The following is a 72,089-nucleotide window of genomic DNA, read 5'->3' as shown; positions in this document are numbered from 1 at the left end:
TCCAATGTGGTTGATGATGTCGAAACCCTCAGGCTCAAGGGCGGCGGCTCCGCTGGTGTTGGGAAAGTTGCCCCGGCAAGGCTCTTGCCGGGGCCGTGATGGCCGCCCCGGCAAGGACATTGCCGGGGGAGTTTTACCTCGCTCCTCAGCTCTTCATGCTTCTGGTCTTGAGCATGACTCTGGTAATCTTTGCTTCTTCTGCCCCGCCAAGCGTGGCCACGGGCGTGGGGCTGCGACTGCCCACGCACAAGTAAAGGGGTACAAAAAGGGACCCCTACTTTTGTACACCGACAGGAGCCCCCGGGCCTGGGCCACATATAAGCGCGGGGCGTTATTGGGCCAAGCCCAGAATGGTGCGCGGGCGTGCGCGCTGTGGAGTTTTTACTGCAGTAACTCCCTCGCTCGTTGCGCTTCCCCACGACCCATGTTGAATGTGTGACGTGGGGGTCGTGCGTGGTGCGGTTGCAGCACGCCTGCGTCACATCATGGTAAAGAGGCGGCCCGCGCCTTCCCCATAAAAAGAGGAGAATGCAGGGGCGTGGCTCATTTACTAAGTGGACTCGAGTCATGGCCTTCAAGGCGCCCGCGCCCCACGATCACGGGGTGGAAGACAGTCGCTTCACTTGTCTTCTTGATTTTGGCTTGCTCGCCATGTGTCCCCCATGCCCCGAAGATGGTAGGTGGTGGACGCGGAAGGTACGGGCCTTAATGGCGAGGCGGGAAACCGGGTCATCGCTGATTGGAGCAGCGGGTCGGTCCTGATTCCTTGTGCCCCTGGTGGCCGGATTGGTTAAGTGGGGCGGCCGAGCCCCGGCCCCACCCCTTTATAAGAAGGGGAGGGGGATGGCACCCCTCAATCCTTCAACATTCATCTCCTTCCACCTTGACTCCTTCCTTCCCTTTGCTATGGCGAGAGGGCGCGCCGGCACTCCGATGGCGGCAACGAGGGTCTCTGCTCGACAGCGTGCCCCTCCTTCCCAAGAGCTCGTGGCGGTGGAGCCGGCCGTGAGAGGAAGGGGGAGGGGGCGAGGCCAAGGCCTCCGTGGCGCTCGGGGAAGAGGAGGACGGGGCGGCGCACTGGCCTCGCCTCCGCCAACGGCCCCTCCCCCAATGGAGGGCCATGTCGGAGACCAGCCCCGTGAATTCTTCATCGGGCTGCACAGGCCAGTGCGCCGTCGTCTTCGTCTCCCTACTTTGTTCGCTCGGGAGATGGACCTCGACCCGCCACAGACTTTGAGGCTGCATATGAGGGGCTGCTGGAATGGCAGCATGCGGGTCGACATCGACTTCCCCGCCCCCCACGTTATGCATCTTTGTCGTGGATGGAAAACCTTCGCTCGTGTCCATAGTTTGTCGGAGGGGCTCGTTCTCCACTTCAAATTGATGGAGAACAGCCTTCTCTACGTCAAGGTATTTGGGCACTTGGGAACTCGCCAAAGATGTTGCGTGGAGAGCTCCTCCGATGATGAAGATTCCTCCTCGAGTGGTAGTGACGAGGAGGACAACGACAACGACGACGAGGGCGTCAAGCGAGAGGACGCAGACTCTGACTCCGACTAACCGCGCCACCCTCCTCCCTCGACCACGCGCCCTGCCGAGGGTCTTTGTCACAGCCCTAGATCAGTCCTTGTTTGTCTTTGCTTGATCATCATGTCATCATGTTTAAATTCAAATGAAATTGAATTGGGGATGCTCAAACCCTAGCACTTTGAAATCCAAATAGGTCCAGCTTAAAAAAATGCATTCAGTGAACCCAAAATGCTTTCATCAATGTTTGGTAATTTTGGCAAGGCTTTGGGTCCAAACCAAAAATAGTGAACATTTTTGTGGAATATTTTGGGCATTGAATTTAAATCATTACTGTATTTGCATTTGGAATTATATTCATAATATGTAGAATATATTTCAAAATACCCTCAAATAATTTCTGGGCATTTGGATGGGTCCATTTTGGCCACATAAATATTTCAGTGAAGTTTGGCATTGGTTTTGAATCTTGCTTAGATTTAAAACAATGGCAAAGTAATAACAAAACAGAAACATAACAAAATAGGAAAGAGAGAGAGAGAGAGAGGCAAACCTTACCTGGCGCTCACCTGGCCTGGCCCAGCACGGCCCAGCCTAGCTGGCTGACGCCAGTCGTCGTCTCCACCGTGCCAGAAGGACGCCGAGCGCGTGCTCACCGTGCGCACACACGCGCCCATGCCACCTCCTGCCTGCTAGCTTGCGTGGCACCTTGGATAGACCCGGGGGAGCCGTCTGGATCGCGCTGACCGCCCCGCTACTCTCCCCCTCGCCTCCCTCTCGCCCTCTCCACTATGGCCGAGACGTCGCGAGCTCGCTGCCGCCATAGCCGCGGCCACCGTGCTCCCCTCGCCTCCCCACCTCGTCTGCAAGCTCCGCCATCGTTCGCTGCTTCGCCCCACCCTGGCCTCGAGCGCTGGGATGGCCTGCATCACCGGCTGCTTCATCTTCTTCCTCCTCGGTGTCCGGAAGCCGCACGCGTCGATTCGCCGCCGACTCTGCCTCCCCGAGCTCGACGTCTGCCTCATCCGACTCGGTGTGAGCTCCGCCGTCGATTACCACTAACCCCGTTGCATTTTGCTCGCCGTAACCGTCGTTCTGCCGACGCCCGTAGGTCGCTGCCGCACTTGCTCATCGTCGGCAGCCTTCGGTGACCATTTGGTCACGCCTAGGTGCCCAGTAGCCCTGATAGGAACCGCGAGTCACTTCTGGTGTGCTAACCCGGCCGAGCACCCCCTCTAGAGCCGTCGCCGCACCAGACCGAGCTTCGATCGCCGCCGCCTCTGCAGACCACCCTAGCACCTCCCACCACCACCAGACGGCGCGCCGCCATGCCAGCTTCCCAATGCGCCTAGCCGCGCGTCCTCCCGACGCCGGAGATGGCCAGACGGCCAACACTGCCGTGCTCCGGTCATCGCCGGCGCTAACCCGCCGCCGTGGCCAGATTAGTCTCGCCACTAACCACCACCCAAGTCACTGACAGTGGGCCCAAACCTGTTAATCTTTAGATTAGGTTTTTATTTTTTTAACCTGTTAGTTAACTGAGTCAATGACGTGTGGGACCCACAGGCCAGGTTTGACCTGGGCTGACCCGTTGACTCACTGACGTGTTGCTGACGCAGTAATTCATTTTCGAGAATTAGTTAATTCTAAATAATTATAAAATCCAAAAAAGGCCTAAACTTCTAAAAATCATAGAAAATAAACCGTAACTCCAAATGAAATGATTTATATATGAAACATTATCAGAAAAATATGAAGAATCTATTTATGGTATTCTCATGCATGTTTGGACAACTTACAACCACTGTATATGACAATTTGAATAAATGGCATTTGAAATGCCTTACATGGAGTTTGAATTTGAACCTTGTGTTCAAACCAACTCCATTTAACTTGTTGCTAGTTGCATTAGGCCAATCAACAGCATATTGCCATGTCGCATTCATGCATCATATTATTGCATGGCATTGATTGTGTTTCTTCTTTGTTTGTCGGTGGTTGTTCCCTCTCGATAGACGTGTTCCGACGACGTGATCGATGACACCGATGAAGAGCTATACTATCTTCAGATGTGCCAGGCAAGCAAAACCCCCTTGTTCATTCTGATACAATCCCACTCTCTCGCTCCTGCTCTCTTTTACTGCATTAGGACAACAACGATCTGCGGTAGTTGAACCCCTTTCCTCTGCATGACCTGTCATTGCCACAGTAAATAGATGAAACCCACTAGCATGAGTAGGAGTTGTTTGAGCCCTGATGTGCCTACTCATTTATGCTTGTTGTCATGCCTGCTACTGCTTAGAGTTGAGTCAGGTCTGATTCATCGGGGATGAATTGGAGGTGTGTGAACATGTTCTAATTTTGAGAGCTAAGTGTGTGAACACGATTTGGTAAAGGTAGCAGTGAGAGGCCATGTAGGAGTACATGGTAGGTTGTCTCATTGAAACCGTCCTCAGGAACTGAGTTTTGTGTTTGTGATCCATGAACAGCTACTACCACGCGTTGGGCCCGAAACCAATGGACCCTCTCAACTTATTAATCGCCTTGATCTATGTCCTGGAGTTGCAGCTAGTTTCTGGTGTTTGTAGGATATGTGTTGGAGGCCGTGCGTAGCGCTGACCCTAGGGGTGGGCTATGATGCGGTAGATACACCATGGCACGGTGTACCGGGTGCCCGTTTGGTGTCTCGGGAACCCTGCACACATCGTTTGGGGCTGTGATCGAAACCCCGGCCGGATCTCCTCGCGGATGGAACCCGAATAGGAGATAAACCTGGACTAGAGACTTGTGTGGTTAGTCAGGTCGTGGCCGACTCCCTCGCCAGGCTTCCGCTTGAAGTTTGCTGAGATACACGACGTGTACATGGTGGTAAGTGGCGAGAGCGTGTGTGAAGAAGGACACCCCTGCATGGTTATAAATGATATATTCGAATAGCCGTGTCCGCGGCAAGGGACTTCTGGGTTGCCTGTACAGTTCATAGATAACTTGAAGTGGATACTCTAAAACTTGCAAGATAAGCGTGAGTGCTATGGATGGCCTTCTCGTAGGGAGATGGGAGCGGATCAGTAGTGGTGTATTAACTGGTGAATATGTGGACTCGTGTGCGCCACCTCAAAAGAGTTACTTGCAGTCATAGTTTAGGATAGCCACTGAGTCAAAGCTGGCTTGCTGCAGTCAAACTCCACCACCCCATTATTGATACCGATGCATATGTAGATAGTTCTGATGTAAGTCTTGCTGGGTACATTTGTACTCAGGTTTGCTTAGTTTATGTTTTGTAGATAGACTCCAGTCTCACTAGTAGTTCTGAGTGGACTTCGACGTTTAGCTTGTTACCTCAGCTACGATCTTGTGCCCTCGGCAGGATCTGGTCGATAGTCAGGCTTCGCGGCCTTTTTCATTTGTAGATGTCTGTGCTCAGACATGTTAAGCTTCCGCATGTGCTTGACTTGTATGCTCTGTATGTTGGGTCATGAGACCATGTTTGTAATACTTGGCTCCTCGGAGCCTAATGAATAAATACTCTGAGTCGTAGAGTCTTGTTGTGATGCCATGTTGTTTTTGCACATATCGAGCATATTGTGTGTATGATTGAAATGCTTGGTATGTGTGGGATCCGACAACCTAGTTGTCTATCCTTGGTAGCCTCTCTTATGGGGAAATGTAGTCTAGTGCTTCCACTGAGACATCGTAGTCTCTGCTACAGCCCGGTTTACCGGAATCCTGTTAGCCCAGTTGCTACTGCTCTGGAATACTTAGAGTGGCCGGCATGTGTCCCTCTTCGATCCTGTGTCTGTCCCTTCGGGGAAATATCACACGGTGTATTTTGTAGTCATGTTAGCCTGCTACAGCCCGGATTCCTGGAGTCCTGCTAGCCCAGTTGCTACAGCCCGAATTCACTCGTTAATGACCGACACGTTCGTTGCTGGGCCATGTATGCCTGTCGCTATAAGTTAGTGCCACTTTGGGTTCATGACTAGTCATGTCGGCCCGGGTTCTCTGTCATATGGATGCTAGCGACACTATCATATACGTGAGCCAAAAGGCGCAAACGGTCTCGGGCCAGGTAAGGTGGCACCCGTGGGAATACCGTGTGTGAGGCCGCAAAGTGATATGATGTGCTACATGCTAGATCGGTGTGACTTAGGATCGGGGTCCTGATAGCGTTGGTATCAGAGCCTGACTGCCTGTAGGATTACCAAGCCAAACTGGTCGAAGTTGTGTCTAGAAATGCTTCAGTTATGTAAGGGAATTGATTGTGGAAGGGAACGTAAGGCTCGTTTTACTCCTTATACCTTATGCCCTTCTAATCTGAGTCAGACTCTTCTTTTCTACGGGGATTAAGAACTAGGCTTTCTCATCTTCTATCAGGATCACTTGTTACTAATTCGTAGACTCTTATGATTGTTGGTTTCAAGCCTGAGTTTAGTTCCTACTACTTCTTTGTGTTGACAGTTGATCTTAGAACTTTGATATTGTGATGTTAAGTGCTTATGCCACCATTTTGTAGGATGTCTCAAATCTTTTTGAGCATTTACAGCCGTTATGCTGTCCGAGTCATCCCAGGTTTCTAAATAGTCTGATGCATTTGCAAATCCCTTCTTCCCGTTTCTGATGTTCATTTGGGCCAGATTAGTCACACAAATTAGTGTGTTGAGGTACTCCACTGCCTCGGCATATATGTCGGAGCTATTATTATGACCCTAGATGTTTTAGAGGTTCACCTAGTAATCTAGCCATGTTTTGTGTTCCCAGTGTGCTGATTCTGGCCGTCACTCTCGAAAGCATTCCGTGATGCCATTTAGTTAGTAGGCATTCTATTCCTGGGTTCTTGAACCCGAGATTCACCCTACTAACTTCTTGTTGATAGTGTTTGCTAGTTCCTTTAGGATATTAGTAACCTTTGCGTTAGTCTTCGAGGTCCGTGGTATATCCTTCTTCCAAATACCATGAACCATTAAGGCAGAAGTTCTTTGAACCAAAAGATCACAACCAGAGTACCCTTGAGGAGTTCTCCGTTCATAATTGTGACTCTGCCAGTTCTACCTTCTCTGCATGGGTTATCCGGAAGAAACCTGTTGAACTTGGATCGACATACTAATCTATGCATCCACAACCCAGAAAGTTATATGATCCTTTGAGTTGTCCCTCTTTAGTTGTATTCTGACCCTCGTCTATCAATTGATAGTCAAGAGTATGTGTGCATTCGTTCCTCGATACCTATTACTCTTGTGGTCTGTCAAGCCATTCTATTTCAGAATGACTAGGAGAAACGAACTCCAGTACCTCATCCATATCCAAGATTGGGTCAAAATAGTTGTGTATCGTAGATCAAAATGCCAATCCAGCTTCTGATTATGTTCTACCCTGAAGTATTGTCCTCTTGATGTCAGAAATGTCATGAGAATTGCACCAACTCTAATGAATTCTTGATGCAGTGATACTTCTCGCCATCATCATTCGTTCCTCGGTTTCATGTTGTTGCAACCGGAATACCGACAAGTGAATCGTGATGTGTGAAATCAATACTCCTAGCAACCCCATTGCTTGGTGGTTAATGGACGACAATTTCATTCTTAGCGTGTTGGTTATTGAATCATCATCCTAGGATTGCTCGTGTTACCTAGTCAATATTTCCTGGTGCACTCTCCGATCAATGAGTTTGGATTATGTTAATTCCTCGCTCTTTTGATCATATCGTCTTGCCTGAAGAGCAAGATTATTCTTGAGCTTAATAATATATCGGTGGTTCGTGATTTTCTGATTATCTTCTCGGAAGTATCACCAGGTTGTTCCCTGACTGTTATGTTGAGCTCGTGATCAAGTTGGTTTTCTTATAAATCACCCCTTCTCCAAGAATCTGTGTTGGATATCCCTGAGCTAGTTGCTTGAGCTAGACAACAACTTGGATAGTTGGAAGGTAAAAGCTTTGCTTAACTTAGTTCATCTCTAAGGGATAACTTCTCTGTGTGTGTGTGTGTGTGTTGAAGAAAGATGATATCTTCATCGATTGATCCTCGTGATCAGTTGTTGGATCTATTATCTTACCAATCTTTGATTTGACTATGGGCTATCGTCAAATCAAATCAAAACCAATTGTGTTCGTAATGTTGTCTTACCTGTGGTTGTTTCCTCGGGCATACACCGTTATATCTTTTGGGTCTAACCAATGCTACCACCTTGTTCACATAATTGTGGAATTCCACTTATATGAAAACCTGGATGAATTGTTGTTGAGCCCATCAGCAACATTTTTATCTTCTTCATGATTCGTGTTGAACAACCAGCTAGTATTGGGAACTTTTATAAGCATTATCTTCATGTTCCGTTCATGAAGCATATGTTCGGCTGAAAGGAGTGACTTCCTCTAATTCATGTGCATTTGATGCAAGTTGCCGCCGTGAATTAGAGAAGGTCAATGTTGCTTCCTCTAGAATCATCCCAAGTCAGTTATGCATGTGCGAAGTATACATTGGTTTGTGAGACTAGCTACCTTCATTCTATGTGTATCCCTAGCACACAAAGCTACTGATTGATTTGTTCAAGGAGAAGAAGTTCCTTCTTAAGAATCATGACTTACGTTAGGACTTCGCTATCCTCGTTGATGGTTCCCCACCTGATCTCGGTAGTGTTTCGTTGTAAGACTACTATGTGGTCATGCTTGTCTTGGACAACATGTTCACATGTGTGTAGCAGAACCAGCTCATGTTTTGGAGCTTGCTATCGTAGTTCATACCCCGAGAATCTCGCAACGTCATCTCGTCAGTTTGTGTTGCAACCTTTCCTTTTCCAGACATGCTGTCTGAAATATCCCGTTACCAACCAGATCTGAATCTCAAGCAGATATGATGGTTGGAACATTCCCAACATTTGCATTTTGTTCCCAGCTTACACCACCATTGTGCCAAATTCCATGGGCTGCTTTTCTCAGCAGTTGTTGTCCAAGATCATCTTCGAAAGTGGGCTTACCATGGGTCCAACAAGGTAGTCCACATCATCCATCCTAGTTTGAGTATGCCATTCTTCCAAGCTCCCTCAAACGATCGATTGTGATTTTCCTTAGGCTGGTATAAGCAGTTTTAATGATCTCTTAATCAAAAGTAACTCTTTTTGCCACTTAGGGGAATATTTCTACGAGTCACCTCTCCAAGGTGCCCCATTATGGGATCATGGTAATTGTTTCCTCACTACTTTGAAACCCATGTTAAATTGTTTCTTCCGTCCCTCCTGATGCATGTTTTGCCTCTCAGCTCTAGAGATGTTTCTACGTCTCATTCCGTGAGTTGATCTTGTGATTATTGAGATGATCCTAAATTGCTCGAACCTCAAGAAGACCGATTCTTCTAAAATTCTCCCTTTCCTCTCGTTGTCATGTTGGGTGAAGTTCCCAAAGCAAGACGTCGAGATCAAGATGATGCAATGAATCAACATCTTCGAGAAGGACAGTTGGATCTTGGAAATCATGTTATTAGCTTGTGTCCCTCTGTTTTCTTACCTCACGTCTTGAATCTCGGGACGAGATTCTTGTTTAGTGGGGGTGAGTTGTCACAGCCCTAGATCAGTCCTTGTTATTCTTTGCTTGATCATCATGTCATCATGTTTAAATTCAAATGAATTTGAATTGGGGATGCTCAAACCCTAGCACTTTGAAATCCAAGTAGGTCCAGTTAAAAAAATGCATTCAATGAACCCAAAATGCTTTCATCAATGTTTGGTAATTTTGGCAAGGCTTTGGGTCCAAACCAAAAATAGTAAACATTTTTGTGGAATATCTTGGGCATTGAATTTAAATCATTACTGTATTTGCATTTGGAATTATATTCATAATATGTAGAATATATTTCAAAATACCCTGAAATAATTTATGGGCATTTGGATGGGTCCATTTTGGCCACATAAATATTTCAGTGAAGTTTGGCACTGGTTTTGAATCTTGCTTAGATTTAAAACAGTGGCAAAGTAATAACAAAACAGAAACAGAACAAAATAGGAAAGAGAGAGAGAGAGAGAGGCAAACCTTACCTGGCGCTCACCTGGCCTGGCCCAGCCCAGCTGGCTGACGCCAGTCATCGTCTCCACAGCGCCAAAAGGACGCCGAGCGCGTGCTCACCGTGCACACACACGCGCCCATGCCACCTCCTGCTTGCTAGCTTGCGTGGCGCCTCAGATAGACCCGCGGGAGCCGTCTGGATCGCGCTGACCGCCCAGCCACTCTCCCCCCTCGCCTCCCTCTCGCCCTCTCCAATAAGGCCGAGACGCTCGCGAGCTCGCTGCCGCCATAGCCGCGGCCACCGTGCTCCCCTTGACTCCCCACCTCGTCTACAAGCTCCGCCATCGTCCGCCGCTTCGCCCCACCCTGGCCTCGAGCGCTGGGACGGCCTGCATGGCCGACTGCTTCATCTTCTTCCTCCTCGGTGTCCGGAAGCCGCACGCGTTGATTCACCGCCGACTCTGCCTCCCCGAGATCGCCGTCTGCCTCATCCGACTCGCTGTGAGCTCCACCGTCGATTACCCCTAACCCCATTGCATTTTTCTCGCCGTAACCGTCGTTCCGCCGACGCCCGTAGGTCGCCGCCACACTTGCTCACGTCGGCAGCCTTCGGTGACCATTTGGTCACGCCTAGGTGCCCAGTAGCCCTGATAGGAACCGCGAGCCACTTCTGGCATGCAAACCCGGCCGAGCACCCGCTCTAGAGCCGTCGACGCACCTGAACGAGCTTCGGTCGCCGCCGACGACGTCGCCGCCGCCTCTGCAGACCACCCTAACACCTCCCACCACCACCAGATGGCGAGCCGCATTGCCAGCTTCCCAATGCGCCTAGCCGCGCGTCCTCCCGACGCCGGAGCTGGCCAGACGGCCAACGCTGCTGTGCTCCAGTCATCGCGGGCGCTAACCCACCGACGTGGCCAGATTAGTCTAGCCACTAACCACCACCCAAGTCACTGACAGTGGGCCCAGCCCTGTTAATCTTTAGATTAGGTTTTTATTTTTTAAAACTGTTAGTTAACTGAGTCAATGACGTGTGGGACCCACGGGCCAGGTTTGACCTGGGCTGACCCGCTGACTCACTGACGTCATCCTGACATGCTGCTGACGCAGTAATTCATTTTCTAGAATTAGTTAATTCTAAATAACTATAAAATCCAGAAAAAGGCCTAAACTTCTAAAAAATCATAGAAAATAAACCGTAACTCCAAATGAAATGATTTATATCTGAAAAATTATCGGACAAATATGAAGAATCTATTTATGGAATTCTCATGCATGTCTGAACAACTTACAGCCACTGTATATGACAATTTGAATAAATGGCATTTGAAATGCCTTACATGGAGTTTGAATTTGAACCTTGTCTTCAAACCAACTCCATTTAACTTGTTGCTAGTTGCATTAGGCCAATCAACAGCATATTGCCATGTCACATTCACGCATCATATTGTCGCATGGGATTGATTGTGTTTCTTCTTTGTTTGTCGATGGTTGTTCCCTCTCGATAGACGTGTTCCGACGACGTGATCGATGACACCGATGAAGAGCTATACTATCTTCAGAAGTGCCAGGCAAGGAAAACCCCCTTGTTCATTCCGATACAATCCCACTCTCTTCCTCCTGCTCTCTTTTACTGCATTAGGACAACAATGATTCAACTGTTACATGCTGCGATAATTGAACCCCTTTCCTCTACATGACCTGTCATTGCCACAGTAAATAGATGAAACCCACTAGCATGAGTAGGAGTTGTTTGAGCCCTGATGTTCCTACTCATTTATGCTTGTTGTCATGCCTGCTACTGCTTAGAATTGAGTCAGGTCTGATTCATCGGGGATGAATTGGAGGTGTGTGAACATGTTCTACTGTTGAGAGCTAAGTGTGTGAACACGATTTTGTAAAGGTAGCGGTGAGAGGCCATGTAGGAGTACATGGCGGGTTGTCTCATTGAAACCGTCCTCAGGAACTGAGTTCTGTGTTCGTGATCCATGAACAGCTACTACCACGCGTTGGGCCCGAAACCAATGGACCCTCTCGACTTATTAATCGCCTTAATCTGTGTCCAGGAGTTGCAGCTAGTTTCTGGTGTTTGTAGGATATGTGTTGGAGGCCGTGCGTAGCGTTGACCCTTGGGGTGGGCTATGATGCGGTAGATACACCGTGGCACGGTGTACAGGGTGCCCGTTTGGTGTCTCGGGAACCCTGCACACATCGTTTAGGGCTGTGAGCGAAACCCCGGCCGGATCTCCTCGTGGATGGAACCCGAATAGGTGATAAACCTGGACTAGAGACTTGTGTGGTTAGTCAGGTCGTGGCCGACTCCCTCGCCAGGCTTCCGCTTGAAGGTTGCCGAGATACACGACGTGTACATGGTGGTAAGTGGCGAGAGCGTGTGTGAAGAAGTACACCCCTGCAGGGTTATAAATGATCTATTCGAATAGCCATGTCTGCGGTAAAGGACTTCTGGGTTGCCTGTACAGTCCATAGATAACTTGAAGTGGATACTCTAAAACTCGCAAGATAAGCGTGAGTGCTATGGATGGCCTTCTCGTAGGGAGATGGGAGCGGATCCATAGTGGTGTATTGACTGGTGAATATGTGGACTCGTGTGCGCCACCTCAAAAGAGTTACTTGCAGTCATAGTTTAGGATAGCAACTGAGTCAAAGCTGGCTTGCTGCAATCAAACTCCACCACCCCTTTATTGATACCGATGACTATGTAGATAGTTCTGATGTAAGTCTTGCTGGGTACATTTGTACTCACGTTTGCTTATTTTATGTTTTGCAGAGAGACTTCAGTCTCAATAGTAGTTCCGCATGGACTTCGACGTTTAGCTTGTTACCTCAGCTACGATCTTGTGCCCTCGGCAGGATCTGGTCGATAGTCAGGCTGTGCGGCCTTTTTATTTGTAGATGTCTGTACTCAGACATGTTAAGCTTCCGCATGTGCTTGACTTGTATGCTCTGTATGTTGGGTCATGAGACCATGTTTGTAATACTTGGCTCATCGGAGCCTAATGAATAAATACTCTGAGTCGTAGAGTCTTGTTGTGATGCCATGTTGTATTTGCACATATGGAGCATATTGTGTATATGATTGAAATGCTTGGTATGTGTGGGATCTGACAACCTAGTTGTCTATCCTTGGTAGCCTCTCTTATGGGGAAATGTAGTCTAGTGCTTCCACTGAGCCATGGTAGTCTGCTACAGCCCGGTTTACCGGAGTCCTGTTAGCCTAGTTGCTACTGCTCCGGAACACTTAGACTAGCCGGCATGTGTCCCTCTTCGATCCTGTGTCTGTCCCTTCGGGGAAATATCACACGGTGTATTTTGTAGTCATGTTAGCCTGCTACAGCCCGGATTCCTGGAGTCCTGCTAGCCCAGTTGCTACAGCCCGAATTCACTCGTTGATGACCGACACATTCGTTGCTGGGTCATGTATGCCTGTCCCTGTAAGTTAGTGCCACTTTGGGTTCACGACTAATCATGTTGGCCCGGGTTCTCTGTCATATGGATGCTAGCGATACTATCATATACGTGAGCCGAAAGGCGCAAACGGTCCCGGGCCAGGTAAGGTGGCACCCGTGGGAATACCGTGCGTGAGGCCGCAAAGTGATATGATGTGTTACATGCTAGATCGGTGTGACTTAGGATCGGGGTCCTGACAGTCTTCCTCGTCAAGCTCTCCATCGGCGCGTTGCCGGACGCCTCCTTTTTGCCTTCACCTGCCTCTTGGGTAAAGCTTACGAAGATGTTCGATGTTCCAGGAGTTGCTCACTGGGATACCATCTTTGGTCTCCAGGCGGACTGCGCCAGGCCCGGTGACTCGTATTACCCGATAAGGGCCTTCCCACTTAGGCGTCAACTTGTTGGAATTCTTGGCCGACTGAACGCGCCGAAGAACAAGGTTGCCTTCCTCAAAACTTCAGGCATGAACCTTGAGGATATAGTAGCGGCGCAAGGCTTGCTGGTAGCGTGCAACTCGCACAGCCACCCGAAGATGATCTTCCTCAAGGAGCGTCGCGTCATCTTGCCGCAACTGCTCTTGCTCAAGCTCATCATAAGCGAGCACTCGAGGTGACCCATATGTGAGTTCCGTTGGGAGAACTGCTTCTGCCCCGTATACCAGGGCAAAAGGTGTCTGGCCGGTGGCTCGATTTGGCGTCGTTCTGACCGACCAAAGAACCGCTGGCAACTCATCAATCCAGTGCCTCCCACACTTGTGCAGCCTGTCAAAAGTCTTTGTCCTCAGGCCTTGTAGTACTTCAGCATTTTCCCTCTCTGCCTGGCCGTTATTTCATGGGTGTGCCACTAAAGAGAAACAGACCTTGCTGCCGAGGTCGTGGATGTATTGCATGAAGGTGCGGCTTGTGAACTGCGTGCCGTTGTCGGTGATGACCCTGTTTGGCACACCAAAACAGCAAACTAACCCCTTGAAGAACTTGACGGCTGACTGTGCTGTCACCTTCCTCACTGCTTCCACTTCGGGCCACTTTGTGAACTTGTCGATTGCGACGTACAAGTACGCAAAGCCCCTGACAGCACGGGGGAAGGGGCCCAGTATGTCGAGCCCCCAGACCGAAAATGGCCAGGAGAGAGCGATTGTTTGAAGGGCTTGAGCTGGTTGATGAAGCTTCTTTGAATGGAACTGAAACGCTTCACACTTGGTTACTAGCGCAGCTGCATCCTGGAGGGCTGTGGGCCAGAAGAAACCTTGCTGGAATACCTTGCCAGCAAGGGCTCTTGAGCCTATGTGGGAGCCACACATACCTCCATGTATCTCTGCCAATAGCTCTAGTCCGACCTCTTGAGGAATGCACTTCAGCCTAACACCATTTGGTCTCCTTCTGTACAGGGTATCATCCACAAACTGGTACATGCGACGGCCTCTTGTGGCTCCTTCTAGTGGCGCGAGCTAGTGAAACTCATGCCAATTTACCGTGGGGTCACGAAAATGTTGATCAATGATGGTCGAACGAATTTATTCTGGAAAGATGATTGGAATCAACGTATCCTTGAGGAAGCCTTTCCACGAGCGTTTTCTTACACCACGCTAGAAGATGCCTCGGTCAATGCAATGCTCACGATTTCCAATGTGAGAGAGGAGTTCCATCTACCCCTCTCTGTACAGGCTCATTCAGAACTTCGAGCCCTCCAAAATGATGTCAGCTCCATCACCCTCTCCGAAGACAAAGACATCTGGATTTGTACATGGGGAGCACAGCTCTTTAAGACCACACACTACTACAAGTTCTTCTTCCGTGAGGTAATTGTTCATGCTGCCTTCGATTGGTTGTGGAAAGCCAAAACTATACCCAACATCAAGGTATTTGGATGGTTCCTTCTGGTCGATCGCCTTAATACACGCAACATGCTGAAGCGAAGACACTACAACATCAGGACTAATCTGGATTGCCTGCTTTGTGGTGAACATGTGGAAGAAACAGTTGAGCACCTTTTCTTTCACTGCACATTCAGTAAACACTGCTGGCGTGAGCTTAAAATTAGTTGGCCGGCTGCTGGCAACCGTTTGGATATGATGACCCACCTAAAATCAAGGCATCACCAAAAACTGTTCATGGATATTTTCCTTGTGGCCGCTTGGAGCCTCTGGAAAGAAAGAAAAAAACAATTATTTTCCGGCGGGTCACACCCTCCTTCTCTACTTGGAGGGCCAGATTCAAGACTGATCTTTCCAACATTGTTCACATGTTGCCCGAGCACAAGAAACATCTGATTCTTGACTTTCTAGACACTATAGCTTGACACACTATAGCTTAGCTCCCCCCTAAGACACATTATGTGAATCATAGTTCTTGTATAGATCTCCCCCCACTCCTTGTACAGTTGTTTGAACTACTTTAATATATTTTTGCAGTAGGAGCCTTTCCTACTGTCTAACCTTCAAAAAAACGGGTACATGTTGGACCGACGAGCTACTCTTTCTGCTTATTCCCGCTCCTCAGGGAGTTCCCCTGTTTGGAGGAAACGGACGGTGTGATGTGCCCAAGCCGGGGCCTGGGCCTCGACGGCGAGGACTAAAGGCTCATCTTCAGCCGTAGGGGCGGCTGCCTCTACGCTCAGGGCCTGGGGCCCTGCCGGAGGTGGTTGCCCCTCAGGAAGCTTGGGGTACCAGGCAACCTCCTTGATGGTGGCTCCTGGGAGCTCGGCGGGAAGGTACTTGCCGGGGCTTGTCTTCCTTCGCTTGTTCTGCCCTGCTGATGGCTCAGCGGATGGCTGAGTTAACTGAAGTACAAAGGTACCTGGTTCCACAGGCAACTTGAGGGCAGCGCGTTTCGACAGGTCGTTGGCAATGTTGTTCTTCGCTCGGGGAACATGTTCTGCCTGTAGGCCGTCAAAATGTTCTTCCAACTTCCTCACTTCAATCACGTAGGCCTCCATCAACGGGCTCTGGTAATCCTTGTTAACTTGCTTGATGATGAGCTGCGAATCACCTCTGATGATGAGCTTCTTGATTCCGAGCTCTGCCTATCCTGAGGCCGGCAAGCAACCCCTCGTAGTCCGTCGTATTGTTCGTTGATTTTTCCCGGGGAAAGTGCATCTGGATTACATACTTGAGGCGTTCTCTGGTGGGTGCAACGAGTAGTACGCCGACACCGGCACCTTGGAGTGAGAAAGCTCCGTCAAAGTACATAATCCACTTACTGCTTGTCTCCTTGTCGGGAAGGGTAGTCTCTTGAATCTCCTTGTCGGGCATTGCGGTCCATTCTGCTATGAACTCTGCCAAGGCTCGGTCTTGATCGTTGAAGTACTTTCAAACCTATGGCCAAAGCTTGATAGATCCAGTGCCCACTCCACAATCCTCCCTGTCGCATCTGGGTTGTGCAAAATCCGTTGCAAAGGGAGGCGGGTGACGACAGTGATCTCATGCACTTGGAAATAGTGATGCAGCTTTCTCAAGGCAATGAGGAGGCCGAAAAGCAGCTTCTGCATTCCAGAATATCTTGACCTAGCCCCCTACAACAAGGAACTGACAAAATACACCGGGTGCTGCACCATCTTCTTCTTCTGTCCCACTTCGCCCATCGGCTCAGACTCTGCCTCGCCGGGACAGGGCCTTGCCGGGGGTTCTGGTTTGCCGACGTCAGGCTCTGTCGGGGAGGGCCCCGGCCCGCCATCTGACGGCTCTGCTGCTACTGCTGCTTCTCCCTCAAGTTCCCTCTGCGCCACCAGCACAACACTGACCACTTGATTCGTTGCTGCTAAGTACAGCAGCAACGACTCTTGTGGTTTAGACGCGACTAGTATTGGCGTGGAGGAGAGGTACCTCTTCAAATCTTGCAGTGCTGCCTCTGCCTCCGGAGTCCACTTTACTGGACCTGCCTTTTTCAAAACTTTGAAAAAGGGGAGGGCGCGCTCAGCAGATTTGGAGATGAACCTACTCAGGGTAGCAACACAGCTGGCGAGCCTACGAACGTCTTTGACCCGTTTCGGTGCGTTAATCTGCTCGATCCCCTTGATCTATCGGGATTTGCTTCGATTCCGCGTTGAGACACAAAGAACCCAAGAAGTTTGCCAGAGGGGACACTGAACACGCACTTGTCTGGGTTGAGCTTGAGGTTGATCTTGCGCAGATTTGCGAATGTTTCTTCTAAATCTTGCACGAGTGTGGCCCTGTCCTTGCTTTTGACCACTATGTCACCCATATAAGCTTCCATATTTCTATGTAGCTGGGGCTCAAAACCAATCTGGACTGCTCGGGCAAATGTTGAACCAGCGCTCTTCAACCCGAAAGGCATTCATACAAAACAGTACGTACCACATGGGGTGATGAACGCGTACTTCTCTTCGTCTTCCTTCATCATGAAGATCAGGTGGTATCCTAAATAGGCATCGAGGAATGACAGCAGGTCACACCTGGCAGTGGAGTCTAAAATCTGGTCGATGCGTGGCAGAGGGAAAGGATCCTTTGGACATGCCTTATTAATGTCTGTGTAGTCAATACACAGCCTCCACTTCCCATTCGCCTTACGCACCACCATCGGATTGGCCAACCACATGGGGTGGAGTACTCCTCTTACCAGGCCTGCTGCCTCCAACTTCCTGATCTCTTCAATGATGAACTCTTGTCGCTCCAAAGCTTGCTTCCTGACCTTCTGCTTGACGGGCCGCGCGTGAGGACAGACAACAAGATGGTGCTCAATCACCTCCCTGGGAACGCCGGGGATGTCAGATGCTTGCCATGCAAATACATCAACATTCGCCTACAGGAAGGTGACGAGCGCGCTTTCCGATTTGCTGTCGAGAGTGGAGCTTATAGTGAAAGCCCCGCCCGTGTCGTCCTCCTTGACAGACACCTTCTTGGTTTCTGGTGGTGCAGCCTCTGACTTCTTGATCTTGCCAGCGGAGCTCTCTGGCACGTCCTCAACGGGAGCAAAGCACTCCGAAGAGGTGCGCTTGCCGGAGTGGGTTCAAGAGGTCTTGCCGGCCTTCTTCCTTCCCAGGGCTTCAGCGGCCGGAGCAAGTGCCCTGGCGGCAGTTGCTACAACTGCCTCTCGGTAGAGTTGGTCGGTGCAGATGAGCGCATCTTTCTTGTCAGAGGGGACAGTGATGATGGTCAGCTGCCCCGGCATCTTCAATGTGTTGTAGGCGTAGTGTGACGCCGCCATGAACTTGGCCAGCCGGGTGGCCAAGGATCCCGTTATACGGCAGGGGGATCTCGGCAACATCAAAAACGATCTTCTCCGTCCTGTAGTTCAGCTCGCCCCCAAACGTAACGGGCAGCGTGATTTTACCTTTCGGCTGACTCCTTCCTGGGTTGACCCCTCGGAACGTGCCCATCTCCTCGAGATCTCCATCAGGAATCTGCAGCTTCTTGATCACCGCGGGCGAGATCAAATTCAGACCGGCCCCACCGTCAACCAGCACTTTGGTCATCTTGAGGTTGCGTTGGTGAAACCAACAACGGCAAACACCCGACCGCAGTTGTGCGATCAGGGTGTTCCTCGGTGTCAAAAATGATGGGCGCGCAGGACCACTTCAGTTGCTTCTGGGCATCGAACGGCGGCTCCGCCGCAGTGACCTCACACGCCCACTGCTTCAGCTCGTGATGTGAGGTGTGCAACGAGGCCCCACCGTCGACACATATGGCCTCTGTAGCCTTCTGGAACTCATGCTCGCCGGACTCGTCGTCCTTGTCGTGATCATCATCATCTTCTTCCTCTTTCTTGTCGCGGCCCCGAGCGGGCCTCTCTTGTTTGTTATCTTTGCCACGGCGACCCCCTTGGCCTCCGCGCTTCTTGCCGGACCCCTCAGCACCATCCTGACCCTACTCCTTGTCCCGCCTTTCATATTCAGCCTTCTACTTTTCTGCAAGCAGCTCAACCTGTCGGCAGTCCTGGAGGTCATGGCCCTTGGTGCGGTGGATCTTGCAGTATTGCTTGTCAGAGCCTCCTGGCTTGCCGGCGGCCGCCAAGGCCCGGCAGGCGGCACACCCGGCAACCTCCTTGCCGGGGTCGTCAGCCTTGGCCTTTTTGGCGGTGCCGGGCTCGCCGGATCCCTCAACTGCAAGCACAGTCTTGCCCTTACGCTTCCTGTTGCGGCGCCGACCCTTCTTTGTCGGGGCGGCGGTGTCTTTGTTTGTGGAGTCAGTTTCTACACCGGCGTCTTCGCCGGGGTACTTCCTCCCCTCTTTAGCTCGAGCACATCTATCAGGCAGAACATAAAGTTCGGCCACATCCTTGACCTTGTTCATCGCCAACTCATCACGCATCTTGCGGTTGCGCACATTCTGATGGAATGCGCTGATGACAGCGGCGGGATGAACATCAGGGATGTTGTACTGCACCCGGCTGAACCTCTGTATGTACTTGCGCAGGTTTTCACCTTCTTTTTGGGGGATGATATGCAAATGGCTTGCCTGGCCATGAGCTTGGTGCCCTCCAGTGAAGGCGCCAACAAACTCATGACACAAATCCGACCAAGAAGAAATGGAATCCACTGGCAAGTGCATCAACCATGACATGACGTTGGGTTTGAGTGCCAATGGGAAGTAATTGGCAAGCACCTTGTCGTCGGGAGCTCCAGCAGCTTGCATCGCGATGGTGTAGATGCTCAGGAACTCCGACGGGTGGGTCTTGCCGTAGTACTTCTCGCCAACATCGGGCTTGAACGTGCGGTGGGAGGGCCACTGGAACTGCTGCAGCTCTCGGGTAAAGGCTGGACAATCCACCTCGTAAGGCAGGTCGCCGGGGCCCCCTGGCGCTGGGTGGTCCAAAGTAGGCCCCGCACGCCCATCTGACTGATGGCGCGTCTCCCGTCGTCGTTCGATGGTAGTTCGAGCATCTTCCTGGGCCCCTTCCCGAAGGACTTGACGTTGGTCGCAGCGGGTTCGCGGGTCGGACCACGCTGTGCAAACATTGTCACAGATGTCGGCCCGACGGGCCGGTGGCTGCTGTCTCGGCGGCGCGGGGGGGGGGGGGGGAGGGAGTGCACCGTGGTTGCAGCATCTCTGGTCGACCCAGCGCTGGCATGCACCGGCTCAACAGAACGCTGGTGTGAGGGTCCCGTTGGGAGCGGCTCGTCTTTGTTGGTGAAGCTGACAAGGCTCCGGAAGGTGGCCCTCCACTCGTCGAGCTTCTCCGTAGCAAGGGGGAAGTCGAGGAGCAGTTGCACGCGCGCCAGCGCTTCTGCTGGCGTAGGCGGCGGTGAGAGCTGCGTAGACCGTGACGCGCTCCGACTTCTAACCGGGTTAGAAGGGGCTCTGTCACGGTCTCGCGGTCGCACACCGCCTCCACCGGCGTCCGAGCGCATGTACCGGCCTGGTGCGTCCTGCGAGTGGCGCACATGGCTCTTTCCGCGGCGGTGCCCGGGGGCTCCGGCATCGCAGTGTTGCTCATTGCGCGCGGCCTGGGAAGGGTGCGACGCGGGTGCCAGCTGGGGTGCCATAGAGGCTGCCGCGCGGCCCGTGGGTAGCACGGCCGCGCCCCCGGACCCAGCGGCGTGTGGCTCGTCGTCTCGGACTCGGACGACGCCGCTCGCCTAGCTTAGATCACCAGAATGTCGCGGATGCTCGCGGGCCACGTCTCCGGCACCATCCGTGGCCACCCGGCCGCCTGGTCGCGCTGGCGCGGAGGGGCCGGCTCTGGACGAGCCGATCGCTGTGATCCCCTTTCTCTTGGGGGCCATGGTGACGACGAAGTCGGTGCGCTAACCTTCAAACCGGGTTTTCACGGCTCGCAGCCCCCTGCCTGGCGCGCCAACGATGTTGGTGGAAGCGACACCTATGTGATCCCGGGGAATCCCTTCTACGGTTGGCGGGCGCGGGGCTGTGGAAAGAGTGGGTTTAAGAGATCAACATGGGAAGTTTATCCAGGATCGGGCCGCAAGTGATGCGTAACACCCTACTCCCGCTGGCTTGTGTTTATCTGGTGTTCTTGGACTAGCTACAAAGTGTGATGGGTCCAAAAAGTCCGAATCCTCCCTCAGTATGCCGCGGGCCTCCTTTTATAGTTAAAAGGGGCTGCCACAGTGGCACACAGGAGGTAGAAAGTTGTATAGTGGTCGAGTTTATCGCCTGACAGCACAGGACAAAACGCATTAAATGCGCTACTTAGGTGTCCTCTTGCTTTATCGGGGGCGGTAACGAAGCTCATCCCGTCCATCCCCGCTTCGCCTTGCTCTGACGTGTGTCTAGGCTGACTAGGCGCGCAACGCCACGCTGGATGGCTGGCTGCTGAGTTGGCGCGATGGCAGAGTCTTCACGAAGATCTGCATGCCACCACGCAGGTGCTTGCTGAGTTGGCCTGGAAGCTGCATGTCGCCACATAGGCGCTTGCCTTGTTGGCGGGTTGATTGCTGTGTTGGAACGGCGGTGGAGCCTTGGCAGATGGGGGCCTAACTGCGGCCCCGCAGTTGTCCCTGGCAATGGTCTTGCCGGGGCCCCGGCAAGGGCCTTGCCGGGGTCTCGTAGGTGTCCCCGGCAAGGGTCTTGCCGGGGGTCTCCGTCTTCTGGTCCTCATCTAGCATTGTATGTTCTTCGTCTTCACAAAGATTTGCATGCCACCAGGGAGGCGCCTCCCGAGCCCTGGTTCCAATGTGGTTGATGACGTCGGAACCCTCAGGCTCAAGGGCGGCGGCTCCGCTGGTGTTGGGCAAGTTGCCCCGGCAAGGCTCTTGCCGGGGGAGTTTCACCTCGCCCCTCAGCTCTTCATGCTTCTGGTCTTGAGCACAGCTCTGATAATCTTTGCTTCTTCTGCCCCGCCAAGCGTGGCCACGGGCGTGGAGCTGCGACTGCCCGCGCACAAGTAAAAGGGTACAAAAAGGGACCCCTACTTTTGTACATCGACACTAACTGCGATGATATGGACTCCCGTTGCCCACAGTTATGGATCGTTCCATCTATGAAGAACACGTGGGACTGGAACTACGAGACAGACATGTACCCAGGAGTGGACATACGAACCTGAGTAATGTAGCGCAGTAAGTGAAGTAGAAAGGCACAAATAGTATGAACATAAGTGGCATATAGGCATTTGTCTCTTACTACCACAAAATGTTGTATGTGCAATGCGCGGTGATGTTATGATGTACGTGCCTAAGTACTCTACTACTACTATATTAATTGGAGGCACATATTAGGTTTTATATTTGTTTACGTGTATGTCGGTGTACAAAAGTAGGGGCTCTCCTTTTAACCTCTTTACTTGTGCACGGGCAGTCAGAGCCGCGCGCCGCAGCCACACTTAGGAGGGCAGAGGCGGGAGGCCGGGGAGAAGCCGAAGCACAAGACGGTCAAGGCAACTCCAAGACCAGAAAACACCAAAGAGCAAGAGGGCGAGGTGGACTCCCCCGGCAAGGCCCTTGCCGGGGCGGCCTCCGAGGCCCCGGCAAGAGCCTTGCCGGGGCAACTTGCCCAGTACCAGCAGAGCGAGCCACCCTCGAGCCCAAGAGTTCCAAACGCCGCCAACGACTACTTTGGAACCAAGGCTCGGGAGGCACCCCCGTGGTGGCATGCAGATCTTTGTCAAGATAATAAACACACAAGATCAGATGAGGACCAGAAGACGGCGACCCTCGGCGGGATCCTAGCCGAGGAGATCCATAAGACCCCCGGCAAGCGTCTTGCCGGGGACAACTGCGACGCCACGGCAAGACCCTTGCCGGCCCCCCGGCAAGGCCCTTGCCGAGGGCGCCAGCAGGGCCACTGCTAGACCCACACCAGCCAAGGCTCCGCCGCCATTCGCATGCAGCTGCCAGCCCAACCAGCTGGGCAGGCACCTGCGTGGCAACACGCGGCTTCCAGACCGACTCAGCAAGCACCTGCGTGGTGGCATGAAGATCTTCGTGAATACCCTGCCACCGCGCCACCTCAGCAGCCTGCCTGCCTACATGACACCACACGCATCGCTGTCCTGGGCGCGTGTCGAAGCGAGACGGAGCGGCGACGGACGGGACGGGCCTCGTTCCCGTCCCCGATAGAGCTAATGGACACCTAAGTAGCGCATTTAATGTGCTTTGTCCCGTAATGCCGGGCGATAAGCTCGCGCACTGTACGCCTTTCCACCTCCTGTGTGCCACTGTGGCAACCCCTTTTTGACTATAAAAGGAGGACCAAGGCATACTGGAGAAGGATTCGGCTCTTTGGAACTACACAGCCACCGTAGCTAGTTCGAAAGCTCAAGAACACTGAATACATCCACCAAAGCAGGACTAGGGTATTACGCATCCTCGCGGCCCGAACCTGGGTAAACGTTCTTTGTGCTGGCTCCTGGACCTGCTCTTCTCACAACCCCACGCCCGCCGACCACAGAAGGGATTCCAGTGATCCCATAGGTGTCGTTCCCACCGACATCTTTGGCGAGCCAGGTAGGGGGCTGGTCGTGAGAATCTGGTTTAGCTGCCAGCCTAGCAGTTTCTCGTGGCCACGGCTTCCAAAGAAGAAGACGGCCAAGAGGATGACGCCGCCTGCGAGCGCGAAGGACACCGACGACAATAGGAAAGCTAAGTCACGCAGGACTTTAAATATTTCCTTTTTATATAAGGTTATTCCCCTCGGAGATCTCGTTCTTTGTATGGAAAACATGCACGCAAAGGGGCCCTCCCGCGATTGGCAACGCCTTTGTTCTGTTTCGAGTCCGCTCAATAGCTCAAGCGGCCGCGTCGAGAGTGGCAGGGTAGCCTTCCGCAACTGGCAACGCTCTCGATTCTGACTCGAGTCAAGCTCGACAGTTCGAGCGGCCGCGTTGAGGGCGGTAAGGTGGTTCGCCCGGCAGCAAGCACACCCGGCAGGCTATCGAGGATCCGTCCTCGAGGCGCCACGCCCTAGGTTACGCGCCGGCCAGCCTACCCGATTAACGTAGGGTGGACATATAGAGAAAGAAATTGAACAAGAAAATAACATGCACTGATTCAAAAGTACTGCGGAGTTATATTACATCAATTGTTGCTGCGGTTCTAACTAAAGATAGAAATTGTCATGGTCCTGAACCTGCAGCGACGATAAGAAGCGGGGTGCCTAGTCCTGGCGCTGGCCCTCTACCCTCTGGATTCCATCGATGCCACTGATGATGGGCTCGATATGCTCCTTGAGCGGCGCGAGGTCCACACCCTCCGGCAAGCTCTCCAGTGCAGCATCGAAGTCGAGGTTGGGATTCCAGTATGCCACCTTGGTGAGAACCTTGGTCATGGCACCCCGGCAAAGCCTCCGGGCCTCATTGGCCAGGAAAGTCGCCCTGGTGGAGCGGAAATGCTCAAGGGCTCCAAGAACATCCTCAGAATACAGGGTCAGCCTAGCATTGGCAGTCGTGCAGCGATCCGAAGCGTACCTCACAGTTTGCATCCGCATGGTGGCCAGCTGCGTGGTGATCCTGCCGGCGACGTCTTCAAGGCGGCCAATCCAGCGATTCTCACCCTCCACAAAATCTTTCTGGTTGGCGGTCTCGTTCTTCCGCAGCTGCTTCTCGTTCTCCAGATCTTTGGTCAGGGTCTCCTCCCAGGCCTTGCTCTCCGACAACATCCCCTCGAGACCCTCCAGCTTCAGCTTGAGGTCTTTAATGGATTTGTTGGCCTCGGAGAGCTCCCTGGCCCTGCTGACGACCACGCCCTGCGCGTCCGTCAGGGCGCCGTTGAGCGTGTCCTTCTTCTTGGACAGCTTCAGGGCCTGGTCGTTCAGCTCGTCCCGCTCCACCTCCAGCTCCTTCACCCTGTCGGCGTGAACCAGAGCCTGGGCATCGAGTGCCTCTCTGTGCCTCTGCTCCAGCACCTGGGTCTGCTGCACAACGAGCTTTTCCACCTCCTCATCCTTGCTGCGGAGCGTTGCGGCAAGCTTCTCCTCACGCACGGCAAGGTCCTCCTCCTGGGAGTTCAGCGCGGCCTGGTGCTGGGTCCGAGCGGCCTCGGCTGCGGTGGCCAAGCTCGCCGCCATCTCCTGGGCTTTCTCGATGTCGGCCCGCTTCATGGTGAGCTCCACGTCGCGCTTGGCCAGCTCACACTGGGCGACCTTCAGCTCCTCACAATCCTGGCGGAACCAACTCCGCGTCTCGGCGACGCGCACCTTGAGGTCCGCCTCCGCCTTTTCCACCGTTGCCATCCTGGACTTGGCCTTGTCCAGGCGGGCGCGGTGGAGCGCCTGGAGCTTCCGGAAATTGGCGCCCATGGCCTGGAGAAGCCGCTCCTCCTAAGAACCATCACCACCGATGCTCGGTTCGTCAACAACCTCGAGCCCGACGGCGGCAAGAACCTCCTCGTCGAACACCTCTCCCTCGACGTGCGCCCTGGAGCTCGACGCCCCCGGAAGGTGGACGAAAAGGTCGTCACATACCTTCAGATACCTGCCGGAGCCAGAGGCAGCGGAGGAGGAAGGCTGGTCATCGACCACCTCCTCCTCGGCAGCGGACTTGCCGGCCTCCCCGGCAGGCCCCTTGCCGGCCTCCTCGGCAGTAGCCTTACCGGGCTCCCCGGCAGGCCCCTTGGCGGCGCCCTCAGCAGTGCCCTTGCCGGCCTCCTCGGCGGCGATCTTCTCGGCCTCCGCCTCGTCGGCCTTGGCGACGTCCTCGATGACGGTGTCTATGTCCTCTGGGTCCGCTGAGGGGGGATCTGGATACCGAGAAGGGGATGAGGCGAGGCCAAGACCAAGATTCAGAAAGAACAGAAAAAGAACAGGGAGGGAAGGCGAGTGACTTACCCGTGCTGGGCTGGGAAGCAGAGGTCCCCTCCCCGCCAACATTTGGCGCCGAGGCGAAGCCACCAGCGCCTGGGTTCTCCTCCTCCTCCGTGTGCATGGGCTCGGTGCTTGGCACCCTTGCCAGGGACGCCCCTCGGGGCGGCGTGTTGGGGGTAGCCCTCTGTGGCTCCTCCTGCTGTTGTCCTCCTCCTGCAACCACGAAAAATTCAGCACCAAGAGATCGTGCCCCCAACACATGTCGACGAGGGGTGAGTGGTGAACTTACGCTGGGGGCTGTGCCGGGGGCTGCTATCCGGGCTGCTCAACACCACCAGCGGTGTACCGGAAATCCCTGCCTGGGGCTGGCCGCTCGCCGAAGCCCTGGCCCTCTTCACCCTCTGGGCCAGTGTCTCTGCATCCCCGCAAAGATGAAGATGAATCAAGATAAGTGGCACGATCCGAGGAGACGGAGATGATAGAAAGGGACAAGATACTTACTCGTCCTCCACCTCCTCCTCTGCTGCTTTCCTCTTCCTCCTTGGGCTGAGGGACCCGAATTCAAAGGTGACCTCCGCATCGACGTCTGCTGGAGGACGGGAGGAGGGCAGGGTCTGGACGCGCTTGGATGAAGAGGAGGCAGATGCTTTCTCCTTCGCCACCACGGCCTTCACCGATTTGTTCGCAGCCGCGGCCCTCGTTTGGTGCGCGGATGCCTCCTGAGCTTGCCGGGGCTGCACGACCCTGCCGGGCCGAACCGGCTCGCCGGAGGTGGCCCGCCGCAGGACTCGCCCTCTCCCCGTGGCCGGAGGGTCGACAACCTCGGCCTCCTCCTCCAACGACTCGTCGACCACATCTTCGACAAGAGGGGCCCCGGTGCCGGCTAGGGCTGGACCAAAAGCTCGTAGCTCGCGAGCTTAATGAGCGATCGATAGTTCGGCTTGTTAAGCTCATAGCTCGCTTCTTAATGAACAAAGCCAATCATTGATTTTAGCTCGTTAAGCTTAAAGAGCTTAACGAGCGAGCTAACGAGTTTCACGAGTAGCTCGTTAAGCTCGTTAGTAACAACACAACATATACTTTCATATTACGTGACAAACTTTTTGTAGTACCTCAGCCCATCTATTTAATCTAATCGACATATGACGCAACATACTACTTCATTTCTTTTTGTAGTCACCATATTTTATCTTGAAAACCATACCTGCACATTCATCATGTATATCGTAACACATTATAATCTGTTAACGAGCGCTCGCGAGCGCTCACGAGGTTAACGAGCTTCAAACGAGCCGAGTCGAGCAGGGTTTTCTGCTCGCTAATCTTAACGAGCTTAACGAGCCGAGCCTTAACGAGCACGAGCTTAACGAGTACGAGCTTAACGAGCCGAGCTGCTCGTTAGTCCAGCCCTAGTGCCGGCGCTGCTGGCCTCCCCAGCGGACTCCGCCCACTGGGCAAGCTCCTTCTCCTCCGCGACCGCCGCAGCCTCGTCCTCTACACTGCCAGCACTGCCGGCCTGCCTGGCAAGCTCTGCCTCCACCGCCCTGGCTGTGATATAGTCCAGCTCTGCTTGGGTGGTGTCCTGGATAATCAGCGACTCGTTGCGGACGTACACCTCCGCCAAGCTGTCAAAGAACTCCTGCACCTGCTCCTCCGGTGGCGGGGCCCAATTTTGGACGGGACCGTGCGCGTTGCAGTCCGGCATCATGGCGATGATGTCGGTCTGGTGCGAGTTGTTGCTCAGCGGGACCACCCCCGCTGGCAACCCAAACAAGGGCCCCTTGACGACCTTGCCGGCCTTCGCAGCCTTGCCGGACCTCTCGGCCCAGCCTTCGCGGTTCACGTCGAGCTGAAAGATCCGCTGGCAAAAGTGAGCATGCCCCATCACCGTGAAGTTGTGATTGAGGCCGGGGCGAAGCCTCACGATGTCAGCCGCGTTCTGGAAAAGCCAGGCCGGCCTCCCCTTGTTGTGCCGAGGAGCGATGCGGCGGCGGAGGAAATCCGCCCCAATCATCTCCAGGGTAAGCCGGCAACGGTGAGGTGGTGGATCCTGGTGGTGGCAATCTCGAGCTTGTCATCCTGGGCGTCGACGTCGCCCCAGTCGTTCCTGCGGAACGGCGGTGCTTGGCGGACCCGGCAAAACTATTGTGGATCGTCCTCCTCAATCCAGCACCACCGGCCATGCCATTCTTCCCACCTCTCCTTCTGGGCACCCTCCGGGTACGCCCCTTTGGACCTTGGGATCCAGGTGACGCAGCCAGAAATGGCGCCTCCCTTCTGGATGCGAGGGTAAAAATAATGGCGGAAGAGCGCCGTGTTGGGAAGAACTCCGGCAAAGCCCTCACAGAGGTGGGCGAACAGAGCCATGCACACCATGGCGTTTGGAGTAAAATCCAGAAGGTGGAAGCCAAATGTGTGCATGATATCGTTGAAGAAATCGGAGAAAGGGGGGCAAAGGCCACAAGAAAAGTAATCGACGAAGAACGAGTACCGATTCGGGGCGGCCTCGGCGCAATTGGCGGGGATGACACGCGTGGCTGGATGCCCCGTTGTCTCCCCCCTCGGCTTGCACCCCCATAGGGGCTTGAAGCAGTCCCGGAGCTCGAACACGTCGACCGTCAATGGGAAGTAGGCGAGCTGCGTTCGCTGCGCCGCCAACTGGCTCTCCAGCGGCTCGCTCGTCCCGGCGTCCTTGGCCTCTCCCTTACCTCTGCTGGTCTTGGGTGCCATGGCGGCTGCGGGGAGCAAGGGACAAAAGACAACAAAGACACAGCGGCAGCGAGCAAAGGAGAAAGCTTGGGAAGGAAGCAGAAGGGGACGGCGGTTCCGAGATTCAAGAAGATGCAGGGGGTAAATGAGCAGCGCGCCCGCAGTTATTCTTTTTTACGGGGAAGGCGCAGGCCGCCTCTTTTCCCATTAACTGCGATGTGACGCATGCGTACGGGGACCGTCCCACGCATGACCCCCACATCACGCGCGACCCTCCACGTTGCGCGTTCAACATGGGTCGTGGGGAAGCACAGCAGACGAAAAGTTACTGCAGTAAAATCCGCCCCACCTGCCCGCGCACCGTTCTGGGCCTGGCCCAACAACGCGTCGCGCTTATGTGTGGCCCAGACCCGGGGGCTCCTGTCGATGTACAAAAGTAGGGGCTCTCCTTTTGACCCCTTTACTTGTGCACGGGCAGTCAGAGCCGCGCGCCGCGGCCACACTTAGCAGGGCAGAGGCGGGAGGCCGGGGAGAAGCAGGAGCACAAGACGGTCAAGGAAACACCAAGACCAGAAACACCAAAGAGCAAGAGGGCGAGGTGGACTCCCCTGGCAAGGCCCTTGCCGGGGCGGCCTCCGCGGCCCCGACAAGTGCCTTGCCGGGGCGGCCTCCGCGGCCCCGACAAGTGCCTTGCCGGGGCGGCCTCCGCGGCCCCGACAAGAGCCTTGCCGGGGCAACTTGCCAAGTAACCAGCACAGCGAGCCACCCTCGAGCCCAAGAGTTCCAAACGCCGCCAACGACTACGTTGGAACCAAGGCTCGGGAGGCACCCCCGTGGTGGCATGCAGTTCTTTGTCAAGATCATAAACACACAAGATCAGATGAGGACCAGAAGACGGTGACCCTCGGCGGGATCCTAGCCGAGGAGATCCATAAGACCCCCGGCAAGCGTCTTGCCGGGGACAACTGCGACTCCACGGCAAGACCCTTGCCGGGCCCCCGGCAAGGCCCTTGCCCAGGGCGCCAGCAGGGCCACTGCCAGACCCGCACCAGCCAAGGCTCCGCCGCCATTCGCATGCAGCTGCCAGCCCAACCAGCTGGGCAGGCACCTGCGTGGCAACACGCAGATTCCAGACCGACTCAGCAAGCACCTGCGTGGTGGCATGCATATCTTCGTGAAGACCCTGCCACCGCGCCACCTCAGCAGCCTGCCTGCCTACATGGCACCGCATGCATCGCTAGCCTGGGCGCGTGTCGAAGCGAGGCGGAGCGGCGACGGACGGGACGGGCCTCGTTCGCGTCCCCGATAAAGCTAATGGACACCTAAGTAGCGCATTTAATGTGCTTTGTCCCGTAATGCCGGGCAATAAGCTCGCGCACTATACGCCTTTCCACCTCCTGTGTGCCACTGTGGCAACCCCTTTTCACTATAAAAGGAGGACCGAGGCATACTGGAGAAGGATTCGGCTCTTTGGAACTGCGCAGCCACCGTAGCTAGTTCAAAAGCTCAAGAACACTGAATACATCCACCAAAGCAGGACTAGGGTATTACGCATCCTCGCGGCCCGAACCTGGGTAAATGATCTTTGTGCTGGCTCCTGGACCTGCTCTTCTCACAACCCCGGGCCCGCCGACCGCAGAAGGGATTCCAGTGATCCCATAGGTGTCGTTCCCACCGACAGTGTATGCCCCGAGACCTTCCAACTAGACGTGTCTTTCTCTCCGGGTCGCACTTTGTATCGTTCATACCACTAGTACTACTACGTGTGGTCTCCGACCCAGAAGTGGAAGAAGTGGAGACGCTCTACCACGTTGTTCATGTCTCACTCCTTTCGCTGACGTGTGGGACATCCAGCACGTCCCGTGTTTGGCACTCCTTCGTCGTAAGAGTTGAAATGCTAGCATTCATCAGAAATAAAAAATACTCCCTCGGTCTAGGTGTACTAATCGTCAACCCGTGCATTCGCACGGCTAGTCAATATGTTGTATGTATTTATTTTGTGGCATGAAAACATAGTATGAACACCCATCCATCCAGTGTAAGTCCCAAGCACATATAACGTGTCTCATTTTTTTAATTAGTTGTATTCTAAGTGACATAAAAGGATTCAAAAAATTATTTTAACACTTCCGACTTTCTTTTATTTCAATATCCTTGCTTCTATGTATATTGGATATGTGCCTGACAGACCATATTTTTAATAATTGTTTTCAGTGATAAACTCATTACATAATATAGAAATTTGAAGCAAGAGAACATATGTGGCCGAAAAGAGTGATTTATTAGTTGAATTTAAGTTACAGAAAAGGATCCAAAGAATTTATTCTAAAAGTTTTGATTTTCTTTTATTTTCATTAACCTTGCTTCTACATATAATGGACATGTGCCCCAACAAAACATTCCATAATGTAGAATTTTGAAGCAAGAAAATATAAGTGCCCAAAAAATGGAAGATTTATTGAAAATCAGTGTTTTGAGGCTCGTATAAACTACTTGTAGAAATATATATCAGGATGATATAAATCCCTATGTACTCTGGTCGATCAATGATATTGTTTCCAATTGATGACATATGAACATGGAATTATTGTAGAAAAATCAGCTACTTATTAAAAAGACAGAATGCCAAATACTTGTCAGGATAGTAGTTATATGAAGTAAATTATTATTTCACATATATATCCTAGACCTATGAAATATATCATTGCTCTAGTTAGTACGCAGTTTTTTTAGTGCTATTCCTGTAGTCATGTGGGGATCCTTCCATCCCCTAAGGATCGATGGGCCATCAGCCATGTATCCTCGCCATGAATGGGCTGCAGCAACAACACCTGTGAGAAATGAATATCTCCAGTTTTGCCACAAGCATGAACAGAAAAAGAGAAAATAGAGATCAACTCTAAATAGAAAAAGGAAATTCTAGATCGATCGGTAGCTAAAAATATTGGCATAAATGTTGCCATCGTAACCTGGTCTCTGCGCATCAATGGATGGTAGTCCACACGTTGATGTGTTTGTATCGAGACAGAATAAAGACCAAATGCTCATTAGATTTAAACTTAAGTTAGCTTCAAGCTGATGCTGCTTCCTAGCCCCCTTGGTAGCCCACATCAACGTTTGGCTCATGAATTGAGTGCCTGCACAGAGAAAGATTTCTCTAGACTTCAAGTGATACACAATTTATGCAATTAATTTAAAATGTGAAAACAAACACGTGCATCTACAATATGACAATACTCACCAGTTTTTTCATATGTGTATTGACTAATTGGATCTCAGTACGTCCTAGTTTATTATTTAACATGCCTTACTCTAAAAATTATAATTATATTTTCATCACACAAATACTATATTTCTCCTTTATTAACGGTGTGATTCAAAATCTTGTGTGCTTGCCAAGTCCGTGATCTAGAACTCTGTGATATTAATATACCATGATATTGCGTGGAAACCCTGAATGGCTCCGTTGAGATCGGTTCAAAATAAGAAAGAAAATGTGCATTCTTGAAGTTTCAGAAAAAATGTACATGTTGATTTGTACTGTCTACCTTTAAATGTTATTATAAAATCCTTTTTTTGTATGTCACACGGAAAGACCAATGCGTACATCACTTTTATTTACTGTTTGCTATTTCAGATCCAGAGATAAGTATTTTTTTGTATAATTAATGCTACATATACATAATTGGCATTTACATGTATGGAAATTTAAGGATTTTTTTTGAATTTTAAAAGAGAGATTTGATTTGTTTTAGAAAAAATGAAGCTCAGGAGCAAAATATTTGCACTCGATAGCAATCAACCACACCAATTATCTTGGAAAGAAACTAAGAAAAATATATGATGGACAATGTTACGATCTTTAAGAAAATAGCAGTGGTAAAGCGCATAGATGAGGCATGCATGTAACATAGTTACTTTCATCCATAAAAAGCTACAGAGATCAAAATGTAAATCTATTAAGAAAGAGCGAGCACCTGTGGTGATTGTCAACAAAATAATAGACATGGTTGATATTATCGCTGGACAAAACGATGCGACTGTTGCCATTGTTTCTCCTGCAATAGGACATCAATCCTAGCATCAGTCATTGGAAAAACATGGCCTGTCTCCGGCCGCCATATGTGCTTGCCTCCGGCTTGTATGTCCCAATAAACCTGATTTCACTTCAGCAACGCAGTGGTGCCATCTCAGTATCTAGCCCAAAAAACCTGGAGAAGATCATCACAGTTAGTTAGCTGCAATAGTAGAGAGAGAGAGAGAGTGAGAGTGAGAGAGAACTGACTTAGCGGATGTTGTCATTAAGAGGAAAACATGACAGGCTTTGCATGAAAGCAATCTGGTTCGAGGCACAAAGCCATTGACGCAGCTAGTCACATAGCGGATACGACGATAATGAGTAGTTGAACTGACCATGGATAAGACGGCACCACCATCTCGTTGACAATATGGCAGCATGGTGTGCACTGATCGATCCACGCGAAGGCACCGCCAATCTCATCGACAACGGCAGCAATAAGAAACGGTGGTGGCGTGACATGCACTGATAGATCCATGCAGCGGCACCACCGTCTAGTCGACATGCGTGTCATGTGCACGTTGCTTTACCCTTTACTATATCACGAACAATGGTATATACCGACTACAGAAAAGTAGTATATATTGACTAAAAATTATGTATATACTGACTAAAATAAAGTAGTATACTGGTTCGCAAAAAAAGGAATTATATATTGCCTTACAAAAAATGATGTATATACTGTCGTGCACAAAGAGCAGTGTACATACTACTTGGTTGTAGATGCATATAGACAAAATATAGTACAATAGTATATACTTTAAATTAGTACCTTATATACTCCCTTTGATGGTAGCATATACCACAAGGAAGATAAAAAAGGCGTCAGCTATTCTAACAAGTTCAAAAATGCGGTATAGAGTCCATGGCAAAAATGTTGTATATACTCCATTATCACTAAGTTAATATATACAATATCACAAAAATATTGTTCTGGTATATACCGATTATTGACACCATACTCCATCCCAAGCCCCCCAAGTTCGCGGCAAAAACAGTAAAACAACCGTATATTTTCAAGAGTTGTCAATATAAGCTAACATTTTAGAATCCTTTCTATATAGAGTGAAGTGCACTGTAGGTCCCTAAACTATTCGAGGGGTGTCAACTAGGTCGTCGAACTATGAAAATCGACATGTGGGTCCTCAAACTATTGTAAGTGTCTCAGTCACGTCCAAAACCTGTCCGACCCAGTCTGACCTGCCGTTGACTATTGCCACATCGGACAGGGGTAACGGAGGTGGATGGATATTTACGAAAAACACCCCGAATCGTTTCACATCTCCATTCCCCAGTCCTTGCCTCTTCTTCTCCTTCTCTCCCGACCTCTCTCACGACGATTTGGGGACGGCTGCGCCCTGGCGATTTGGTGCGGCTGCACGGAGACGGCGGCGCCCGCCTAGGCGTCGATGGCTCCGGTACGGCGGCTCCCTAGAGATCCTCCTCCACAGTATGGTACGTTCCTCTCTGTCCCCCCAATCGATTTGTGACTAGGGTTAGGATTTGATCCGAATTGGTTAGTATTAGGTTTGTGCGCAGCTTCCTGATGCTCGATTCCCTCTCTTTGCATGTAGGACCGTATGACGACCTCTTTTCAGTAGAGATTCAGCACAGTGGGTTCTTTTGTGGTGATGGACCAAACAAGACATATGGAGATGAGCGCATTGACACATTTGATTGTTGTGAAGTGGACACATGGTCTCTGCTTTGGATAGAAGATTTTGTTAGGCAATGTGGCTATGCAGATGTCACAAGGTTGGAAGTGTATTGGTTGCTGCCAGGGAAATCATTGTTTGATGGTCTGTGAGTGCTCGGGTGTGATGCTGACACAAATTATATGATGTCAGTGGTCAGCAAGATCAAAACTTTTGAGCTATATGTGAATGATAAAGATCTAGAGAGATCAATCTTCAGTGATAATGACATTCCAATGACTGGAGGCCCTGAGATGCCAAAGGTTTTTACTCCTACAAAGAGAAAGCCACTGGATATTCCCCCTTTTATGATAATGTCATCAGCCCCAAACAGAGAGCAGAACTTCAGAGAAATTTTGACAGGAGAGAGGCTAAGGCATGGAACAATAATGCTGGGCATTAGTTCACATATGAGAAGAGAAGCAATAGGAGGAGGGCTCAGTTTGAACCAGAAGTTGAAGAGGACAGTTCTGGGGGTGAAGACAGTAGGAGTGGATCAGAGTTTGTGGACTCCGATAATGAGTTCGATAAAGATGATTACAACCTATATGAGAAGTATGTTGATGCAGATGCAGAGGAGGAGGAGCAGAGCAAGGACAAGGACAAGGATATTGGAAGCTCAAAGGAAAAGGGAAATGCAAATGCAAGTAAGGGCAAGAATTTGGTGGAAGAAGAGGAGGAGCTGGACCTCCCAGATTCAGATGAAGAAGGAGGTGACAACAGTTTGAAGTTCAAAAGTTTTAGGCTTGAAGACATGAAAAATCCTGTGTTCAAAGTTGGAATGGTTTTTTCATCAATTGTAGAGGTTCGGACAGCTTTGGCAGAGTATGCTGTTAAGAACAGGGTAGCTATAAAGACACCAAAAAACGACAAAATTAGAGTGAAAGCTCATTGTGTCCCTGGTTGCCCCTAGGAGTTCTTTGCCTCAAAGGACAGCAAAACAAAGTGCATAATGCTGAAAAAAATACATAGATGAGCACACTTGCAGTAGGGAGTGGGAGGTGAAGCAATTCACTGATAGTTACATAGCAAAGAAGTATGTTGAGAAGGTGAGGACAGATGAATCAATTTCATTGAGAACCCTGGGAAGTAATGTGCAAGAGGATTACAATATGGCAGCCACCAAGAGCAAGCTTGCTACAGCGAAGAGAGAAGTAACCAGAAAGATTAGAGGAGATGAGCAAAAACAGTACAATATGTTGTGGGACTTTGCAGAAGAGCTGAGAACACAAAATCCTGGTAGCACATTCTATTTGAAACTGAAAAATGGCGTTATTTTTGACAAATTGTACATGTCTATAGATGCATGTAAGAGGGGTTTTCTGCAAGGATGTAGGCCAGCAATTTGTCTGGATGGTTGCCACCTTAAGACAAAGCATGGAGGAATACTTCTAACAGCCATAGGAGTTGATCCCAATGACTGCATCATTCCAATAGCCATTGCAGTAGTTGAGGTTGAAAACACCATCACCTGGACATGGTTTCTCAAGACCTTGAAAGAGGATCTGTTAATTCAGAACACTAAAACCATGGACAATCATGAGTGATAGGCAGAAAGGCTTGATTAATGCTGTGGACGATATGTTCCCTGATTCAGAGCATAGGATTTGTGTACGACACTTATACCAGAACTTCCATGCCAATTGGAAGGGTGAAACATTGAAGAACCAGTTGTGGGCAATAGCAAGAAGCAACAACATGGCTACATGGAATAAGAACATGGAAAAGATGAAGGAGATGAACCTAGAAGCATGGGCATATTTGGATGGCCTTGCCCCTAACACATGGTGTAGGGCATTTTTCGAAGAATTACCTAAATGTGATCTACTCCTCAACAACAGTTGTGAGGTCTTCAACAAATGGATACTTGATGCAAGGGAGTTACCAATTCTGAGCATGTTGAGGAAGATCAAGGCGCAGTTGATGACAAGATGGTATACAAATAGAAAGCAATGTGAGGATGACTCGTCTCAACTACCAATATGCCCAAAGATCAAGAAAAACTTGACAAAAACATTGAATGGGCAAAAAGTTGCCATGAACGTCCTACTGGCAAAGGTGTGTCCAAGGTAATGAGCCGTGAAAATGAATATGTTGTTGATATTCTCAAGAAAAAATGTAGTTGCAGAAGGTGGCAGCTGGCAGAGATTCCTTGTAGCCATAGTATTGCTTGTTTGAGGTTTGAGAGAATTAAACTAGAGGATAAAGTGGGTGCTTGCTATAGTATTGAGGCATACAGGTTGGCATATGGACATGTCATCATGCCTTGAAGAGATCCAGCTGAGTGGCAGAAAACAAATGGTCCTCCGGTAGAACCTCCAAAGTATGAGAAGAAGGCAGGCAGGAAAAAGAAGAAGAGAATAGTTCACCCTTCGGAGAAGGATGAAGGCACTAGGTTTAGCAAGCATGGAGTAATAATGCATTGTAGTGTCTGCAACTCCACAGAACACAACAGAAGAAAATGCACTGTACTACATCCATCTGATAGAGTGCCTGCACTAGAAAAACTACCTGTGAGAAGAAATTTGCTTCAAGCACCTACTGCACAGGACTTCCAATGCACTGAGATGACCATCACACAGGTACTGAACTAACCATGCTTGAGTGCCTACTTGTAGTGTATCCAAGTGCAATGAATTGACATGAGTTTACATTTGAAATTAGATACCTGGTGAGGATAGTTCACACACATGCTCGGTGATGTCAACATTATTCCAAGAGGTTAGCATTTGTTCCAAAGAAATGTTGTTTACATATTTATTTGTCCAGAAATACTTGTCGGTCAAACGGATTTATCCGTGGTGTCAATTGTGTAGGTCGAAGCATCTCAAGTAACACCTGATGCACCACCAGGACCACCTCCTGAGTGCTCTTTCATTGCATTGAGGAAAGATGAGCTGCCAGTGCCCAGGGCTACAACCAGTGCACAATTTCTGAAGAAAAAGCTACAAACTAAGAAGAAAAAGACAACTCCTAAAGCAGCTGTTAGGCAAGCCTTTGTGCCTCCTAGAGCAACCACTCAAGCCTCCCAAACAGATGCTGCTGTTGGCGTAACTGAAGCAGCAAAACAGGCCAGAAGAACAAAGGCAAAGAAAGTGCCTAAAGATTAATGCATAGAGAGAAAAGCTCCTTGAGGTGTTGAAGGAAACCTGAGATCATGCCCATGTCTTGGCTGTAGGTTTTGATCCACACCTTGTAATAGCGTATGGAGTGCATATGTGTCTTTTGTGAACAACCTGTTTTGATAGATGCTACTGTCCCTCTCTTTTGGATGCACTCCTCTTTTGTGACAAAACTTGTTATGCATTCAGCTAATCAATGATGACTGATTTCATGCCAATTATGTATGTCTTTTGTGAACAACCTGTTATGATAGTGCTTGTTAAAAATGTGATGAAATGCTTGCCAAAATTTGTCATGCTTACACATTCTGGGAATATTGCAAAGCACATTCTGGAAATATTTCATCATGTCATCGCTACATGCACCATACATTGTTCACTGACAATGTTTCTTGCACATTTGGCAACTAAAAACACATTTCAGCTCCTACATTATTACAACAACATACAAGTTCACGGCGAGAATCATGGTACAAACAAGCAAAATCTTCCAACCTATGCCGACAACAAGATCCAACTGAAGCTTGATATCTTCAGCAATCTGGCTCATCTGATTTCCTGGAATGTTGCTAATCTTCTTGACCACACTTTCTGCCCTGCTATCTTTGTCTATGAAACTAGCACGAATGTCTATGAAACTATCTTTGTCATCTCCCTGTCCAGATAGGGCTTGGAAATAATTGCAATGTACCCCACCTCCTCTTCAGCAATATTATAACCATGGCACAAAACAAGATCCAAATATTCATCTATGCAGTGATAGCAGTCACAAGATCCATGTGACCCTCTCTGCCAAAACAAAAAAATAAAAAAAAATCAAGCAAACAAAGAGCAGAAAATTTGAGAAATCTTATTGATCCGAAAGTGAAGACTAACTCAAACAACGAAACTGACCTTGTGATTAGGGCATTCGAAGAAAACCCTTCCTGGATTCCTCTCAGATTTGGAAACCAGACGAATCACTTGCCTCCAGCCGCACGTGCAGCACTTAAGTAGAGGGAGAGATGCACCAGCCTCAGGGTCAGAGGAAGGCGGCCAGGAAGAGCTCGCAGACGCGCTCCAGCTCCCGACCATGGCGTTGCCGCCCCCAAGTCGCTGTGAGAGAGATCGGAAGAGAAGGAGAAGAAGAGGCAAGGACTTGGGAATGGAGATCTGAAACGATTCGGGGTGTTTTTTGTAAATATCCATCCACCTCCGACGTGGCAACAGTCAACAGCAGGTCAGACTGGGTCGGGCAGGTTTTGGACGTGACTGAGACACTTACAATAGTTCGAGGACCCACATGTCAATTTTCATAGTTCGAGGACCTGGTTGACACTCCTCGAATAGTTTAGGGACCTACAGTGCACTTCACTCTTCTATATACTATATGTTTGGTTTAGCACACACTGTTTAGTAGTACAACATATAGAAAATCACAAATGTATTTAGAACTGACAGTAAATATAAGAAGCATGACCATATTGTCAGACTTGCACTAAGAACATTCCAAACAGACCTCTGACTTCACTAAATACACTTATTGGTTTAATTCTTCAAATTTGAGTCTTCATAGTATTTATAAGAAGTAAATTAATAAAGCGTAGGGAGTTTGAAGATTGTCACTTAAAACCTTGTAAAGCTTGGAGTCACTCTTATTTGTGTGCTGGCTTGTTTGGGGCAAGGCATGTTTTTCTTCGCAATAGAAAAATAGTTGTACATGCCTCACATTTATGAAAAAAAGAATAGTTCATGCAATTCCTTTCTGTTAATTCGCTTGCATAAACTGTAAGGGCGTAACTAAACATATACTGAAATCCAAAAACTTTCCGCATCAAACGACTAATAATCCTACATAGACTGGAAATTAAATCCATTTTATTGCATGGTCCTCAAATAACAAAGCATTAGGCAAGGCCTGAAGATCACGATGTGTTGTTTCTACTATCTCAAATCTCACAAATTTAGAGGAATATGAAACACACCATGAAGTAACTATTACCAAACATCAGCTATTTGTTGTTTCCATGATAGCTAATAATGTACGTACATCAGGGACAACTTTCAACATGATGGAAAAACACAAATTAGTCCAGCACAATTACATCAACATGCAGTGTAGGTGCAGCAAATCTAGTTTGATAAAGTTTAGTTTGTAAAATCTTTGTTGTGTCCGAGATATCAGAGATAATATTAATATAGTTAAATGTTAACTGCAGGATGGAACCTAAGATACATACTTGCTTGCGATGAATGTCCAAGGTGTGAATAGATGCGCCATCGGCCCATTGCAACCATCATATATATCAGTTGCCCAGTGCATACTATATATGTGATAAGGACCATTTTCTGTTATAATAAAAATTGATGGAAGATCATAGAAATAGCAATGGACCTATTAGAGATATATTATGCAATGCACTTGGCACAAATCTGGCTTACAAAATTGTAGAAATAGCACTAACGGATAGACACTTCCCTGCTGAGTTGGCTCGGCAATCTTGTTCTCTGTACACATTACCTCAAACATGGAAGGATCAAAGATTGGAGCTGGGCAGGGGAAAGAAAGAGCCACTTTGCATAGGTTAGTGTTTTACTGGAAGGAGTACGATGGGATCATCACCTCCTGCTGAAGCTCCTCTGACGTCTCAACCACCACCCATGCGTACTGTTTGAGGTAGGGCGTGCTGCAGGCCTGCAGCCGCTCCGCACGCACCACATGTGCGCTGACACATACACGGCTCCGTCGTTCCTGCCTCCCTTGACGGTGAGACACATGAGGACGCTGTATCTTTCAGCGGGCGGCCAAGGTAGGATCTGGCAACAACGGCTGCCGGCACGACCGATTCGAGGCGAGGACGGACGGCGAGAGAGCAGGCGATGGAGGAGGACGTGGATCCAGTTGGGGCAGCCTCGTTCCGCGTGCCGCCGACGTTCCTGTGCCGCTGTGTAGGCGAGGCAGAGAGAGGTGAGAGAGGAGGAGGGAAGGACGGGAAGAAGGCAAAGCAGGAGGGCGGCGCGGTGGCTGCTGCTCGATGGTGAGCTCGCCGGCATGTGAGGGATGCTCCGGCGTCGCACCAGACACGGAGGAATCGAGGTGGCGGCGGGGTTCGCAAGCGCTGGCGGCGCGGCTGCTCGGGGCGGAAGGAAAGACACTACAGTATGGATATTTTCCTTTTGTTTTTATGGATGGAAGGATACAACTGGTGTATATGAGCAGGTAGAGTTTTTTTTTTTGTCGTGTATGAAAGAGATATATATTGCTTTAGTTTTTTTTAATTTAAAGATTTGCTTTAGTTAGGGGAGGGAATAATCGATGTATTAGTAATAGTATAATCGTGTTTTGGATGGATTCATTTTTTCAACAGATGCAAAAAGTCGTGGGCTTTGGAGTGTTTTTTTGCAACGCAGCAAACTTTAACTAAATCTACACCGTAATAATCTGGTCCCACCAGATTAACGGCTCATAATTTCTGATTAACATGGTAATTTCTTGGGAGTCTGTAATTATTATAGGTATAGATAGATAGATAGATAAGTCTTCTTAGGTTGTGCATCGCGACCAAGGCAGAGGGGGAAAACGAGAGAAATTAATGTTTTTTTGCTAGTTAATAGCATTGCATGCAATGAATTAACCACTACATGTTATGTATGGGAGGCTCAAGTCATTAAAAGCATGCATGGCCCACATACCTTATTGGTTCATATGTCACGTAACAAGAAACGAGGAAGGAGTTAATGTACCGTGCCTAAGTGTTTTGGGATTATTTGGTTTGCGTAAGATGACTTACACACCTAGACGAAGGGAGTAAATATAAATCAGCAGTGATACTATACCACGGGTTTCCTTGCTCCTCGATGTCGGAAAGAATACTTCCATTCGCTGACATGTGGGACGTCGACCATCCAGATCCACTTGCCATGCACGCAGAACTCCAAGGAAGAGTCATCCCGGTCGTCGCGCCGCAGTAATAATGATTAATGAGCCGTCAAATCACAGGCCCAACCTTTCCCACTGTGAAGTTGCTCCGACGAAAGAACCATCATGACTTCGTTGAATTCGCTTCTTGAAGAAAACTACTGTACCAGCAGTACTGCTAGCTACAGTAGTAACTCTAGCACAGGCCTCATTTGGTTCATAGGATAGGAATTTTATAGGAATATGAAAATCAAAGAAAGTGAGATGACATGCATCTCAATTCCTATAGAGAAAGAGATGCCATTTGATGCATAGGATAGGAATTTTGTCCATTGAGTCTAGGCTAATGTACTGGTAATTTGCTCTAAAAACTACAGTAGTAACTAGTACTGGTACATGCTCGTAATTAATTAAACAAACGTACGGGCGACATAGACACACATACTAACTACTAGTACTACTACTTCTCACATGCTAGCCAGACGCTGTCGTTCTCCTTCCCGGCTTTGTCGGCGACACCCCACCATACTTGGATCTTCGCCGACCTCTCCGCAGCAGCGTGTGTGTCATGGAATTGTCACGACAGATGCCCTAGCAAAAGGACTTAGTCGTGGAGCCATCGCAACTAGGGTAGCTTAAAGGGGTTAAACGGGACAAAGGACACAAGAATTATACTGGTTCGGCCCCTTGCTGTGAAGGTAAAGGCCTAGTCCACTTTTAGGTGGTATTGCTTGGGTTTCGATTACCAGGGAGCGAATACGCTTGACCTAGTTCTCGATCTGTTGTTTCTTGCCCTAAACCGCCGTCGGGTCATCTCTTTATATACACAGGTTGACGCCCAGTGGCTCATGGAGTCCCGGCCAGCTTATACAACATGTACGGCTCGGTGACTAGCTACTCATGGCTTACAATACAAGTCATACATATATGACGGTTTACAACTATGGTTCTTAAGTCACCTTCGGGCTTCGGGCCCTTAACAAGTCCCCTTCATGAACCGCCATCTTCAATATCTTCATGGGCTTCGCCTTAATGAACCGCCATTGGTATAACCCGGCCCCTCCTGGGCGGGTCATACCCAATAGTTATATCCCCAACATTAGGCCCCAGGTTGATTTGAACTTGTTCATGTCAATCTTCAACACTTAGAAAAATCCTTTACTTATCCTCGCGAGACCCTGTAACCCGCCATGACGCCATCTTCTAAGATCGTGGTAACCCGCCGTGACGTCATCTGTCATTAATGTTACATAGGTCCCAAATCTCAATATATACTATATTTTAATGAACCCCCGGAAATCGAGGCGTTCGCGCCGTCATATATCCATTTTTTAATCTCCTCGATTTGCGCGCCAGCCACTTATCTTCTAGCCTTATAAATAGGGCCAGGGGTCCCTTTCTCTTTCCCCCTGCCTCTTCATCTCTTTCTTCTTCCTCGCGTCGTCTCGGTGCCCGAGCTCCGCCACCGCCGTCGACCTTCACCACTGCACCAACAACGGCCGCTGCATCAACCTGAACCGACCAGAATTCATCCGCGCTCCTCCGCTGTTCAACAACTCCGGTAAGTTCTCCTCTTTCCCTTCACACAGATCTCATTAGGATTTCAGGCGAGTTTGTCGGAGTTCATCTCCATTCCTGTCTGTAGCTTGCTATTTTTAATCCGAACTTGGTACCTCTCCTGCGCGGTGGTAGCTGTAATATTCATTTTCGCTATCAGGGCATCTCCTTTTGCATAAAAATCTGATATGGACATATGAACTGCTCAAGTGCCGTAATTTAGGTCTAGATATTTTCCATTATCTGTAATATCGTAGATCCAAAATCATAGTATCAATCTACGAAACTTGTTTTTCAATACTTAGCAATTTTTTCCCTTTCTAGATCTGTATTTTAACGATTGTGTGGGCGGCTTAACTCAAAAACCGTAACCCGCCAGGTACCATTAGTCCCCTCTTAAGCTGCCTATAGCTCATGTCTATAACTTCAATGTTGTCCTCTGGCTTAACACTTATACATGCTTCATCGTTATTTACCAGTTAACTCGCCAGCCAGCTTAACCATATAATCCTTAAACCAGCACAATCTTTCTTTCAGCTCCTCAACAATGGCTAAGACATATTCTGCTTGTAACTGGGTCGAATCCCGGGTTACTGAGGAAGAAATGAACAACTATGTTGCAACTGGCGCTTTGGCAAAAAAAGAAGTCATTCACTAGACGGTCCCTGGCAAAGAATGTCCTCCCAAACCCAAGGATGGAGAAGTGATTGTCTTTGCTGATCACCTGAGCCAGGGGTTCAGCCGACTCGGCTCAAAGTTCTTCCGTTATGTGCTTCATTTCCTCCAACTTCACCCTCAAGATATCGGACCCAACTCCGTGTCCAGTATTTGCAATTTTCAAGTGTTTTGCGAAGTTTATCTTCAAGAGGAGCCCACAGTCGACTTATTCAGAGAGTTCTATTATTTAAACCGCCAAACTGAGTTCGTTGATGGACCTAACACCGAACTTGGTGGGGTTTCAATTCAAAAGAGGAAAGATGTCAGCTTTCCCTATGCTAAGCAGCCAAGTCTCCCCAAAGACTGGAACCAGACTTGGTTCTATTGTAAAGACACATCTCGAGCCGATGAAAACCACTTACCGGGTTATCGCGATCACCGGCTTAGCAACACGCATCCACTCCCCACACTGCTTAGTGCCAAGGATCGGGCCAAATATGCACCATCATTTTCAAAACTCAGGGCCCTTATGGCCAATGGTTTAACCGGCGTCAACCTTGTCTGGTGTTGGGTGTCCTGGAGCATCTTGCCATTAAGCCGTCGCCCCGGCTTAATGTGTAATTATACTGGCAATGTGAAAGATCCCCAGCTGTCTGATGCAGAAATTGATGAAGCCACCAAGAAATTGTTCAACGAACCTATGAAGGAATGCAGCAAAACAGGGATTAGTCCTTTTAGCACCTTCAATAAATCGCTAGCTATAAGTTTGCACATCTTCCGGTTCATCAGTGTTTTCAATAATTATGCTCGCTCATGATCTTTTTGACCTCAACAGGCCGACTCTCCATTTTGGAAGAAGAAACCGCAAGATAAGCCGGCCAAGCCGGCTCGTAACAAGACTAAAGCCAAGAAGCCTGCCAAGAAGAAGACCATTGAACCCGTGGGTTCAAATATTGATGATGACCATGATGATGATGATGATGAGTCAGAGGTAGAACTTGACTCTCTTGGCTCATTTTTTGTACATCTCATTGACAATGATTGTTATCAGGACGACGCTGAGGCCAGTCGTGCAGGCGACGCAGAGGTAATTATTCTTTCCTCCGGCTCAGAACCTCTGCCAACACAGAAAACCCGACAAGCAAGCCAGAAAGTAAGCTTTTCTCACCATCTAACTCACTTGGATCCCAACTTTATTTTGAAGAAATAGCAACACGAAGCTCACCGCACCACCCGCCATAGCGGTGGTTTAATTACTTCTTCCGGCTTACCCGACGCTCCGGCTCGCAAACGCCGCCAGAGGTCTTATATATTTCTGATATACTTTATCCCAAGGCGGGTCATTTCCGACAACCTCTTAACCCATCTGATTCAAAATATCAGGGGACTTCTCATTCCTCCTCTGGCGAGTCAACGGGAACTCAAATCCCGGCTTTCAAGACTGTACCTGGGTAAGAATATAATTGATTATTCAAACCTTAGATCTGATTCTTATACTGACCTCTTTATGCTTCTTATTTTCAGGGGCCAGGCCAAACCCAGCAAGAAGGCCAAGCTGAATAAGCCGGTTGACGACGTCAACCCGTCTGAACCGTAAAAACAACAATCATAACCTTCTAACCCGATTGCTGAAGCCACTCTTGACGATCCACCACCACAAGACCATGGAGTCTCCCCAGATGATATGGATGTTGAACCGGCTATCTCTAAGCCACCAAGCCCAATCAAGACTGCCGAGGAAAAAACTGATGACGTTGTTGTCACTGGTTTTGGATTCACCACCCCGGGTCAACCAACCATCTTATCTAAGCACAACGCCAAACAAGAAATTTCTGCTGAAGATAAAGGCAAGTGGAAAGTTGACTTGGAGAGCTACGCCCAGTTCAATGCTCAAGACATCCACTCTGGCTACTTAAATCGTCTATACACCAGCCATGATTTTGAAGCCGGCTTAGTAAACCTGATGAAGGAGCGCTATGAGGTAAATGCTGCAATCCCTTTTTGCATAAACATACTTCCCTTAGCCACCAAGTTTACGGGTCATGATAGAATAGAATGTACCGTAAACTTTAATAGTTTCATAGATCAAATCCAGTAGCCCCCAAGGGCCGGTTTATGCTTTTAGTATGAACCGGGACTTATAACACCAGTACTTCAATTTTCCTCCGTAGCCCCCAAGGGCCGGGTTAATAATTATGTTAAGCCGGGACTTTGTAGTAGAAAAAACAAACTTTGCCTCCATAGCCCTCGAGGGCCGGCTTAATCACTAATGAATAAGTCGGGACTAATCATCCTGTTTAAAAAATCAACAATCCAATGTATCGTCTTTATAAGCCGGATTACATCATTTGTCCGGGCCATGTATCTGTCTTGGAACTGAGCAATAGTCATTAGCCCCCAAGTGCCAAGGATTATATTTATATTGTGCTTGGGACTTCCAAAAATTTATCTTAAAAAGAGCAATATGCATTAGCCCCCAAGTGCCAAGTATCATACTTGTATTATGCTTAGGACTTTAGCAATACTCACAATATTCTATCCATGTTTATACCACAGGCTGAACTTTCTGAGAAAGACTCGCAGCTCAATGATATTAAGGCCAATATAAAGACTCAACAATCTGAAACATCCAAGGCCAAGTCAGAATTGAAGACTGCTTTAGAGAACATTGAACAGCTCAAGCAAAACTTCAACACTGAAAAAGATGGCTGGGAAATTGAAAAGGCAGCTCTGTTGAAGAGAGCAGAAGAGGCTGAAGCCACGCTTAAGCCGGTGACTGAGGAGTTATTCGGCTTAAAGCAACAGATTGATATTATAACAACAACCATCTTTGGTAAGAACATGTCTCCCTTATATCTTAATAATCGTATTATGAAAGCTGTCGGCTTACTCACGACTTTTAACAATATAGGTTCGCGAAGCACGAAGTTGGGCTCGGACATGCGCTTCCGGCTTAAGGCTGTCTACACTCTTGTAGAACAGTTATACACTGGTGCCCAACGAGTCATTGCCTCTACGCTGCACAAGAAAAGCCCTCCACACTTATCCAGGATACACTAAAGCAGTTATCCGTGCTGCCAAAAAGAATTGATGACTTGAAACGGGGACCTGCTAGAGCCGGTGCTTTAACTGCCTTAAGCCGGGCAAAAGCATGGCAAGCTGATCTTGACCCGAAAGATTTGGCCAATGGCTGCCCCAGTGTGAAAGAAGACGGATCTGACTTCAGCGCTGACGATTTCGTAGAGATAACAAGAGCCATGCGTCCTTTAGCAAGCAAACTGGCTGATGAAACCAGCCTATCTTCATACCAAGCGGCTTATGACACTGACAACAAGAAAGTTAGTGCATCGGTTCATGAGCCAACAAATCTTATCCCGCCAACTCGTAAGCACACCTTTGCTCCTGACATTGATCCATCAAACCTCATTGATGATGAAGCTGTATTTAGAGCATTGACCGGTATCAACTGGGCTACGTCTGACTTCCAGCTGGTGGATAACCAAAGAGCTGAAGATGAAGAGGTGCACGAAGCCCCGGAGGCTTCGACCCTCCATCAGTCATAAGCTGATGTTGATTAAGCAGAAGTACTTTGCTGTATTGACAGCTCCGAAAACTCTTATTTTTATTGGGCCATCATATGCCTTATAATAGGCGAGTTAAACTTGTGATCTGCCATGCCATCGTGCATGTTTTATTTTGTCTGATACTGCTGATCCACCAGTTGAAGATATGCAATTTTTGATGATATCATTATGTAGATCAGTTGTGTATCCCTTTTTCCTGCAGACAAACGAATCACAAGTGTCCTGGCGGTTTACTGCCAGGCGGGTCATAATGCCCAACATAAACCTACTGGTGACTACAAAAGTCCATAACCAGGGCTGGTTTAACTACAACCATATATAAAAAAAATATCATACCTATGATATTTGATCACACTGTCGGCTTATCATACCAGTGCAGTAAGGGTGATAACCCAAAAGATTGAGCATAGACAGCTTTGTGCAAGTTGACATATACCGCTAGCTTAATAATCCAGATGCAGCAAGGGGTAATATCCCAAAACTTAGCATAGCGCTTCCAAGTATATAAGATCATCATACACTAGCGACTTATAGTCCAAAGCCAGGCCAGGTTAATAAACACCGGGTAGTTTCATGAATGAAAGATAAGGCATAATAGCCCTCATCAGTTTTTAACCATGTACTAATATGTCACAGGAGAGGAACCTCAAAAAGTGTTCAAATAAAATAACAAAAAATCAAGGCTTTCATAGGCGGCCAGGCCTAAAAATCAAGTGCTTGCAAGGGCCGGACAACCACTGAGTTAAACCTTCATACAAACCTTATAAGCCAGACCTCACATAACCAATCGTTGTTTTAACTTTGACAAGTTCAGGGTCTGTATAATATTGACTTGTCAAAAGTACGACGGGTCATTCTAGGATTACCTGGGCGGAGTGGCAGAGTTAAAAAGGCAGGATAACCCGGGTTTTTAGGTAAATACACCTGGCTTCCAAGCCTGGCTTTTAAGCCTATTACAAGGGTCATAAAAACTCTTGTCCGTTGAACAAAGAGCCCCCAAGTAACATTATATTCCAGGCGTATAAGCCGGATCAACAAGGGTAGTCATAGCTATGCTCGATGAGTAGGAAGCCCCCAAGTGATATTTGTGAGCTGTGCTCGCCGGGTACCTATGTTTGAGTTGTGCTGCGCAATAAACTCTCTTTGGTCCCTGTAAATCGGCATCAAGCCTTTAAGTGATCATATAAAGTAATAATAAAGACTCAGTTTCTGAGAAATGAAACGACAGAGGCCCTGAATTATCAGGGATGCCGGCTTTATTATATTGATTATAATATATACATTGTCAAAATATGTACATCAGGAGAGCCGGTGGCTCAGGTATAGTAAGGCCGAAGATGAGAAATATTCCACGGTCGGAGGGTCTCCTCCTCCGACGTGCGTGAGTCCTTGTGGTCTCAAACATCGATAAGGTAGTATGACCCATTGTTCAGATTTTTGCTGACCACAAAGCGCCCTTCCCAAGGTGGGGATAGCTTGTGCATATCAGATTGATCCTGGATAAGCCGGAGCACCAAGTCACCTTCTTCAAAGGTTCTGGTTTCAACCCGACGGCTGTGATAACGGCGTAGATCTTGTTGGTAAATCACCGAATGAGCCGCCGCAAGGTCACGCTCCTCATCTAACAGGTCAAGTGCATCCTGATGTGCTTTTTCATTGTCAGCTTCAACATAAGCCGCCACGCGGGACGAGTCATGATGGATGTCACTTGGGAGAACCGCCTCTGCTCCGTAAACCATGAAGAAAGGCGTCTAACCCGTAGGTCTATTGGGGGTAGTATTGATACTCCATAACACTGAGGGTAACTCCTCCACCCAACAACCCCGCGTCCTCTGGAAAGGAACCATAAGCCGGGGCTTGATGCCTCTCAGGATCTCTTGATTGGCTCTCTCAGCTTGACCATTAGACTGGGGGTGAGCCACTGATGATATGTTAAGCCGGATATGCTCACGTTGACAGAATTCTTTCATAGCACCCTTGGATAAATTAGTGCCATTATCAGTTATAATGCTATGTGGAAAGCCAAAGCGGAAAATCACCTTTTTGATAAAATGAACCGCCGTCGCCGCATCACACTTACTAACCGGCTCTGCTTCAACCCATTTTGTAAACTTGTCAACCGCCACCAAAAGGTGAGTCTTTTTATCTTTGGACCTCTTGAAAGGCCCAACCATATCAAGCCCCCAGACTGCAAACGGCCAAACAATCGGAATCATCCTCAATTCTTGAGCCGGCACATGAGCTCGTCGTGAAAACTTCTGACACCCATCACATTTACTGACTAGATCCTCAGCATCAGCATGAGCCGCCAGCCAATAAAACCCATGACGGAAAGCCTTGGCTACGAGAGACTTAGAATCGACATGATGACCACAATCTCACAGCCTTCTTCAGGAGAAACACAATGTTGAAACACCCCTATGACACTACGATGATGCAACTCTCCATTGACGATAGTCATTGACTTAGACCGCCGGGTTATCTGTCTGGCCAAAGTTTCATCCTCAGGTAACTCGCCCTGGGTCATATAAGCCAAATATGGAACCGTCCAATCGGGAATAGGATGAAGAGCCGCCACCAATTGTGCTTCCGGGTCAGGAATGCCAGATCTTCCTCGGTGGGTAATTTGACCGAAGGGTTATGCAGAATATCCAGGAAAGTGTTAGGTGGCACCAGCTTACGCTGGGATCCTAACCGGCTTAAAGCGTCAGCCGCTTCATTCTTCCTGCGATCAACATGTTCAACTTGGTAACCTTTGAAGTGACCCGTGATAGCATCAAATGTCGGATTAGGGGTTCCAACAAAACCCTTGAGGTTCGAACTCTGGGGTGCGCATGAAGATCTCTCTCCCCCTAGCTCACGCTCTCACCACGATCTCAAAGCCTAGCTCGCCGAACCCGAGGGACAAGGGACACAAGAGTTTATACTGGTTCGGGCCACCGATGTGGTGTAATATCCTACTCCAGTGTGGTGTGGTGGATTGCCTTGTAGGCTTGGATGAACAAGTACAAGGGAAGAACTACCCCCTGAGGAGAGGTGTTCTTGAGCTCCGTGAGCTTGTGTGTGTGTGGATGGAATGGATTTGATCCAAGATCAGTTGCCTTCTACGGTGGTGGCTAGTCCTATTTATAGAGGCCCGGGTCCTCTTCCCAAATATTAGCCGGGAAGGGATCCCACAATGGCTAATTCGAAGGGGGACAGCTAGTACATGCTATCCTGACAAAAGGTGGTCTTCACCTGCCAAAGGCTCGGGTGGTGACACCGTCGTGGGCTCCGCGATGACCTCCATCCTGCCGTCTTGCTGGTCTTGGTCTCGTTACACTGATATGGAAACCTTTGCCTGATGCCTCGAGACTCCTTGCCTGCACCTGCTCCTTTAGCACCAAAGAAGAAACCAGTACTCTGTGCCCGCTCGCGCTCGCCTGGAGCCCGCATGGCCTTGGTCGTCATGGCTCACGTCACAGGAACCTCACGAGGTGCCCCTCGCCTTGATCTCTCCACTCCTCGCGAGCCAGCCTAGTGAGGCTGCCCCTGAGGAGGTCTTCTGTCGCCCGCCTCGCAAGGCTTGGCCCCTCGCGAGGGTCTTGAGTGTTTGCTGGTGAAGATGGGCCATACCAGGCAGTTAGTGGAGCCACGCTGTGGGCCGCAAACAGGCTAGTCTAGGGACCCCCATTCCCAGAACGCCGACGGTGCTCCGCACTTGCCCCTTGGTTCCCAGAAGGCCAGGAAGAGGCTGGCCTGCCGCCGCGACGTCGTCGCGAGGCCAAAGGTGACGAGGCCTTGGCCTGAGGGGCCTCCTCCTGGATATCCGCTACCTTTGTACGCCTAGGAAGAGGGCTCAGGAGGAGGAGGCGACAATCAACGCCGACCGCGTCGCGGCCGAGGTGGCCGTGCCACGGTAGTGCGCGCCGCTGCCCCAGGAACCCACGCCGAGGGCTCCTCGCGCGAACTGGTGGTGTGGGCGGCGATGCCCCCGCGCTCTTGGATTTGCTTCCCGCGGTTCTTCTCCGTTGAGATGCCGCCGAGGGGTCCCCTCGAGCTATGGCTGCAGCACGCTGAGTGCGACGCCCCGACGACGGGAGTGGAGGTTGAGGTTGTCTCCCTGGGCAAGATCTTCATGACCCGCGGATGGGGTGAGGTCGTCCGAGTTTGCCGTGCGGTGGGCGCCCTCTCCATCCACTTCGAATACGATGGCGCCTCCACGATGTTCTTCAAGGTCTTCGACGAGGAAGGCCGCCGCCTCGAGTGCTGCCCTGGAGGGGGTCGTCGGGACGGCACGACAGGAGGAGCCGGGCTTGCCGCTGGCCTCGCCAGCAGTTCCTCCGGAAGCAGCGATGGCGCTTGGGAGTCCAGCGACTCTCCTGGGCCCTACGAGACTCCGGAGACGAGCGACGACAGCTACGTGCCCCCGAGCTCTCGCCGTGCCCGGAGCGCAGCAGCAGCGTCCGCCCGCTGCCGACGCTAATCTGGATGGGGTGGGCATCGGCCTCCCATGGCCCACTGATACGTCTCCAACGTATCTATAATTTTTTATTGTTCCATGCTATTATATTATCCATCTAGGATGTTTTATATGCATTTATATGATATTTTATATGATTTTTGGGCTAACCTATTAACCTAGATCCCAGTGCAATTTTCTGTTTTTTCCTTGTTTTGAGTTTTACAGAAAAGGAAAACCAAACGGAGTCCAATTGACATGCCAATTTTTGATGATTTTTTATGGACCGAAAGAAGCCCCCGGAGTAAAAGAGTTGGGCCAGAAAAGTCCTGGGCCGTCCATGAGGGTGGGAGACGCGCCCTACCCCCCGGGTGCGTCCCCTATCTCATGGACGAATCGGAGACCTATGCCAAAAAATCCTATAAATACAGAAACCTCCAGAAAATAACCTAGATCGGGAGTTCCGCCGCCGCAAGTCTCTGTAGCCACCAAAAACCAATTGGGACCCTGTTCCGGCACCCTGCCGGAGGGGGGATCACTCACCGGTGGCCATCTTCATCATCCCGGTGCTCTCCATGACGAGGAGGGAGTACTTCACCCTCGGGGCTGAGGGTATGTACCAGTAGCTATGTGTTTGATCTCTCTCTCTATCGTGTTCTTGATTTGGCACGATCTTGATGTATCGCGAGCTTTTCTATTATAGTTGGATCTTATGATGTTTCTCCCCCTCTACTCTCTTGTAATGGATTGAGTTTTTCCTTTGGAGTTATCTTATAGGATTGAGTCTTTAAGGATTTGAGAACACTTGATCTATGTCTTGCATGTGCTTATCTGTGGTGACAATGGGATATTCACGTGATCCACTTGATGTATGTTCTGGTGATCAACTTGCGAGTTTCGTAACCTCGTGAACTTATGCATAGGGGTTGGCACACGTTTTCGTCTTGACTCTCCAGTAGAAACTTTGGGGCACTCTTTGAAGTTCTTTGTGTTGGTTGAATAGATGAATCTGAGATTGTGTGATGCATATCATATAATCATACCCGCAGATACTTGAGGTGACATTGGAGTATCTAGGTGACATTAGGGTTTTGGTTGATTTGTGTCTTAAGGTGTTATTCTAGTACGAACTCTATGATAGATTGAACGGAAAGAATAGCTTCGTGTTATTTTACTACGGACTCTTGAATAGATCGATCAGAAAGAATAACTTTGAGGTGGTTTCGTACCCTATAATAATCTCTTCGTTTGTTCTCCACTATTAGTGACTTTGGAGTGACTCTTTGTTGCATGTTGAGGGATAGTTATATGATCCAATTATGTTATTATTGTTGAGAGAACTTGCACTAGTGAAAGTATGAACTCTAGGCCTTGTTTCCTAGCATTGCAATACCGTTTACACTCACTTTTATCGCTTGTTACCTTGCTGTTTTTATAATTTCAGATTACAAAAACCTATTTCTACCATCCATATTGCACTTGTATCACCATCTCTTCGCCGAACTAGTGCACCTATACAATTTACCATTGTATTGGGTGTGTTGGGGACACAAGAGACTCTTTGTTATTTGGTTGTAGGGTTGTTTGAGAGAGACCATCTTCATCCTACGCCTCCCACGGATTGATAAACCTTAGGTCATCCACTTGAGGGAAATTTGCTACTGTCCTACAAACCTCTGCACTTGGAGGCCCAACAATGTCTACAAGAAGAAGGTTGCGTAGTAGACATCAAGCAGTTTATGGCGCCGTTGCCGGGGAGGTGAGTGCTTGAAGGTATCTTTAGATCTTGTAATCGAATCTTTTTGTTTCTTATTTTATCACTAGTTTGGTTTATAAAAGAAAACTACAAAAAAATGGAATTGAGGGTGCCTCATATGCTGCATCTTTTTAATGTCTTTCGTGAAAATAAGGATTTCGATAATTGTGCCAAAATGCTAGAAGAAGAATGCATGAAAATGTTTGGCACTAAATGTTTGAATGATGAGCATGATTGAAATGTTGTTAGTACGAACTCTTTGAATATCTATAGTACTAATAATGATTGCACTAGTCTTGATGAAAATGCCTCTTATAAGCATGTCAATTTTTGTGGAGTGCATAGAGTTTGCAAGTACACACCGAATAGGGAAGATAGATTTTGCAAGAGGCATAAGTATTTAGAAACTAAATGGTTGCAAGAAAGGCTATATGTTTGTGCTAAAAATTTAAATTTTCATAGCCATCCTGTGAACTTTGCAGTGAACATGGTCATTTGAATATCCAATGCAAATTGTTTCATGATCGTATCGTGTCCAAAAATTGTGATGACTTGATTCCCCTTGCGCATCATAATGAACTTAGTTTTCTTGTGGGTTATGAAGAAATGAAACGTATAACTAAGGATGTGCCAGAATTTGTCCTTGATAAAGTTCTTGATTTTGATCTAGAGGAAATTTATATGTATTGTGCGGTGAATTGCATTGAAAATCCTTATATTGCCAATTACATAAAGACAAGAAAACAAATAGAAGATGAAGAGAATACTAATGAAAGGGAAGAGATTTCCCAATATCCTCCTATTCTCTCTTATGATGAATCAGGTAACGAGGAGGAGCTTTCTATTCAACCAATCTCATTAATAAGGAGCTCCAAAAAGAGGATTAAACCCACACATGATGTGAAGAATAAAAATAAAAGATGGAGAAGCAAAGGTAAAAAGGTATCCCTCCCAAATGATGCTGCTCCTACTATTCATTGTGATGATAATAGTTGCTATCCATACTATTAATGATGAGAATGATTATGCTTATGATATGAAAAGGCCCAAGCTTGGGGATGCTATGTTTGATGAGAATGACATGTTTGATAATTTATTTGCTACAATTAATGTTTGTACCAAGCTTGGGGATGCTATGTTTAATGAAGATGATATTTCTAGCCTCCCAAGTTTTGATATGCAAATTTATTATGATGATAGCATGCCTCCTACTTATGATGATTATATTGATGAAAGTGGGTTTGGAAGAGTGTCAACTTTAGGAAGTAATGATCCCACTATTTTGGAGGGTGTTGAATCTCATTGTGATAATTATAAAAGTGTATTTGGAGAGGTCATGCCTTTATTTAGTAATGATTCCACTATCTTGGAAGAGGTTTCAATCGATTATGATGAGAACAAAGTTGCTACTTATGATAATTATTGTGATGATACTTATGCTATAAAAAGTAGTGATGATTATATTTATAAAACTTGTCATGATTATGATTACCATTTTTCTGAACTTTATTCTTTCAATGTGGAAACAATTTGTAGTATTCGAGTTTCTTATGATACTCTCACTATTCCGAATGAGAAGAAAATTGCTTATGTGGAGAGTAATAAAAATTCTATGCTTGTAGATCATGAAAAGAATGCTTTATGTGATGGTTATATTGTTGAATTAATTCATGATGCTACCAAAAATTATTATGAGGGAGGAATATATGCTTGTAGGAATTGCAATAATATCAAGTTTCCTCTCTATGTGCTAATTTTTTTAAAGTTATGCTTGTTTTGCCTTCCTATGCTAGTTGATTATTGTTCCCATAAGTTGTTTGCTCACAAAATCCCTATGCATAGGAAGTGGGTTAGACTTAAATGTTCTAGTCATATTCTTCATGATGCTCTCTTTATGTTTCAATTCTTATCTTTTATGTGAGCATCACTGAAATCATCATGCCTAGCTAGGGGCGTTAAACAATAGCGCTTGTTGGGAAGCAACCCAATTATTATTTTTCTTTGCTTTTGTTCCTGTTTAGTAATAAATAATTCATATAGCCTCTGTTTAGATGTGGTTTTATGTTTTAATTAGTGTTGGTGCCAAGTAGAAACTTTGGGAAGACTTGGGTGAAGTCTTTGTGATCTTGCTGTAAAAAACAGAAACTTTTGCGCTCACGAGATTAGATGCCATTGTTTACTGGTGAGTGCTTCGAAGTTGATTCTTTTTTCAGATGATTAATATACAAATTCCTCACGTCCACCAATTTATTTCAGAATTTTTGGAGTTCCATAAGTATACATTTGATAGAGATTACTACAGACTGTTCTGTTTTTGACAGATTCTGTTTTTCGTGTGTTGTTTGCTTATTTTGATGAATCTATGAGTAGTATCGGAGGGTATGAACCATAGAGAAGTTGGAACACAGTAGATACTTCACCAATATAAATAAAGAATGAGTTCACAACAGTACCAAAAGTGGTGATTTTATTTCCTTATACTAACGGAGCTTACGAGTTTTCTGTTGAGTTTTGTGTTATGAAGTTTTCAAGTTTTGGGTAAAGATTCGATGGAATATGGAATAAGGAGTGGCAAGAGCCTAAGCTTGGGGATGCCCAAGGCACCCCAAGGTAATATTCAAGGACAACCAAGAGCCTAAGCTTGGGGATGCCCCGGATGGCATCCCCTCTTTCGTCTTCGTTCATCGGTAACTTTACTTGGAGCTATATTTTTATTCATCACATGATATGTGTTTTGCTTGGAGCGTCATTTTATTTTATTTTATTTTATTTTTCTTGATGTTTGAATAAAATACCAATATCTTAAATTCTTAAATATTAGAGAGTCTTCACATAGTTACATAATTATTCAACTACTCATTGATCTTCACTTATATCTTTCGGAGTAGTTTGTCATTTGCTCTAGTGCTTCACTTATATCTTTTTAGAGCACGACGGTGGTTTTATTTTGAAGAAATAGATAAACTCTCATGCTTCACTTATATTATTTTGAGAGTACTTTTAGAACATCATGGTAATTTGCTTTGGTTGGGAACTTAGTCCTAATATGATGGGCATCCAAGATGGGTATAATAAAAACTTTCATATAAGTGCATTGAATACTATGAGAAGTTTGATACTTAATGATTGTTTTGAGATATGAAGATGGTAATATTAGAGTCCTGCTAGTTGAGTAATTGTGAATTTGATAAATACTTGTGTTGAATTTTGCAAGTCCCGTAGCATGCACGTATGGTAACCGTTGTGTGACAAATTTGAAGCATGAGGTGTTTCTTTGATTGTCCTCCTTATGAGTGGCGGTCGGGGACAAGCGATGGTCTTTTCCTACCAATCTATCCCCCTAGGAGCATGCACGTAGTGCTTGGTTTTGATGACTTGTAGATTTTTGCAATAAGTATGTGAGTTCTTTATGACTAATGTTGAGTCCATGGATTATACGCACTCTCACCTTCCATCATTGCTAGCCTCTTTGGTACCATGCGTTGCCCTTGCTCACCTTGAGAGTTGGTGCAAACTTCGCCGGTACATCCAAACCACGTCATATACGCTCTATCACACATAAACCTCCTTATATCTTCCTCAAAACAGCCACCATACCTACCTATTATGGCATTTCCATAGCCATTCCGAGATATATTGCCATGCAACTTTCCACCGTTCCGTTTATTATGACACGCTTCATCATTGTCATATTACCTTTCATGATCATGTAGTTGACATCGTATTTGTGGCAAGGCCACCATGCATAATTTTTCATACATGTCACTCTTGATTCATTGCCCATCCCGGTACACCGCCGGAGGCACACATATAGAGTCATATTTTGTTCTAGTATCGAGTTGTAATCATTGAGTTGTAAATAGATAGAAGTGTGATGATCATCATTATTCGAGCATTGTCCCGTGACAAAAAAGGAAAAAAGAGAGAAAGGCCAAATAATAAAATAAAAAGGAGAAAGGCCAAATAAAAAAAGGGAGGCCAAAAAAAGGGGACAATGCTACTATCTTTTTTCCACACTTGTGCTTCAAAGTAGCACCATGATCTTCATGATAGAGAGTCTCTTATTTTGTCACTTTCATATACTAGTGGGAATTTTTATTATGGAACTTGGCTTGTATATTCCAATGATGGGATTCCTTACATGCCCTAGGTATTCGTGAGCAAGCAAGTTGGATGCACACCCACTTAGTTTCTTTTGTTGAGCTTCAATACATTTATAGCTCTAGTGCATCCGTTGCTTGGCAATCCCTACTCCTCACATTGACATCAATTGATGGGCATCTCCATAGCCCGTTGATTAGCCGCGTCAATGTGAGACTTTCTCCCTTTTTATCTTCTTCACACAACCTCCGTCATCATATCCTATTCCACCCATAGTGCTATGTCCATGGCTCGCGCTCCTGTATTGCGTGAAAGTTGAAAAAGTTTGAGAATACTAAAGTATGAAACAATTGCTTGGCTTGTCATCGGGGTTTTGTATGATGAGAGCATTTTGTGTGACGAAGATGGAGCATGGCCAAACTATATGATTTTGTAGGGATGAGCTTTCTTTCACTATGTTATTTTGAGAAGACATAATTGCTTGGTTAGTATGCTAGAAGTATTATTATTTCTATGTCAATATTAAACTTTTGTCTTGAATCTTATGGATCTGAATATTCTTGCCACAATAAAGAAGATTATATTAATAAATATGTTAGGTAGCATTCCACATCAAAAATTCTATTTTTATCATTTACCTACTCGAGGACGAGCAGGAATTAAGCTTGGGGATGCTTGATACATCTCCAACGTATCTATAATTTTTGATTGTTCCATGCTATTATATTATCCATCTAGGATGTTTTATATTCATTTATATGCTATTTTATATGATTTTTGGGACTAACCTATTAACCTAGAGCCCAGTGCCAGTTTTCTGTTTTTCCTTGTTTTTGAGTTTTAAAGAAAAGGAATACCAAACGGAGTCCAATTGACGTGCCAATTTTTGATGATGTTTTATGGACCAAAAGAAGCCCCCGGAGTAAAAGAGTTGGGCCAGAAGAGTCCCGGGCCGTCCACGAGGGTGGGGAGTGCGCCCTACCCCCCTAGGCGTGTCCCCCTATCTCGTGGACGACTCGGAGACCCCCCCCCCCCTGACGTGAGACCTACGCCAAAAATTCCTATAAATACAGAAACCTCCAAAAAATAACCTAGATCGAGAGTTCTGCCACCGCAAGCCTGTGTAGCCACCAAAACCCAATCGGGACCCTGTTCCGGCACCCTGCCGGAGGGGGGATCCCTCACCGGTGGCCATCTTCATCATCCCGGCGCTCTCCATGATGAGGAGGGAGTAGTTCACCCTCGCGGCTGAGGGTATGTACCAGTAGTTATGTGTTTGATCTCTCTCTCTCTCTCTCTCTCTCTCTCTCTCTCTCTCGTGTTCTTGATTTGGCACAATCTTGATGTATCGCGAGCTTTGCTATTATAGTTGGATCTTATGATGTTTCTCCCCCTCTACTCTCTTGTAATGGATTGAGTTTTCCCTTTGAAATTATCTTATCGGATTGAGTCTTTAAGGATTTGAGAACACTTGATGTATGTCTTGCATGTGCTTATCTGTGGTGACAATGGGATATTCATGTGATCCACTTGATGTATGTTTTGGTGATCAACTTGCGAGTTCCGTAACCTCTTGAACTTATGCATAGGGGTTGGCACACGTTTTCGTCTTGACTCTCCAGTAGAAACTTTGGGGCACTCTTTGATGTTCTTTGTGTTGGTTGAATAGATGAATCTAAGATTGTGTGATGCATATTGTATAATCATACCCGCAGATACTTGAGGTGACATTGGAGTATCTAGGTGACATTAGGGTTTTGGTTAATTTGTGTCTTAAGGTGTTATTCTAGTACGAACTCTAGGATAGATCGAACGGAAAGAATAGCTTCATGTTATTTTACAACGGACTCTTGAATAGATCGATCAGAAAGAATAACTTTGAGGTGATTTCGTACCCTACAATAATATTTTCGTTTGTTCTCCGCTATTAGTGACTTTGGAGTGACTCTTTGTTGCATGTTGAGAGATAGTTATATGATCCAATTATGTTATTATTGTTGAGAGAACTTGCACTAGTGATAGTATGAACCCTAGGCCTTGTTTCCTAGCATTGCAATACCATTTACGCTCACTTTTATCGCTTGTTACCTTGCTGTTTTTATAATTTCTGATTACGAAAACCTATTTCTACCATCCATATTGCACTTGTATCACCATCTCTTCGCCGAACTAGTGCACCTATATAATTTACCATTGTATTGGGTGTGCTGGGGACACAAGAGACTCTTTGTTATTTGGTTGTAGGGTTGTTTGAGAGAGACCATCTTCATCCTACGCCTCCCACGGATTGATAAACCTTAGGTCATCCACTTGTGGGAAATTTTCTACTCTCCTACAAACCTCTGCACTTGGAGGCCCAGCAACGTCTACAAGAAGAAGGTTGCGTAGTAGACATCACCCACTGTTGATGATGGCATCAGTGGCGATGCCCGTAGTTATAGCTTCCGATAGTCTTTTCCTTTTGTTCCCTGCGAGGAATTAAGATGGACCCCACGGGGGTGTGTAAAGGATCTGTAGCGCCTTTTGTGTTAATATCATCCCCATTATAAAAGCTTATGTTCGCACGTCTTGGTCCGGCTCGGTCCCCCCTTTCCATCCCTGCGGCAGCCCGATGCTCTACGCTGACAGACCCCAGTCCCCAGGCAGGCTTCAGCCGTCGCTGGTATGCCAGGTCACGATGCCGTGGTCAAGGCCAGGAGGTCAGCGGCCCGAGGTCTGGTAAGAGCCCCTGAGGAGCGATGCTCTGGAGGTCGCCTTTAGCGTGCAAGCGACTCCCGGAAGGTAGGAAAGGTAAGCGACGTCGCCGTAGCAAGGCTGCATGAGCTAGGAATTCTGTGTCTCAGCGCCGGTCCGACTTGAATGTGTGACATATCTTTGGCGATCCTGGGTCGAGTCCCTGTGTCGCGCCTGGCTCGTGCCGGTGGTGGTGCTACTAGGTCAGGCTCATATTAGATCCTTCCTCATCTCGTGCCCTCCTGAGTGCTCTGCGTTCTCGGGTCCCGACCCTCGAGCAAGGGTCAGCCACCGCTGGTATGCCAGGTCGCGATGCCATGGTCAAGGCCAGGTGGTGAGGGCTGGAGAGTCAGTAAGAGCTTCTGAAGCGCGATGCTCAGGAGCCCCCCTTTCACGCGCAAGCAGATGGCACGAGAGAAGGAACAAGCTGCGGGCCATCAGTAGCTAGCGCTCCGGAGATTCCTGCGAGTTAGTTGGAGAGGGAATATAGCCCACGATCGCGTTGGTTACCCAGCTGTCGATTGTTCCACAAGAAGGCGAAGGCACTGAGGATCTGACGAGGTGACATGCACGGAGCAGGCCGCGAGCCAGAGCTCGATCTCTCAGGTTTAACCGCATTGCAGGGACGGACCTGAGCACAAGCGCCGTGCCGATATGCGGAGCTCTTGCCGCGGGGTAAACAGGTGATCGTTCAGCAACGCGGGATGCCGCGAGATGTAATCAAATAAGTGATAGTCGTAGGGAAACCATGCAGGGAGATAAGCTAGTTTGGATAGATGCAAGAACAATACATGTCACTGGGACGGACCCGAGCGGCCTAGGGATAATGCAGCCCAAGGGGCACCCCCGCCTGAATAAGCTAAAGATGCAAAAGGGTACACGTCGCGGGGGCGGACCCGTGCGACTTTGTCAGGACCCCGATCCTAAGTCACACGGATCTAGCATGTAAGACATCATATCACTTTGCGGCCTCACGCACGGTATTCCCACGGGTGCCACCTTACCTGGCCCGGGACCGTTTGCGCCTTTTGGCTCACGCATATGATAGTGTCGCTAGCATCCATATGACAGAGAACCCGGGCTGACATGACTAGTCATGAACCCAAAGTGGCAATAACTTACTGGGACAGGCATACATGACCCAACAACGAACGTGTCGGTCATCAGCGAGTGCATTCGGGCTGTAGCAACTGGGCTAGCAGGACTCCGGGAATTCGGGCTGTAGCAGGCTAACAGGACTCCGAAAGACACCGTGTGACATTTCCCCGAAGGGACAGACACAGGATCGAAGAAGGACACATGCCGGCCAGTGTAAGTGTTTCGGAGCAGTAGCAACTGGCTAACAGGACTCCGGTAAATCGGGCTGTAGCAGACTACCATGGCTCAGTGGAAGCACTAGACTACATTTCCCCATAAGAGAGGCTACCAAGGATAGACCACTAGGTTGTCAGATCCCACACATGCCAAGCATTTCAATCATACACACAATATGCTCGATGTTTGTAAATACAACATGGCATCACAACAAAACTCTACGACTCAAGTATTTATTCATAAGACTCCGAAGAGTCAGATATTACAAACATGGGTCTCATGACCCAACATTCAGAGCATGGAAGTCAAAGCACATGCGGAAGCTTAACATGTCTGAGTATAGACATCTACAAATGAAAAAGGCTGAGAAGCCTGACTATCTACCAGATCCTGCCGAGGGCACAAGATCGTAGCTGAGGTATCAAGCTAAACGTCGAAGTCCACACAGAACTACTAGCGAGACTGAAGTCTCTCTGCAGAAACATAAATTAAGAAAACGTGAGTACAAATGTACCCAGAAAGACTTACATCAGAACCAACTACATATGCATCAGTATCAACAAAGGGGTGGTGGAGTTTAACTGCAGCAAGCCAGCTTTGACTCAGTGGCTATCCTGAATGGGGTGGCGCACACGAGTCCACATATTCACCAATCAATACACCACTATGGACCCCATCCCGTCTCCCTACGAGAACACCATCCATAGCACTCACGCTTATCTTGCGCATTTTAGAGTATCCACTTTCACCTGTCTATGAACTGTACACGCAACCCAGAAGTCCTTTACCGCGGACATGGCTATTTGAATAGATGATGTTAACCCTGGAGGGGTGTACTTATTCACACACGCTCTCGCCACTTACCACTATGTACACGTCGTGTATCTCGGCAACCTTCAAGCGGAAGCCTGGCGAGGGAGTTGGCCACGACCTGACTAACCACAGAAGTCTCTAGTCCAGGTTTATTGCCTATTCGGGTTCCATCCGTGAGGAGATCCGGCCGGGGTTTTGCTCACAGCCCCAAACGATGTGTGCAGGGTTCCCGAGACACCAAACGGGCGCCCGGTACACCGTGCCACGGTGTATCTACCGCATCATAGCCCACCCCTAGGGTCAACGCTACGCACGACCTCCAACACATATCCTACAAACACCAGAAACTAGTTGCAACTCCTGGACAGAGATCAAGGCGGTTAATAAGTCGAGAGGGTCCATTGGTTTCGGGCCCAACGCGTGGTAGTAGCTGTTCATGGATCACAAACACAGAACTCAGTTCCTAAGGACGGTTTCAATGAGACAACCCACCATGTACTCCTACATGGCCTCTCACCGCTACCTTTACCAAATCGTGTTCACACACTTAGCTCACACACAGTAGGACATGTTCATCACCATTCCAATTCATTCCCGATGAATCAGACCTGACTCAACTCTAAGCAGTAGCAGGCATGACAAACAAGCATGAATGAGTCGGCACATCAGGGCTCAAACAACTCCTACTCATGCTAGTGGGTTTCATCTATTTATTGTGGCAATGATAGGTCATGCAGAGGAAAAGGGGTTCAGCTACCGCAGCATGTAATAGTTGAATCGATGTTGTCCTAATGCAGTTAAAGAGAGCAGGAGCGAGAGAGTGGGAATGTATTAGAATGAACAAGGGAGTTTTGCTTGCCTGTCACTTCTGAAGATAGTATAACTCTTCATCGGTGTCATCGATCTCATCATTGCAGCATGTCTATCGAGAGGGAACAACCACCGACAACAGAGATAGAACACAATCAATGCAATGCACAATATGATGCATGATCATGACATGTCAATATGCTGTGATTTGAGTTAATGCAACTAGCAATAGAAGAGTTTGAGTTGATTTGAAGCAAAGGTTCAAATTCAAATTCAAACTGTGAAATTCCAAAGTGCATTTACATGTTTTGATCTATACAGCAAGGTTAAGTTGCTTTATCATGCACAAAACCATCACCAATGGATAGATTGGATTTTTCTGATCATTTTTCATATATAACTTATTTCATTCTGAGCTATGGTTGAATTTCTATGAATTTTAGAAGTTTTGGACATTTTCTGGAATTTCCTGAATAAGAATAATTCCAGAAAAAATTTAACTGCGTCAGCATGACATCGGTGTGATGTCAGCAAGTCAACAGGGTCGGTCCAGGTCAAACCTGACCAGTGGGGCCCACTGGTCAGTGACACAGTGTCATTTGTGTCGCTGACAGGTTGACCCAGTCAACGGCTACGTCAGCACGGTCAAAACTGACGCGCGGGGCCACTCTGGTTAATTAGTCCTAAGCGGAAACTAAACCAAGTTTAATTAGGCAGTGGGGCCCTGCTGTCAGTGTCACTAGGCGTTAAATAACTGCGTCATTAACCCTAAACTAATCTGCCACGTCACCATCGCCGGAGTTACGCCGGCGGCGACCAAAACGCGGCGGAGGCACACTTGGTTAGCTCGGGTTTTGCCCACGGTCGACCAAATCGACCGTGGTTTGGTCCTATGCGTAGCTGGGGCTCTTGCGCATCTGGTAGGGCAAACGGGTGGGGCTGGGGTGGAGCGAGCTCGCTGGAGTCGAGCTCGTGGCGGCGGCCGGCTTTCGGGAGCAGTCGAGTTCGGTGCTAGAGGGCGTCGGAGAGGGAGCTACTAGTGGCTACTGGTTCGCGGAGACGCGCTGAGCACGCTGGTGTGCTCGGTCAAGGGCTGCAGTGCCCATGGCCTCGTCTGCATCATCGCCGGCGGCGAGGAGCTAACGGCTTCGATGGAAGAGGCGGCTAGAGGACGAATTAGGTGATGGAGCATGGGGGAAACGGTTCAGCGGTTCACCGCAGTTCTTCTGGTGCTGCTGGCGAGGTAGGGGAGACACGGGTTCTGGCGAAACGATGGCGGGGATCTCTGGCACCCGAGGTCGGAAATGGCGGCGTTGGCGAGGCTTCGGAGCGTCCGGCGTTGTGTAGCTCAGCGAGGAGGTCGAGGACGACGCGGCGGAGCTCATGGACTGTTCAGGGAGGCGGTGGACACGGCAACGACAAGCGGCGGCAACAGCGGTGCTCGGGTGCGGGAGGGGGAGCAGAGGAGGGGGAAGACCTCGAGGGGGAGTGTGAGAGATCCAGGGGGTCGCGTGGCATCGCCAGAGGCGAGGGGGAAGCAGGAGGCGGCAAGCAGGAGCTAGCGCAGCTCGGCTGTGCGCTCTCCACGCAGCTGCCTCGCCTTCTGGCACAAGGTTGAAGAAGGCGCTGCGCTGGCTGGGCTGCACAGTGTTGGGCCGCTGGGCGCCAGGTAAGTTGGCCCAGGTAAGTCTTCTGCCTTTCCATTTATTTCTGTTTTCTACTTTTGCAACTTGTTTTTGATTTAGTAAAAACACCAAATCATTTCTATAAATCCTGAAATTAATTATGGGCAATAACTGAATTTTCTCAGAGGCCCTTAGCTATTTCCAGAATTTTTGGAGCATTTAATAATATTTATAGCAATTAAATTCCCCAATTCAAATACTTTATGAATTAATTCAAATATCCAGAATTGCCTAAAAATATTTGCATGATTTTTGGCAGAGGTTTTCACCTTTAACAAAAATCCTGAACATTTTCAAAGGCATTTTGGATTCATTGAAGATTATTTTAGGTTGAACCTATTTGACTTGCTCTGTTGCTAGGGTTTGTCATCCCCATTTCAAGTTTCTGAGGGAAAGTAAACATGATGCATCGAGATTATGCAAGACGGGCAAGGCCTAAGCTAGGGATGTGACAACTCACCCCCACTAAACAAGAATCTCGTCCCGAGATTCAAGCGTAGGGTAAGATGAAGGGGGAACACAAACTAACATAATCTTCACGATCCAGGTTGCACTTCATAAAGGCGTTGATTCAATCACCATCTTTGTCTCGTCGTCTTGCTCTGAGAACTCCAGCCAACATGACAATGAGAGGAAAAGAAAAACTCTAGAAGGATCGATCCTCTCGAAGATCGAACAACTCAGGATCAACTCATGGAGTGAGACATTGAAACATCTCTCGAGCTGAGACACAAAACAAACATCCAGAGGGATGGAGTGTAACAGATGACGAAGGTTCACTAGGTAGACAACAATTCCACACCTAAGAGGGTGGTGAACGGTTGCCAACGTACCGAGGAGTTGAGTTGCCATGACACCAAAACGAGACATCTTGGAGGAGGGTGACCCATAGAATCATCCCTTAAGTGGCAAAAAGAATTACTTTTGATTTAGAGAACATTGAAATTCTCTATACCAACCTGAGGCAATTCACCAACAATCGTTTGGCGGGGTACGAAAGCATGGCATAACCAGACTAGAATGGATGATGTGGTCTACCTTGTTGAAGACAACGCAAGGAATGATTTTGCTTATCATTGGAAATGGATGGGACCCATGGTAAGTCCACTTTTGAAGATGATCCTAGACATCAATTACTGAGAGGGGCAGCCCATGGGAAGTTGGCACAATGGCGGTGCAAGCTGGGAACAAAATGCAAATGTTTGGGATTTTCCAACCATCATATCTGCCTGAGATTCAGATCTGATTGGTCACAGGATACTTCAGACTCGGCATGTCTGAAAATAAAGTTTGCAACACAAACCAAGGAGATGACGTTGCGAGATTCTCGGGAAATGAACTACGGTAGCAAGCTCCAAAACATGAGCTGGTTCTGCTACATACATGTGAACACGCTGTTCCAGACAAGCATGACCACATAGTAGTCTTACAACAAAAAACTTACCAAGTTCTAGTTGGGAACCATCATCGAGGATATCGAAGCCCTTGCATAAGTCTGGATCCTAAGAAGGAACTTCTTCTCCTTGAACAAATCAATCAGTGGCTTGGTGTGCTAGGAAACACATATAGAATGGAGGCGACCAACCTATCAAACCATAGAGTACTTCGCACATATGCGTGACTAACTTGGGATGATTCCAGAGGAAGCAAAAACAAGCTTTCTTGAATTCACGGCGGCAACTTACATCAAATGCACGTGAATTAGAGTAAGTCACTCCTTTCATGCAAACATATACCTCATGAGCGGAACATGAAGGCAATGATTACAAAGTTTCCAATGCTAGATTTAATGTTCAACACGAGTCATGGAGAAGATAAGAATGTTGCTGATGGGCTCAACAACAATTTATCAAAATTCCAATGGAAATGGAATTCCACAACTATGTGAACAATGTGATAGCATTGGTCAGACCCAAAAGATATAATGGTGTATGCTTGAGGAAACAACCACGAGTAAGACAACATTACGAATATCGTTGGTTCTGATTTGATTTGAGGATAGCCCATACTCGAATCAAAGATTGGATAAGATGATAGGTCCATTAACTGATCACGAGGGTCAATCGATGAAAATACCATCTTTCTTCAACACACATACAAGATATCCCCTAAAATGAACTAAGTCGGATAAAGCTTTTACCTTCCAACTCTCCAAGTTATTGTTTAGCTTATCCAACTAGTTCAAGGGTAACCCACATAGATCCTTGGAGAAAGGGTGGTTTATGGAAAAACCAACTTGATCACGAACTCAACATAGTGGTCAGGTGACAACCTGGTAATACTTCCGAGAAGATATTCGGGAAATCACGAACCACTGATATGTTACTGAGCTCGAGAACAATCTTGCTTTTCCGGGGAAGACGATATGATCGAAAGAGCAAAGGTCTGACAAAATCGTAACTCATCGATCAAAGAGTGCACCAACAAAAATGGACTAGGTAGCAGGATCAGTCCTAAGATAGTGATTCAATAACCAACACGCTAAGGATGAGAATATTGTCCTTTAACTACCAAGCAATGCAGTTGCTAGGAGTATTGATTTCACACATCATGATTCACTTGTCGGTATTCCGGTTGCAGGAACACGGGAACTGAGGAATGAACAACTTTGGCAAGAGGTATCACTGTATCAAAAATTCATAAGATGGTGTGCAATTCCCATGACGTTCTTGACATAAGACGGTAATACTTCAGGGTAGAACAGAATCAAAAGCTGGATTGGCATTTTGATCTGCGATACACAACTATTTTGACCCAACCCTGGATATGGATGAGGTATTGGAGTTTGTTTCTCCTAGTCATTCTGAAATAGAATGGCTTGACGGACCACAAGAACAATAAGCATCGATAACACGGATGCACAATTACTCCTGACTATCAATTGATAGATGATGGTTGGAATACAAATGAAGAGGGACAACTCAAGGGAACATATATCTTTCTGAGTTGTGGATGCATAGATTAATATGTCGAACCAAATTCAACAGGTTTCTTCCAGATAACCCATGCAGAAAGGTAGAACTGGCAGAATCACAATTATGAATGGAGAACTCCTCAAGAGTACTCTGATTGTGAGCTTTTGGTTCAAAGAACTTCTGCCTTAATGGTTCATGGTATTTGGAGTAATGAAATACCACAGACCTCGAGGACTGTCGCAAGGTTACAAATATCCTAAAGGAACAAGCACCACTATCTACATGAACTAAGTAGAGTGAATCTTGGGTTCAAGAACCCAGAAATAGAATGCCTACTAACTAAATGGCATCACGGGATGCTTTCGAGAATAATGGACGGAATCATCACACTGGGAATACAAAGCATTGCTACATTACTAGGTGACTCCCTAAGACACCTAGGGTCATAATAATAGCTCCAACATATATGTCGAGGAAATAGAGTACCTCAACTCACTGATTAGTGTGGTTGAATTGGCCCAAAGGGACATCGGGAACGGAAAGAAGGGATTTGCAAATGCATCAGACTATTTAGAAACCTGGGATGACTCGGACAGCATAACGACTGTAAATGCTCAAAATGATTTGAAACATCCTGCAAAATGGTGGCATAACCACAAGAACATCATAATATCAAGGTTCTGAGGCCAGCTATGAACACACGGAAGTAGTAGAAACTGAACCAAGACTTGAATCCGTCAATCCTATAAGTCTATGGATTAGTAACACGTCATCCTGATAGATAGCTGAGAAGGCCTAGTTCTTAATCCCCGTAGAAAAGAAGAGGTTGACTCCGATTAGAAGGGCATAAGGTAAAGAAGTGAAAAGAGCCTTACGTTCCCTTCCACAATCAATTCCCTTACATAACTAAATAATTTCTAGACTCAACTTCGACCAGTTTGGCTTGGTAATCCTACAGGCAGTCAGGCTCTGATACCAAAGCTGTCAGGACCCCGATCTTAAGTCACACCGATCTAGCATGTAACACATCATATCACTTTGCGGCCTCACGCACGGTATTCCCACGGGTGCCACCTTACCTGGCCCGGGACCGTTTGCGCCTTTTGGCTCACGTATATGATAGTGTCGCTAGCATCCATATGATAGAGAACCCGGGCCGACATGACTAGTCGTGAACCCAAAGTGGCACTAACTTACAGGGACAGGCATACATGACCCAGCAACGAACGTGTCAGTCATCAGCGAGGGAATTCGGGCTGTAGCAACTGGGCTAGCAGGACTCCGGGAATCCAGGCTGTAGCAGGCTAACAGGACTCCGAAAGACACCTCGTGACATTTCCCCGAAGGGACAGACACAGGATCAAAGAAGGACACATGCCGGCTAGTGTAATTGTTTCGGAGCAGTAGCAACTGGGCTAACAGGACTCCGGTAAACCGGGCTGTAGCAGACTACCATGGCTCAGTGGAAGCACTAGACTACATTTCCCCATAAGAGAGGCTACCAAGGATAGACAACTAGGTAGTCGGATCCCACACATACCAAGCATTTCAATCATACACACAATATGCTCGATATGTGTAAATACAACATGGCATCACAACAAAACTCTACGACTCAAGGATTTATTCATAAGACTCTGAAGAGTCAGATATTACAAACATGGGTCTCATGACCCAACATTCAGAGCATACATGTCAAAGCACATGCGGAAGCTTAACATGTTTGAGTACAGACACCTACAAATGAAAAAGGCTGAGAAGCTTGACTTTTTACCAGATCCTGCCGAGGGCACAAGATCGTAGCTGAGGTATCAAGCTAAACGTCGAAGTCCACACGAAACTACTAGCGAGACTGAAGTCTCTCTGCAAAAACATAAATTAAGAAAACGTGAGTACAAATGTATCCAGCAAGACTTACATCAGAACCAACTACATATGCATCAGTATCAACAAAGGGGTGGTGGAGTTTAACTGCAGCATGCCAGCTTTGACTCAGTGGCTATCCTGAACTATGACTGCAAGTAAATCTTTTGGGGTGGCGCACACGAGTCCACATATTCACCAATCAGTACACCACTATGGACCCGCTCCCGTCTCCCTACGAGAACGCCATCCATAGCACTCACACTTATCTTGCGCATTTTAGAGTATCCACTTTCACTTGTCTATGAACTATACAGGCAACCCAGAAGTCCTTTACCGCAGACACGGCTATTCGAATAGATGATGTTAACCCTGCAGGGGTGTACTTCTTCACACACGCTCTTGCCACTTACCACCATGTACACGTTGTGTATCTTGGCAACCTTCAAGAGGAAGCCTGGCGAGGGAGTCGGCCACGACCAGAGTAGCCACACAAGTCTTTAGTCCAGGTTTATCACCTATTCGGGTTCCATCCGCGAGGAGATCTGGCCGGTGTTTCGCTCACAGCCCCAAACGATGTGTGCAGGGTTCCCGAGAAACCAAACGGGCGCCCGGTACACCATGCCACGGTGTATCTACCGCATCATAGCCCACCCCTAGGGTCAGCGCTACGCACGGCCTCCAACACATATCCTACAAATACCAGAAACTAGTTGCAACTCCTGGACAGAGATCAAGGCGGTTAATAAGTCGAGAGGGTCCATTAATTGCGGGCCCAACGCGTGGTAGTAGCTGTTCATGGATCACAAACACTGAACTCAGTTCCTAAGGACAGTTTCAATGAGACAACCCACCATGTACTCCTACATGGCCTCTCATCGCTACCTTTACCAAATCATGTTCACACACTTAGCTCACACACAGTAGGACATGTTCATCACCATTCCAATTCATTCCCGATGAATCAGACCCGACTCAACTCTAAGCAGTAGCAGCCATGACAAACAAGCATGAATGAATAGGCACATCAGGGCTCAAACAACTCCTACTCATGCTAGTGGGTTTCATCTATTTACTGTGGCAATGACAGGTCATGCAGAGGAAAAGGGGTTCAGCTACCGCAGCATGTAACAGTTGAATTGATGTTGTCCTAATGCAGTAAAAGAGAGCAGGAGCGAGAGAGTGGGATTGTATTGGAATGAACAAGGGGTTTTGCTTGCCTGGCACTTTTGAAGATAATATAACTCTTCATCGGTGTCATCTATCTCATCATTGGAGCACGTCTATCGAGAGGGAACAACCACCGGCAACAGAGATAGAACACGATCAATGCAATGCACAATATGATGCATGATCATGACATGTCAGTATGCTATGATTTGAGTTAATGCAACTAGCAATAGAAGAGTTTGAGTTGATTTGAACCAAAGGTTCAAATTCAAATTCAAACTATGAAATTCCAAAGTGCATTTACATGTTTTGATCTATACAGCAAGGTTAAGTTGCTTTATCATCCATGAAAGCAGTACCAATGGATAGATTGGATTTTTCTGATCATTTTTCATATATAACTTATTTCATTCTGAGCCTTGGTTGAATTTCTATGAATTTTAGAAGTTTTGGACATTTTCTGGAATTTCCTGAATAAGAATAATTCCAGAAAAAATTTAACCGCGTCAGCATGACATCGGTGTGACATCAGCAAGTCAACAGGGTCGGTCTAGGTCAAACCTGACCAGTGGGGCCCACTGGTCAGTGACACAATGTCACTTGTGTCGCTGACAGGTGGACCCAGTCAACGGCTAGGTCAGCACGGTCAAAACTGACGCGCGGGGCCACTCTGGTTAATTAATCCTAAGCGGAAACTAAACCAAGTTGAATTAGGCAGTGGGACCCTGCTGTCAGTGTCACTAGGTGTTAAATAACTGCATCATGAGCCCTAAACTAATCTGCCACGTCACCATCGCCGGAGTTACGCCGGAGGCGACCAAAACGCGGCGGAGGCACACTTGGTTGGCTCGGGTTTTGCCCACGGTCGACCAAATCGACCGTGGTTTGGTCCTATGCGTAGCTGGGGCTCTCGCGCATCTGGTAGGGCAAACGGGTGGGGCTGGGGTGGAGCGAGCTCACCGGAGTCGAGCTCGTGGCGGCGGCCGGCTTTCGGGAGCAGTCAAGTTCGGTGCTAGAGGGCGTCGGAGAGGGAGCTACTAGTGGCTACTGGTTCGCGGAGACGCGCTGACCATGCTGGTGTGCTCGGACACGGGCTGCAGTGCCCATGGCCTCGTCTGCATCATCGCCGGCGGTGAGGAGCTCACGGCTTCGATGGAAGAGGCGGCTAGAGGATGAATTAGGCGATGGATCATGGGGAAACGGTTCAGCGGCTCACCGCGGTTCTTCTGGTGCTGCTGGCGAGGCAGGGGAGACACAGGGTCAGGCGAAACGACGGCGGGGGATCTCCGGCACCCGAGGTCAGACACGGCGGCGTTGGTGAGGCTTCGGAGCATCCAGCGTTGTGTAGCTCAGCGAGGAGGTCGAGGACGACGCGGCGGAGCTTATGGACTGTTCGGGGACGCGAGGGGGAGGCGGTGGACACGGCAACGACAAGTGGCGGCGACAGCGGCGCTCGGGTGTGCTCGGGAGGGGGAGCAGAGGAGGGCGAAGAGCTCGAGGGGGAGTGTGAGAGACCCAGGGGGTCGCGTGGCATCGCGAGAGGCGAGGGGGA

The 72,089-nt window shown here is 48.3% G+C and overlaps 2 long non-coding RNA genes across 2 annotated transcripts; one reads left to right on the top strand and one right to left on the bottom strand.

Moving 5' to 3' along the window:
* Window positions 1-33,720: 33,720 nt before the first annotated feature.
* Window positions 33,721-37,517, top strand: LOC109763032 (uncharacterized). Its single transcript, XR_012181938.1, has 4 exons — window positions 33,721-33,879; window positions 33,999-36,700; window positions 36,783-36,839; window positions 36,935-37,517. It is a non-coding gene; the product is annotated as an uncharacterized lncRNA (long non-coding RNA).
* Window positions 37,518-37,555: 38 nt separating this feature from the next.
* Window positions 37,556-41,121, bottom strand: LOC141021286 (uncharacterized). Its single transcript, XR_012181937.1, has 2 exons — window positions 38,135-41,121; window positions 37,556-38,029 (listed from the first exon to the last, which is right to left on the bottom strand). It is a non-coding gene; the product is annotated as an uncharacterized lncRNA (long non-coding RNA).
* Between the last annotated feature and the right edge of the window lie 30,968 nt (window positions 41,122-72,089).

The sequence above is a fragment of the Aegilops tauschii genome, chromosome 4 (genome assembly GCF_002575655.3).
Source record: "Aegilops tauschii subsp. strangulata cultivar AL8/78 chromosome 4, Aet v6.0, whole genome shotgun sequence".
Lineage (NCBI taxonomy): Eukaryota > Viridiplantae > Streptophyta > Magnoliopsida > Poales > Poaceae > Aegilops > Aegilops tauschii.
This window is presented reverse-complemented; position numbering and strand designations above follow the sequence as displayed.